The 60,948-nt window shown below is 35.7% G+C and overlaps 3 protein-coding genes across 4 annotated transcripts in view; 2 read left to right on the top strand and 1 right to left on the bottom strand.

The window, feature by feature from the left end:
- Nucleotides 1–1,339: 1,339 nt before the first annotated feature.
- Nucleotides 1,340–34,646, top strand: LOC121415588. Of its 2 annotated transcripts, none has more exons than XM_041608856.1 (9): nucleotides 1,340–1,472; nucleotides 2,500–2,566; nucleotides 4,061–4,211; nucleotides 11,516–11,720; nucleotides 13,313–13,407; nucleotides 16,977–17,088; nucleotides 18,563–18,883; nucleotides 21,427–21,521; nucleotides 27,338–34,646. In XM_041608856.1, exons 1-9 carry the CDS (start codon nucleotides 1,427–1,429, stop codon nucleotides 27,392–27,394), a joined length of 1,149 nt encoding a protein of 382 aa, XP_041464790.1. In that variant the 5' UTR covers nucleotides 1,340–1,426; the 3' UTR covers nucleotides 27,395–34,646. The 2 variants fall into 2 exon arrangements, with proteins under 2 accessions (XP_041464790.1, XP_041464789.1); XM_041608855.1 differs by having other exon boundaries at nucleotides 13,313–13,413; nucleotides 16,980–17,088.
- A 2,248-nt stretch (nucleotides 34,647–36,894) lies between these two features.
- Nucleotides 36,895–49,296, top strand: LOC121415587 (geranylgeranyl transferase type-1 subunit beta-like). Its single transcript, XM_041608854.1, has 8 exons — nucleotides 36,895–37,101; nucleotides 41,945–42,075; nucleotides 43,667–43,734; nucleotides 44,126–44,280; nucleotides 44,939–45,071; nucleotides 46,448–46,493; nucleotides 47,338–47,522; nucleotides 48,423–49,296. Exons 1-8 carry the CDS (start codon nucleotides 36,971–36,973, stop codon nucleotides 48,681–48,683), a joined length of 1,110 nt encoding a protein of 369 aa, XP_041464788.1. The 5' UTR covers nucleotides 36,895–36,970; the 3' UTR covers nucleotides 48,684–49,296.
- Nucleotides 49,297–60,334: 11,038 nt separating this feature from the next.
- The window catches only part of LOC121415586 (neugrin-like), a 2,873-nt gene continuing 2,259 nt past the window's right edge, over nucleotides 60,335–60,948 (bottom strand). Inside the window, exon 2 of the mRNA XM_041608853.1 lies at nucleotides 60,335–60,948. This exon is cut by the window's right edge and continues 636 nt beyond it. Coding sequence (XP_041464787.1) covers nucleotides 60,876–60,948 — 73 coding nt within the window. The 3' untranslated portion in view covers nucleotides 60,335–60,875.

Below are 60,948 nucleotides of genomic sequence, written 5' to 3'. Positions count from 1 at the left end.
TTTTATTTACGTTTCCAACATCGTCGAGAAAAGACGTATTTCTATGATGTGTTACTTTCCTTTCGTCAACTTTATTTCGTCATGGAGAACGGGAGTTCATAACGGAAGGTATTCAAAATATATTTTCACTCGTTCGCCCCTGAAAACAATATAAAGCATGTCCTGATCCGCCACCGTTTTGCTTGCGCGACTCTCGTAAACACGGAATGTTTTTTTTCTTATTGGTATTTTGTACAAGAAGCTAGCCCCAGGCAAACCCTAGTATTCCACCTCGTAGATCCGCCCGCACGTCGCGCGCTGCAAATGTTATCCGACGTGCACGCCGAACACGGACCTCGTTTTATGTGAAGAATACGCTCGCGCAGTGTGTGTGTGTGTATGTGAAATTGCACTACTGTATTCAGTGTATTCTCGTGCGACGCTCCGGCGGGCGCGGATTAGCCAATAGCGATCGAGATAATAACTGCCCCGTTCCCCAGCGTGTACGGATTATGCAAATTAGCTTTAATGTAGAATATAACGGTACTTCCTACTAATCTCTTGGAACACCTTTGCACACTCTCATTATGGAACAATAGCTATGCACGCGTTGGAACGCATTTGGGCTTTTGACGCTCCGCCTTAGCTGATACAAGGCTAAGGTCACTCTCCGTATCGTCCTTGATGCTGGTGACAGATGTATTCCGTGTATGACACTGGTGTTCGTAAGCATCGATCCGGTCGCGAAATATCGTAAGGTGATAAATACTTGCAAACTTGCCGGTAGAGCAAAATTTCTTGTCGTCGGATGCTCAATATAGGGAGCGAGTCTGTTAATGATGTGAACGCATCCCTGTCTGGAGAATCTATATAACTTCAGCATCTCGCTGTCATAGATATCCAAGGGATGCATTCGATCTCTAAAGACTCGCTCCCGTCTCAAGACAGCTGCCTGCTGTATGGCATACAGTAGAGCAGCCATCTTGAAACTACTTTGCCAGAGTTTTTAGGACTTTGCCGGAGTTTTTAGGACTTTGCCGTTGGTACAGGAGGTACGGCAAAAACTCACTTGATTTGCCGGAGTTTTTTTAAAGTTTTGCCGTAAAAAACTCCGGCAAAGTTTTATGCAATGGAAAACTCCGGCAAATTTTTTTTTGCCGTAGTTTCCTGATTTTTTGCTGTAAAAAAACTCCGGCAAAAGTTTTATGCAATGGGGCCCAGATAGCACTTGAATTCTGTCACATACTCTTCATACAATATTTCCTTTCATGTGCTATTCAAATTATCCAAAATGATCCTGAAATATGTTTGAACTTGAAGATGTGCACTTGTTGAAATCTCAATGTTTATTAGGTGTAATCTTGGTCTCGTGTTTTTTTCATAGAATGATACAGGAGGAGCAGGTACACTCGGTGGTAATTTTGTTACATTTCTTAAGACACGGCTGATGTGTTCGGTTGGAAGTGAATATCCATTCATCTTTAATGAAATCCGTAAGTACTACTTAAAAATCCCAGACCACATTAGTGAATGGATGATAATAGACTTTGATGTGAATACAGTCTGTCCAAGAATAGACGAATCTGTGAATTTATCGATCACAAAAAATAAGACAATAATGCTGCTTAATATTTTTTTTCGATGTTAGGTTGTTATTGCTTGCAAAATATTGCTGATTGCTGAGTCAGAAATTTCATTTTCATTATGAGATGCAATTTCTTGAGTTCAAGCATACATTAAAAACATATATTTTGGTCTGCATCAGTTGCCTATTCAATACCAGAGTGTATCCGGAATCCGATGAATACTCCATAGGCTCCTGTACCAGATTTGCTGTTGAATCTGAGACCGTATTCAACAGTCTAGTGTGCCTGCGCGAATGCGTGAAATATACAACATGTACAACAATGAGAGCAATGTGATGCGCAGCATAAAGCACAATGACATTCAATGATGACATAATGAACTACATATAAAAATAAAGTTGCTTGTCAATGACTAAATTGTTCCAAATGAAACAATGAGGCCATACTATGATGAGGGATGTAACTTGTTCAATCAAATTTCTCCCTTGTTTGTGGAGGGGGGATGGGATAGATGATTATTATATTGGATGGCTTTATTTCATGGAATACCAGAAATATTCCACTCGTTAGTGCCGGTATTGCACTCATCTGCGGGTCGTGGAATATGTGCCAAAACTTGGAATATTTCTTGTATTCTATTCTGAGCCATCTAATATAATATGAATATCATCATTAATGTCATCGTCATCATCATCATCATCAATGACATCATTGTCAATATCATGACAATCATGATCGTCAGCATCATGGTCATCTTCATCATCGTCAATTATCATCATCATTATGGTTCTTGTCATGAGCCTCATCATCGTCATCATAATCGTCAATGACAGTTTTGTCATCGTACCCATGATCATAAGCATTATGTTAATCATTATTGTCATCATCTTCATTATATATGTTTATTCGATTTCTTTTTTGTTTTCTTTTTCAGAGGATGTGTTCCAGTCTCCTAGTTATGATACTGATAATCTCATTTATGGATTGTTCACAAATCCCAAGTAAGGAGATGAGCATAGTTGCCCTTGAATTGAAAGGAAATTCAATAAAAAAATTGTTTCTGAAGAACAAAAAATCAGAAAAGCAGATATATTATAGTTAGAACAAAATGAAATGAGTAAGAAAATAGTAATTATTTTTCCCTTTTGCATTTCAATCTCTTTTGTCTAGTGCAATGTCCTTTGGCAGTGTGTACATGTCGATATTCATAGAGATATGATAGGGACAGTGACAAATTTTCTCCAGTTGTAATATCTCAGAGGGCATAGGGTTAGAGTGAGGATTAAGATAGAGTTTGTGGTTCAGAATAATGTAAAGATTAGTCTTAGGGTTTATTTAGTTTTAGAAATTACATTATATGTTTGGCTTTTAATGTGCAGATAATCGGAGCAATTGACCCTGGAGCCCGGGGGGGGGGGCACATCCATTGATGAGTGGAGACCGTGCGCAAACCATGGGGTCTCGAAAAGCACCCTAAACAATTACATGTATTTTCCATATTCTGAAAATGCACCCCTTAACAAGTATTGAAAACAAAACGATGCCCTTGGCAAGTATTCCCTGAATTAAACCCTAAATAAGTACAGCAATAGTTTAAATTTTAATTATGTATCATGGACGTCGGTTTTACCTTTACCTACATGTACATCATTGGGTTTAGTACGACCTTACCTCTTACACCTTGCGCAGATTGGACTTTAAACGTAGTGTAGACTGTTGGAGCAAAAAGTACTTCCTTTATAAAACATTTTAGTCTTTTTTATACCCATGCAAATTTGACCTTAAACACATGGCTTTCCTAGCGAAATAGATGCCATTTTTTCATTATTTTAGTGTTTTTAGCACCCTTATTATGTTAAGTAGGTAACATACTCTATCTTGAAAAAGACATCCTTTTTACATTTTTTTTGTTGTTCGCTCTTGGTATCCACTCGTCAATGTAAGTGACCCCCCAGGCTCTGGAGCAAATATTATGGAACCAATAGGGACATCCACTCCACTTAAATGGCTGAATGTATTGCTTTTAAAGTTTCAATCATATTTGTATTTTGTAACTTTTCCATGCAATGTTAACTTACATGGAATCCTTGATTTTGATAGGTTGTTGATCAGTGTCACCATGGTAGTTACTAAATCTCCTCTTTCATTAAACTATCAGATACTACAGATCAATTTAAGAAATCTCTGAAAACGTACCTCTTTTCCAATAAATTATTCATTTCCTTTTTCTCTTGGGCAAGTGTCGGTCCTGAAAAGGACCACCCAAACTTTGTTGGTCCTTTTCAGGACCAACACTTGCCCAAGAAAGATACAAGGTTTACCTTAAATCCTACTACACAATTTTTTTCATGGAAACCTTCGGAAGTTGCTAACTTTTTCTCCTTTCTGTGTCTTTGTATCGTAATTATGTATTTTTATATTGAATATTTGTAAACACTGTGATATAGTTTTACTATGGAGAGCATGGTACTAAATGCTGGTTATTACTATTACAGTGCGGGATTATCATCGACTGCGATCTGTCGGTATGACATGTCTGAAATTGATAAACTGTTCAATGAAGGTACGCGCCGAGGTCAGCCAAGTACTGATAAGCAGTGGCAAAGTATTAGTATAGATGCTGAGGACACCGTGGCAAGAAGGAGTGTAAGTTTGTATTAAAAATAGTTAAGATATTTTGGGCATCAGAAATCTACCACCAAGCGCTTCATATGAGTGTTCAGTAAGTTAAAATCACAGAAGCAGTATATAGATATTGCCTACCTAGAGTGTGAATATCATTTTCCCTGACTGAGTTATATTTTTAAAAGGGATTATATTTTCCCAGAAGCACGCAACACTGAGGGAAAATATTCTCCAAGGAAAAATATTGCTTTGAAGGGAAATTGCAAATATTTGACTTATTCAACAGTTAGACACGGCAGTATCTGTTATGATATTACATACATGTAGGTTACGTAGATTTGAATCAGTGATAGTTAAATACACCATCATATGATCATACATGTAGGTGCAACAATCGCATTTGTTATATTCTAGGTTTTGATGTCACCTCAGTGAATATAACTGCATTGTATTGTAAACTGCGGCAATATATTCACTAAGGTGACGCCACTCGCTGCTTATAAGTTGCGCAATCAGGTAGTCTACTTGATGCACACACTGGTGTTTACACGTTTATTGCATGAAGAACGCACTAATAGAAAAAAATCTTATGACATACCTGTAGATAGATCAGAGCTTCAGCAAGCATTTCAAATTTATCATAAAGCCAGATGACGAATGCAGTCTCTGATGATGAATCTACATAGACTATATAAATACAACATAACATTGCCTGGTCTATCTTTTAAATAAATAACATTTCAACTGCCCTCAGAAGCTATATTTTTCCATCACAAGAATATGTTCCCTCTGTGCTGCATGCTTTGGGAAAAATATAACTCCATTGGGGGAAAATAAAAGCTATATTCAAACTCTAGGAAGGTAATATCTTTTATATTATGTGATCTGTGTAGATTCTCCATCAGAGCCTGCATTTATTTAGCTTGCTGCTTCTCTGATATGTATATATCATCAGAGCTGCAAACTTAGGGAAAAACTTAATTTTTGTCTCACTGGCATAGCAGAGTGAAACCATAGGTGCAGTTTTTCTGACGGAAACGGCGTCAACATCAAATCATAACCGAAGGTTAAGTTTTTGAAATGACAGCAAAAGTTAAAAATTATATGGACCTAGAAACTTGGATATTAGGTCAATAAAGTATTACTGGATATCCTGCCTGATTTTCAGGTCACATGACCAAGGTCAAAGGTCATTTAGAGGTTAAACTTATTACCCCCATGTTGGGGAAACCAACATCAAAATCTTAACCTAAGGTTAAGTTTTTGAAATGTCATCATAACTTGAAAAATATCTGGGGCCTGTTGCATAAAACTTTTTACCTGAGAAAACTCAGGTTGTTTTTACCGGAGTTTTTGCGAAGTGCTAAAGTCAATGGCGGAAATCAGACTAACCTTAGTTTTCAGTTTTTACCAGAGTTTTCTCAGGTAAAAAGTTTTATGCAACAAGCTTCAAAAATATATGGATCTGATTTATAGAACTTGGACATAAGAGTAATCAAGTATCACTGAACATCCTGTTCAAGTGTCAAGTCACATGACCAAGGTCAAAGGACATTTAGGGTCAATGAACTTTGGCCAAGTTGGGGGGTAATGGTGAATTACCATCATAACTTTGAAAGTTTATTGGTCTACTTCATAAAACTTGGACATAAGAGTAATCAAGTATCAATGAACATCCTGTGGAGTTTCAGGTCACATGGCCAAGGTCAAAGGTGAATGAACTTTGGCCATGCTGGGGTATTTGTTGAATTACCATCATAACTGAAAGTTTATGGATCTGATTCATAAAACTTGGACATAAAAGTAATCAAGCAACACTGAAGATCCTGTGTGAGTTTCAGTATATATGACCAAAGTCAAAGGTCAATGAACTTGGCCATGTTGGGGGAATTGTTGAATAACCATCATAACTCCAAAAGTGTATGGATCTAGTTCATAAAACTTGGACATAAGAGTAATCAAGTAACACTGAATATCTCATAGATAAGATATAAGATAAGATATTTATTCGTCTTTCTGTCTGCACATACATTTATCTTACAAGTGTGATTTCACATTCTACAAATGAAAATCAATTAACCATAAATCATTGTTACAGTAGAGAAAAAAAGAAACACAGCAAATAACTAATTACGTATTGAGAGAAAGACAAGGAGAACCCCTGAAAAAGCAAGGCTTGTAAGGCTAGGGTCTCCTTTGTTTCAAGTACATGACTAAATAGTATTCAGTGTGTACATGTAATATCCTTAAAAATACAAAAGAAACAAAACAACTAAAAAAGCAACAACAATAAAACACACAAGAAAAAGACAAACTAAAACTAATCAATGACAAAAAACACACTAAAAAAATAGAATACATTGCTTGAATGTACAATTATGAAGTCTAATAAACTAACAACAATATGATATAATTAAGGGATATATGATGGAAGAAGAAATAAGTATGGATAACATGGCATGAAAAAAAGAGGAAGATCGTATGTAAAATAGTAAAGTAAAAAACAAAACATGACAAAGGTAAGATACACAAGAAAAGAATAGGAAAAAAAAAAACATAGGCTGACCCTCTGCAGAAGAAACCAGTTAGACAAGATACAAGATAAACTAGATTTTAATTCGTCATGAGGACGAATTAGGTGGTCTGTCATGAATTTTCATTCAGTGTCGGCTAATGTTGTATGAAATGAATTACTTAGATATTGATAATCTTGATCATGGACATTATAGGAATAAATTTGGATCATTGCTAAATGTGATTATTAATGTGGTGATGACAATCGTGATGATTATAATGATGGTGGTGACAATACAATACGGTAAATATGAAATGAAGTTCGGAGCAAAACGTAAAACGCCTTAAAAACTCCCAAAAAATTTCAGACGATTTTACCATGGACCCTAGTAGGGTCCATGATTTTACCTAAATTGACATTCTAAAATTGCGCAATGAAAGGCGCCTTAATTTTCACAGCAGCTAATATTTAATCGACAGTTTTAAGTTTTTTATGCAAAATCTTTTTAAAAATCCTTTGTACTGTTAGCAATATTTTTCAAGATTTCAAGCAAGAATTTTTTACAATTTCAATGGGTATAAATTTCACAGAATACTTGAAAATTCATAGGTGATACTTTTTGTAAACTAAAATATCTTTATTACTACTGTTAAAAATTTCTGCTAAATTTCAATAACTTTAAAAACCGATCATTGATGTTTTTTTTATAAAAGAATTAAGTAGAATTTTGTTGTAAAACATTTCACATTTTTTCCGTCAAGAATTTTCAATATCCATTGATTAATCGAGTATGACTGAAATTTACTTGAAAATTCTTTAGTGATGATTTTTAATGAAAAAAACTCGGGTAAAATATTAAAATACCAGCAATTTTCCTGCAAAATTTAGGGAAAATATGTAATAAACTAAATTGCACAATTTTTTTAATTATATATAAGGTACCTGAAAATTTGTTATACGTTATATTTAATAAAAAGACCACAAAAAAAAAACTCCGGGAATTTCCACAAAATGTCTGGAATGAAATTTTTGCCACTGAATAGCGTTTCAATATTGTAGCGTTTACTAAAAAAATACATAAATGATGTTTTACAGTGTAAAAATTACCTCTTGAAAAGTTCCGGAAAAACTACAAAAAATGTCCTACATGAAAAACCGCAAAACCAGTGCACTTGAATTTTACAGGAAGACCGTAAAATTGAATACTGAAACATTTTCTCAAAAAGATTCTAAAAAATTAGGCCCAGAAAAAATTTGAAAAAACTGAAACAGGTCACAAAACATTGATACTGTGGTCAAAAATGAAAACTATTCACACGTTATTTGTAGAGAATTGTCTTCACTACATCATATCAAAATTTGAGAGAAAACTGACCACTAATAACGAAGATACGGTCAAATATGCATAAATACGTTGACGTATATGTTGCGAAAATGTGTATTTTTTACGTAATTTTGTGGTATTTATGCATTTTCCAGATGAGATATTGACTATATCCACGAGTGAGGAAAAATTGGGTGTCAACGGACTCCCTGAAGAGCTACAGTGAATTTTATATAGGCATATTTTTGCCCACTTATGACTTATTTTGCGAGTTTGCACGCGCGTGCAATGCAAATTTGAATGGACGCGCATTCCGGTATTATTGGTCGTAAGAGGCTTAATAAGGTATCAAAGTAATCAGAAGATCATGGACGATGGACAGACACAAAATAAATGACGACTCGAAGAGGCATAGCGATGGTAGGATCAAGAACGCGCACGCATACCTGTGCGCGCGCAAATTCTTGACATGCTCAAAATGGCCTGAAACGTACCCAAACTTGACCACGGTTGATTTGGAAAATTTTTAAAATTTGACGCGCGCGTACGTGCGCGTCGTGACCTTTGCATGACCTCTGTTGACATGTCCTGATGACTTGTCACCTGAACTTGATATGATGCAAATATGGATGATTTTTTATGATTAGTTGCGATGATATGATCAATCATTTAATTTTACAAAATGGCGCCTAGATGACGTCATCATGATTTGATAACCTTGAAAAGTTTCGTTTCGCATGTCCATAATGATTGCCATACATGACATGAAAATCAAGAAAATTGACACGCCCGATATTGAGATAAAGTGGTTACTAGCTTTGGCAATAAAAATAAAGAAAATTCTGACGAATATAATAGGTGATCTGTCATATTCATGACAGACCACCTAATAAAGGAAAAAAAAAAAAAAGAGAGTCAAGCGAGGTTTGAACCACCGACCCTAGCGTTACCAGGCAGGTGCGTTATCCAGTCGACCACGATCTTCCGGACAGACATGGAGTGCAAAACAGGAAACATATTGTCAATGTAAATTGTTGCAAGTAGAAAAATGTCATGATGACAAACCTAGTACAAATTCCAGTTTTGAGAATAGTACAAGCTTTAAAATGAAACAATGGACATATTGTCTAAAGGGTACATTCTAAGGTAAAACATATTGAAAATTTGGCGAGAAAAGACCAATATTTACGTAATTAGAATAAATTTACATGAGTGTGGTGACATCATGAAACAGAAAACACTAATTTTTAGTTCCGACGCCATGTTGATGACGTCACGATGTTTTTAAGGGTCAAATGTGGCATAAAATCATATCTCCAATTCATACTCTATTCGAATAGGAAAAAAAAATTGGGGGTCAACGGACTCCCTGAAGAGCTACAGTGAATTTTATATAGGCATATTTTTGCCCACTTATGACTTATTTTGCGAGTTTGCACGCGCGTGCAATGCAAATTTGAATGGACGCGCATTCCGGTAGTATTGGTCGTAAAAGGCTTAATAAGGTATCAAATTAATCAGAAGATCATGGACGATGGACAGACACAAAATAAATGACGACTCGAAGAGGCATAGCGATGGTAGGATCAAGAACGCGCACGCATACCTGTGCGCGCGCAAATTCTTGACATGCTCAAAATGGCCTGAAACGTACCCAAACTTGACCACGGTTGATTTGGAAAATTTTTAAAATTTGACGCGCGCGTACGTGCACGTCGTGACCTTTGCATGACCTCTGTTGACATGTCCTGATGACTTGTCACCTGAACTTGATATGATGCAAATATGGATGATTTTTTATGATTAGTTGCGATGATATGATCAATCATTTAATTTTACAAAATGGCGCCTAGATGACGTCATCATGATTTGATAACCTTGAAAAGTTTCGTTTCGCATGTCCATAATGATTGCCATACATGACATGAAAATCAAGAAAATTGACACGCCCGATATTGAGATAAAGTGGTTACTAGCTTTGGCAATAAAAATAAAGAAAATTCTGACGAATATAATAGGTGATCTGTCATATTCATGACAGACCACCTAATAAATATTGATATATCATAACATTCTCCAGTCTTATATACAGTTTTTCATGAGAGTTTCAGGTCACATGGCCAAAGTCAAAGTTCATTTAAGGCCAATGAATATGGCCATTTTGGAGGTAATTATTAGATTGCTATTATAACTTTAAAATTTAGTTTATAAAATGTGGATGTAGGGGTAATCAAGTATCACTGACAAGTCTTAGGTCACATGATCAAGGTCAAATGTCTTATTTTCACTGAACATAGTATTAATCATTATATGAATTGTAATTTTTGAGAATGATTATTTTTTAGTAGTTTTTAAAGTCAGCACTGCTGCTATATTGAATCTTGTTATGCAGTTGAGACTGCCAGAGGCGCTCCACTTGTTAATGATATATCAAACAAAGTCTGTTTGCTGCAGTTTCGTAATCAAAATGTTTCGGCAATTCTGCAATTCCATTCATTTTGCGGTGAGCATTGCCGTGGGTTTTTTTTGTGGTTCCTGACTTTGCTACTTCATGAAATTTCGTAGTTTTTGTTCAGTCATGAAGAAGAATGTCTATGCTTCATATTGGTTATACATGTAATATCAATGAGATGCAAATATGATTTCTATGTGAAAATATGCTTTCTTTATTCACATATATTTCTCCAAATAAAATTGTTTGTCCTAAGCTAAATATTGGTCACCAAAATATGTTAAAAAATTTCAAACTTGTACCTATAAAATAAGACCAATTTTATGAGGAATAAACAATTCTAAAAAAACGCTGATCAAAAAGAATGTCTTCAATCGGCTGCTGTCATCTCGGCTGCTCAAAGCTCATTGCATGACGTCGCTCATACTGGAGCTCGCCGGAGGACCGATGAAGACAGAAATATGGCATGAAAGTAAATCATTTTTTAGAGCTGATATCTGCATAACTCTAGTCACTATTCTGAAAAATGAAGTTATGTATCTAGTCACTAATACTTCCCCTTTGCAATGATGGCCACAAAAAGTCATAAAATACTTTTGACTCTTGAAGTATGTACTTTAAATCCACACGGGGGGGGGGGGGGGTAACTGCCCTAACCTCTCTCCGCACGGTCTTAGTTGGTTGCTTTGCTCCCTTACTTTTTTATTTCATATATGATTTCTTTCAAACTTTCAATAATATATCTCTGCCTTGTTTTTTCTTTCATAAACATTTTTGAATACTAACATTGGACTCCCTTTCAAATAGGTATTGTATGCCTTAACTCTGAAACCTGTGAGAGAAAAAGAAATTGTGTATATCAACTCATGACATCAAAACCCTTTCATTATATTTTAGGAGTCAGCACAATACCTTTCTGTACCCATGGCCAGTGGGTGTCCAGATGTTTGGTATCCAAAATGTTTTGCAGTTATATAAAAGCTTCCATGTGTCTTTACTATTTCATTCTCATTTATTTATGTTTGCGACTGCAGTGCAGCGACATATTCCCGTCAAGTCTATACACCTACCTGAGGGACTATCCTTTAATGAACACCAATGCTCCAAATTGTGGCCTGACAACAACGTGCGACGACTACAATCGTGAGAGTGATGAAGCTCTGGCTGTCTTTGAGGGTATTCGTGGCCAGCAGCTTGTAGTTTTGAATGACACTGGAATTAAAGTTTATGTTGGCACTAGTAAGTTCAGTCCATGTAATGGGCTTTACTAATGGGTTATTGTAAGTGTATTGAAAATGCAGTTATGGTGCAAAATGCTTTTATTTAAATGCAGGAGATTTCATCCTGAACCAACTTAAGAATGCCTGCATATTTTAGGAAAGGTTTTCTAACAATTGGAAAATATTCTTCATAAATTGTTGCATGTACATGTGTTCAAACATTGCTACTGGTAATTTCATTTCCTAAACCATTTTAATCATATTTTCATGTTAAGAATGATCAATTAAATGCTGGAAGATAAGGAATTTCATTAGAATTTAAAAAGCAAGAGTATGTGTAAAGAAATTGACAAAACAATAACAGAATAAATCCAGGTTTGTATTTTTTTTAAAATAGATATTGTCTTTGTTAGAGAAATGCTCCCCACTAAATTTATGAAGATGATTTAAGGGGAATGATAAAACTAGAAATAAAGTTATCAAGTTTGCATAATTTGATATAAAGAATTACAAAGCAATTTTGTCTATAAATAAAAATTATAAAGCAGCACCTTAAATTATTTTTGCGGATACTTTGCTGCAATATGGGGCGATTCCATACGTGTTGTACGGGACATTTTCACAACAATCTCTAGTCTCTTAGCTGATCGCTTGAGCAATAGAAAATTATTTTCTGTCAATCAAGTTATAGTAGGTAGTCATCTGAAAAACTGATTACCAACAAAAAATTATACATGAATTAAAGGTGAAAATGTTGTGTGTCGTACGGGACTCAGAAATGTCTCGTATAACGCAACATTTTCACCTCTAATTCACCCATGGACAACATATTTTTGTCGGTTGTCATATTTTCATATGCCTTATCAGTAGTACTTTATTATTACCACAAAACAAACTGAGTTCTTCATTTGTTTGGGCAGTAGATTGAAAAATCTTGCGAAAATGGCTGATTTTTCTAGCATGGAATCGCCCTAAGGCACCTTTCTTGGCCAAGTTTTGACTTCAAAATTGACCCTCCCCCCTCGCTCCGTCTCCCTAAGATTATTAATGGAAGAGAGTCCACATGACATGATTCAGGCATGATGTGCTGCCGACTAAAATCAGAATTCTTTTTTTTTTTTTATGATATTTTCAGAGGGGAATATCATGCTTGACAATTCAATGATCAGGTTCATTGTTTTAAGTTAAGACACATGGTACCTTTCACATGTAGAAAGATATGCTTTTGTCAGAGATACATGTACTTTGATCAGGCAGAGATTTACTCCTATTTCTTTTCACTACAAAAGGCGTTTAATATCAGATTATCAAAATTTTGTAATGAATACAGACATAATGCTACTAACACAAGAACCCAAATAAAAAGGACCAAAATTTTGTCAGAAAGATATAAGAATTTTTTTAGATAACCAATTTACAGCGCTTTATTACATTAGTAGTCCAATAAATTGATACATGATGAAAAAGTTCATACAACACTATAACATTTCCTTTCAAGATGTTTAGATAAAAGTTAAAGCTCTCTGAATAACAGGGCGTTATAAACCACATGGATGGGTTACACAATTTGTAAAGAGTTCAATTTTAATCATCATATATATATCTTTTCAGATAACAATACAGTCTATGAAGCATCCATCAATAGTTCTGCTGTCATCATCACAAAGCAGATTAACATCAAGGCTGACATTTCAATGCTTACTGATCAGCAGGTGAGAATACATACACGCATGACTGCCATATGTACTTAGATGCTATTCATTTACATAGAGATATATCATTTAACTAAAGAAAGAGTCACCTGTCATGCATTAAGTCATTTGTAACATACATGTTGCATACAAACAGTTTTATGAAACACCCACCTGTTCAAAAACATAAACTCTATTAATCCCATAGGTAATATTAAGGCCTATTTAATTTTGACACCTGTTAAACAATGCCCAGCCATCCAAGTCATACCCAAATTTTGAAAAATGAGATGTTCCACATTCCTTGTCAGGCACTCGACTTGTTGAGAATGGAGAAGGGTGATAATGATGTGTTATGTCAAGCTGGGTGAATGTGAAATCTGCTGATAGTTGAAGTGGCTATGTAGTGGTATGATTATTATTAGCTCAGATCGCCCTTAACCCTAAAAGGACTGGGCGTGATCGCGCGAACGGTGGCCGAGATCAGAAGGGGGGCCATCATGCCCCCCCCCCCAGTCCTCAATACATCTCGAATAGCCCAGCCCTGAAATGCTTCCTTTGTCATTTCATGACTGATTTCAAATGTGTTTGCTTCATATGACAGCACTAGATAGGATATTCAACCCTCTACACAGAATTTGAACCCATTGGCCTGTATAGTATTCTGAAGTCGGGTTTAATTCAGATTGTGTTCTAAAGTTGTGGTTTAACTATGGATAGCCAATAGTGGCATAAATCTTTGACAGGAGAGGTTCAATGTTTTAGCGCATTTGACTCTCAAATAATTCTGAACTATTTGGGAAAGTTAAATAAGATGCGGGTAGTTATCTGCACAATTAAAGACTTAGGAAAGAGCACAATGAATATGAGAAACATACAATGTAATCAATTTTTTAAAAAACATTTTTGGTTTCCCATAATTTTAGCACAGAGTGAGACAGAATATGGCTTATTGAATATGCTATTTTCTTTTTATTTTTCAAAATTAAAAAAATGTGCTTTTTATTTTTTTGGGGGGTTTCATCTGGTAGAGCTATACAGTGTCCAGCAAATTTCTACACAGGTTTTTTTGAGATTTTGACTAAATAATTTGCTTATTAATGTGCAATTTATTCTGTTTATTATATATTATAATACTACTGCTCCATATTATCTGATATTCTGATTTCTTCAATGATAGCACTATAGGTGAAGGATTCAAACCTTTAACAATGAATTGTAAACTGAATAATTATTTTGGTTTAAACACATTTTTTGAAATCACAAAATATTTTGCATTTAATTATTTATGCAAATCTTGTGCATCGAACTACTTCCTTAGTTTATAACCAATTTTTATGAAACTTGGCACAAATATTGATTTTGGGGTGAAGATTTGCAAGACATATTTTTTGTATGTGCAGCCATGGTATCAGGATATTATGGCAAAAATAAGGAAAAAATCTTGCAGTTAAACTACTTCCTCAGTTCTTTTACCAATTCTTATGAAATTCGGCACACATATTGGTCTTGAGGTAAAGATGTGCAAGACATATAATGTGTGTGTCAAAAATCATGTTGCCATGATGGTAATGACATATTGTATTTTGAAAAATTGTGTAAAAATCTTGCATTTTGAATTACTTCATCTATTTTCAACTTAATCTCATGAAATTTTGCTCACTCATTGGTTTCAAGGTAAAGATGTCTGAGACACATATTTTGTGTGTGTCGGAAATCGGGTTGTCTTTCTATTTTTTCTTGATGTCAAAGCCAATTCATGCAGAGCTGCTGCACTGCATGCATGCTTCACTGACAATGACGTGACGGATACTCGACTTTGCAATGCATGTGCGCATGCTATAACTGTAGAATAAAAAATGTTTTTCATGTGCACCATCACATCAGTCTCTTGGTATTCTCATTCTAAACTTTATGTTCAACATTTTATGTAACAAGTGCCTTCAAAATCAATTCAATCAACATTAAGTTTTATTATGTTCTTATTTTTATTCAAGTTATTGATTGTGAAAATGAAAAATTGAAATAACAATTTCCCGGCATTTGTTGCTATGATAATAACAAGCGCTGCTTGCAATATAATTTATGCACGTTTGTTGTATTGGAATATATTCGGTCTGGCCTCAGGCCTTGGCCTTGTCCTTGAGTGATCTGTCCTCGGACAAGCCGGCCTCAGACACAACACTTTCCATGGTAACAATATATTATATGCCCCAAATTAAGTTTTATGGTTCGTACTACTTCATCACTTTTCAACTACTTTTCAAATGAAATATGGCTGTACAGGGGTGGTATTCTGAGATCCATTTTATCTCAGATAAAATAAAATATTTTATCTCTGTTAATATCAGTGAGATAAAATAACCTTAAAATCTCTCCGAATTGATATTCTGAGAACAATTTTATCTTCATTTCATCTCTGTAAGACACACCTATTTTTTAATCAATATCCATTGAGAAACACGCTTTTATAGCTCTCAATTTACTCAACCAACGGAAATCCACTGCCAGGAGGTGTGGCAAAGGGGTGAGATTGCGTCACTTTATTGACTTTAAATACGCTTGTAAAAATGACAATACTCTCATCTTTTTTCCAAAGTCTTTATCGCATCTTTTCAAGCATCATTTCAAAGACAGAAGTCAAGAAAAGTCTTACGAAATAATTCCTGATTGTACAGGAATAACTTTTAAGTGTTACTTTCAACAAATGTGTAATTTTTCTTCATTTTCATGTCAATATTCAAAGTTAATTCACTAAGAAACATTGATGAAATCTTCATCGCAGAGATGAAATAGCCCCTGCCCTCTTTCAAGTTATTTTTCTTCAGTTCAAAGTAACATGGGCGCGAGCACATCATCCACGTTGCAATGGTAAAATATGCGATTTGTAAGTTAGCGCAGGCACTGCTCTTTCGTGTATCATCTAGGCCCTATACATGTAGATACACAAGATAAAATTTATATGCAAGAAAATATTTCGAATTTTATCTAAGGGATAAAATGTCATCTCAGAACACCAATTTCATTTTTAAGAGATAAAATGACCTCAGAATACCGCCCCAGGACTTCTGTTTCCATGTGTTGGAAAGTGTGTTGCCATGGGAACACCATATCATGTGTTAAAAAATGAGGCAAAAATCTTGTGTTTTTGAACTACTATTTTTCGTCATCTGTTTTTAGCCAATTCTTATATTTAGCTCAGGCATTGGTCTAGGGGCAATCCTAGGCAAGATGTATTTTTCCCATGTGTTGGAATCTGTTTCCATGGTAATGGTAGGTTTATTAATCACCTTTAGTGATGGTTCTAGTTTATTATTTAAGATAAAATCTGCACTTAGATTCCCAGTTGTACATGTATGTGTTTCAAAGTGTATCATCGCATTTGGTCAGATCATGCATTGGGCACTCATGCTCCCGCATACCTACCGATATTAGAAATACCATTGACATTAGTTCTTCAAGGTTGTATTCAATCATTGTAGCAGTAAATTAATTTGTTTTCACATGGTCTGTGCAGTCTAATTCTAAATAGTACTAATGATATTTATTAGCTTTTTCATTTGATTTTATGATTTCAATCATCGCAGATACAAAACAAGTGGCCGCTTGCAGTAACTCACCTTGAAGTAAATGGTGGTGATATCATTGGCACCCTGGACAACATGGTTTTCAAGTTTACACCAGACACCATGGAAGGTAAATCAATGCAACAGTGTTAAAATTACTTTTTATTTTTAGAAGCCATTTTGAAAAAAATTTGAGAGCCATTTTTCATTTTACCAGAGCCATTTTCAGTTTTTGAAAGCCATTCTTTTTTTCATAATTCAAAGCATGGTTTAGCATTGCAGTTTGTCCTGCTTGTTTACAAATTCATTTAAAGTTTGACAGTGTTTATTTAATTGACATTTATTTTTCTTCATTGTTATTTATTGTTAAATGATTATTTAATTCATTGTTGCTAATTTCATGTTTATTGTTTGCATCTTGTGTATTAAATCAACTGGACGTTCTTTTACTTCTTTTTCAATCAAATTGAATAGGATGAAGTTTATCAAATTTGAACAGAATTTGTACTCAGAGAAATCCTTTTCATATTAAATTTCTTCTTTGATAAAACCTCACTTGAATTTTTAAAAATAAAACATTGAATGCATCGCAGCCTGACAGTGTCGGCTATTTTAAATGGTGCAATGCAATATCTATGTGCAGAGTTACACTGTCAGTGCTAATATTGTATTAGGGGCTGGGAGTGATTTTAAAAAATAATTGACTAAATGTATGCAGGATTCATTAGAGCATTGGAATCACTCACATGGCTAAACAGTGATCTTGGTTACTTCCAACAAGTCATAGACTAACGATGCCTTACTATTGGGACTACTCCACATAGGATGTGTGTGTGTCTCCTGCCCAAGCCCAGTCACTGTGTGTGGACTGGATGCACTGATGAAATATACAGTGAAAACTTGAAAAATGAGGGAGCTTTTCTCAAAACACAGGTTTAAGGGAGGGGAGTTAAGTTGACGCACCCTTTCAAGACAAGGGGGGGGGGGGGCTCTCATAAAAGGCTTTGACAACAAACATGACCAAAAGTGAGTTTATTCAATACCCACACTTCACAACAAGTGGTCCTAAGAAATGAGTTTTGTCAAATGTTATATTCCATTTTTTCTTAAATTATTAGGCAGATTTGAACCTGTTATAGGTAAATGTGAAATAAAAAGGGTTTTGGTGAAAGTAAATATTTGATTCTCAGGTAATTAATCACCAGGTCAGTGTCTCACCATCTGTATTGCAAGTTCATATGTCTAAATCTCCAGAAATGTAACTTTTACACAGTCAATGAAATGAGGAATTAATGATATTTCACACTTATGCAATAAATATGCACCAGTCAAATACAGTAGCGGCTTAAATTTTGCCTGTGTGTGTATGTGTGTCAAAGTTGTGCAGACAAACTTATGAGCTCATCTATAACATGATAACATTTTGTCTGCACAGATGGAGACTATTATTACAGATTCAACATAATCAATGCATATCTGTAAATATATTCATGTAAGTACACCAATCTGTTACCCAACGTGTGAGCACTTAAAAAATCTTTGCCGAGTGTCATTGCACAATGTCGAGTCAAGGCTTATTATTCTCTTCATATGTTCTTATCTAGGTGGGCAAATCCTTGATCGGTCACCCTCTGTCTATGAGGTTTACTTCCCCAAAAATGTACCTGATGCCACAGTCGAAATCTTCAAACTCTTTGAGGGACCAAGCAGCTCAGACATCACAGCCTCATTTTCAGGGGACTTGATGATCTATAATTGCTCTCAAAAAACCTTCAGGTCCAGTGGGAGCGGAAAGAGGGAATTCCTAGCTGTTCTCTGTGAGATTAGTGAAGTTAGTAGTAATACCACTTTAGTTATCACAGTCTCCAGTGACAGCGTTGGCCTTACCAACACCTCTCGTGTAGCAGTCATCTTGGACGAAACAGGTAAGATTCTTGTAATATTGTCTCACCTTCACGGCAGAAGCAAGTTTTATTTTGTTAATAATATGATCATTTGTAATGCGCCGGTATCCATCATAAAAAGATGCTCATGGCGCAATAAAGAAAAGAAAAGAAAAGGAAAAAGAAAAAGAAAGAAAACCTACTAAAAAGAGGGGTAGAATAACAATTACCTATTAAGCTTGCGTGAATATCCAGGTTTTAAGAGAACTTTTGAAAGTGGTGAGACAAGAAATATTGCGGATTTCTATTGGTAGTTTATTCCATAAAAAAGGCCCAGCATGTTGAAATGATCGATGCCCCCATGAATTATGAGATTGTGGTATAGCGAGTAAGAATGAACTAGAAGACCTAAGGTTGCGAGAGGGATCGTATGGAGTAATCAAGGAAGAGTTGTATTGAGGTGCAGTTCTGTGAATAGAATGGAAAACAAGTAGGATTTTGAATTTAATGCGCTATACAACAGGTAACCAGTGAAGAGATTTGAGAATGGGGGTTATGTGATTCCTCTTGGGGGACATGGTGATGATACGGGCAGAATTATGTTGGAGTTTCCTAAGGCGATCTAACTGAGATTGTGAAACATTATATGTTGGGTATACCAAGGAGCCTGAGGGCGAAGTTTGACCTTGCACAACTTAGCCGGTGCATGCTTGTCCATTAGATTGATAAGGCTTGTGTTGTACTGAGTAACTGCAGCGTGAACATCCAGAGAGGAGCCACCAGCAATGTTGCTCTGCTTCAGTTCATCAGCGAACGATACTCTGTCAATAGCTTTGATGTTACGTACAACCGACTGTCTCATCTCAGGACGTGGCTTGGCCACATTATGAAAGCATGCTACTGTCGAATAGTCCGAAATGCCAGGGATTACACGAAGACTAGAGAAAATATCACTATCAGATGATCGTATGATGAAAGCATCAAGAATATGACCACGTTCGTGCATAGGTGATGTTACCATCTGAGCAAGGCCATAACTGGAAAGCAGTTCATTGAACTTCTTCGTGTTGGGCAAAGTCAAGTTATCCAAATGAATGTTGAAGTCACCTTCAATAACAAGGGGAGCGGGTCGGAAAGAGATCTCCTCCAAGATGACAGTAAACTCTTCGATGAAAGTGGAGAAGGCAACACGGGTCCCAGGAGGGCGATATACCGTAACTACATCAATGCTGATATTGTTAGTGGATGATAAAGTAACAGACATCATCTCGACGCCCTTCATATGTAATGAAGGCCTTATAGCTGCTGTCAGTCCATCACGGTATAGGATCGCAAGACCACCTCCTCTCCTGTTTGCTCTACACCTATGCCTAAAGGTATAACCTTGAGGAAGGAGATTGGCTATAACTGCGTCATCAGCTGAGGTCAACCATGTCTCGTAGATGAACACTACATCAAAATTATGCTCGAGGACGTAATCTTGGAATTCATCAGATTTATTCCGCAAGGACCAGGCATTCAACATACTCATTGATAGCCGTCTTTCAATGAGATCATTAATCGAAGATGGTGTTGGTGACAGGGAAGGCGAAGGCGAATATGGCAACGAAGGTGGAGCGGCCAGACACATGTGTGGTGTCACCAACTGGAGTTGACACTTTTCCGGTGACCTATGTCCACGATGCGTGCGCTTCTTCTTCTTCCTGGCAATGTCAAGAGAGATGATGGTTTCCCAGACTTCTCTGTCCAGCCAATGTTTGGTGTGCGAAAGACTATGAAGAAGGACACGGTCATACACCTTACGTCGATTATGTGATGATGCATTGTGCCATGCAGTGTCAGTCGTAGAAGAAGAATCACATCCTTCAGGACCCGGATTTGGACTAATATCACCAGATCTAAGAAGCACTTGAAATGTAGCGTCAGTGTTTGCATAGTATACAATACGAATGCCATAACACTTTTTCAGACGAAGAGGGATACTACACTCAGTACATAGGGAAGATGTGTTTAAAGTACTCTATTCACTTGCGTGTAGTACAAGAATAAAAAGAAAGATAACAAATGATCCAAACTTGACCAATCCCATTGTCAATGTCAAGTCTATTGTACACTACAAAGTGAAGAGATTTAATAAAGCTGAGTGAACATCATGTTGAGCTGTTGTAAAATGGCTGCACAGTGAAATGCCAAGTTAGATAAAAAATGAGACATCAAAGTTAAACAGGAGATCCAAACACAAATGTTATCAAACTAGTCCAGCTGCCTCTACAAATATTAATGAAACAGATGGTAACTCTCAAAAAGCATAAAACATCCAGAGTTAAGTACAGTGACAGAAAAAAGAGAGAGGGGGCTACAAGGAGGCGCACACCCTAGAAGTAGAATTTATCTGTTTTACCACACTTGAACTGAATATATGGATGTTTAAAGGCCAAGTGAATAGAACTGTGTGTCATGATGAATGATTTACAGGAAACCTTGCTTGTCGATTTAGTGTATGATTTGATTTTAATTGCACAGACAATTGTCAAGTTTTCTGTAAAATATTAGAGATTCTTATATCCCCCTCTGTTTCCATGTAGCACTTGCCGAGTGTGATCCATCGCAGGTTAACCAATATGACCATGATATGGCCGACTACAGGTATCGGTTCAAGAATTGGCTAAATAATCATGTGGTAAGTTTTTTTCTGTTACTCTATCGAGGGCAATTCCTTTATAATTGGTTTGATGACTGACCCCTATTTTAACATACTGTATTTTGTGGCATCTATATTTTTTTTGAATGATAATAATTATACATGACCTCCCTCAAAAACCAAAATTGACCCCAAGCCCGACTTCCTCTAATTGTTTCAGCACAATATTTATTTTTGTCTCGCCTGCACAACAGAGCGAGACTATAGGCGCTGCTTTTCCGACGGTGGCGGCAAGGGTGACGGCGGCATCGTCAACAGTGAAATCTTTACCAAGGTTAAGTTTCAAGCTCATCCGGCCCGAATGGCCAGATGAGCTTATGCTGTGTTTGCTTTATATGATAGCATTTGGTGGGGGATTCAAAACTTCTACACAGAATTTTGAAACTCATTAGATATGGTAATTTATGCGTATTTTTAAAAATTCACATAAAATGCTTCTTCTTTTAATTGTTGACAAATTTTGATTTTTTTTCTTCCATCCGGCAGAACTTCATGAGGTTCACCATACTTCTACACAGAAATTTGAAATTTTCAGTAGAAAATTATTCTAATTTATGCAAGATTTATTCATAAATCACAGAAAATGCCTCTTCTTCATTTGTGTCCGATTTTTTTTTTCTTCTCTCTGGTAGAGCTGCACAAGGTTCACCAAACGTATACACAAAATTTTGAAATTTGTCTAGAAAATTACTTATGATAATTTATGTTACATTTATTCATAAGACACAAATGTTTTTCCTTCTTCATTTGTTGATCAATTTCAATTTTGTTTGCTTTATATGAGAGGTTGAGGTGGTGATACAAAATTTTAATAGAGAATTTTTGAACTCATTAAATATACTAATTTATTCTTATATTTTCAAAACTCACAAAATACTTATTTATTTGTTGATTGAATTTGATTATTTTTGTTCCATATCTGAGAGCTACATGAGGTTTACCAAGGTTCTACACAGAGTTTAGACATTTTGACTTGAAAATTATTTATGCTTTTTTATATGCAATTTATTCATAGATCACAAAAAATGCTATGAATAAATTAGTATATTTAATGAGTTCAAAAATTCTGTGTTAAAATTTTGTATGTCATGTCATTTCTTCATCAATTTAAATTTTATATCCTCAATTTAGGTCACCAATATAATTCACTACAGTGTCAACTGGGCTGAAATTAAAATGACAAAGAAGAAGCATTTTAAAATTAAGTCAACAAATAAAGAAGAGGCTTTATTTGTTGATTGATTTTGATTATTTTTGTTCCATCTGAGAGCTACATGAGGTTTACCAAGGTTCTACACAGAGTTTAGAACTTTTGACTTATGATTTATGCTTATTTTATATGAAATTTATTCATAAATCACAAAATGCTTCTATCATTTCTTCATCAAATTCAATTCTATATCCTCAATTTGTGTCACCAATATAATTCACTACATTGTCAACTGGGCTGATGCTAAAATTTTTTGCGAGATGCTGGATGAGCTCCACTTCATTGATGTGCTAGTTGAAATTATAACCCAGGTTAAGTTTTTGAAACATCTTCATAACTTAGGAAGTATATGGATCCAGTTGATGAAACTTAGGCATAAGGGTAATGGTATAATACTGAATATCCTTTCTGAGTTTCAATTTACATGACCAAGGTCAAAGGTCATCTTGGGTCTTGGCCATTTAGGAGTATTTGTTTAATTCCCATCATAACTAGAATTTTATGGATCTAGTTCATGAAAACTAGACATAAGAGCAACCAAAAATCACTGAATATCTTGTGAGAGGTTACGGCCACATGACCAAGGTCAAAGGTCATATAGGGTCAATGAACTTCATCATAACTTTGAAATTTTATGGAACTAGTTCATGAAACTTAGACATTATCAAGTTACATGTATCGTTGAACATCCTGCATTAGATTTGGGTCACATTACAAAGGTCAAAGGTCACTTTATAGGGTCATTGAATGTATTTTATTATATGACTTGTGTTTTTTTTTTTAATAATTCAATCGTTGTTTTTTCAAAATCAGCACTGCTGCTATATTCAATGGCGTAATGCAGGCGAGACTGCCAAAAGCGCTCCACTTGCTTGATTAAATTGCTAGGTTGATAATAGGTGGTTTCAAACCGCCTCGATCACAAGAATCCCCGTTAAATTACGAGAACTTTTTAAGGCTAAAAAATACCCGTTAATTATTCCTGCATTCACACCGCCCCGAAACACATCCTTCGGGATAAGTTCCCGAAGTTACGAGCATGCGCAGTGTGGTCTGATAAGCAGGCAAGGCGGGAGATTCAAAATCACTAGCCAAGCGGCCACCCACGCCCCCGCGCCCAACGACACGCTGGGATAAAAGTTCCCGTAATTTGCTTTCACATCGCCAAAATACCTGCGACCTTGGAAAAATCCCCACGAAAGTTCTCGTAATTTCGCCAAGTACCTACTATTTAGCGGGTATTTTCTTTCGGGGAAATTACGCGTAGTTTGCTTTCACATTACCAAAATACCTGGTATTTTCTGATCGGGGTAAATTTCCCGATCAGAGAATACCTGGAACTGGCGAACTTCGAGGCGGTCTGAAACCACCTAATGTAGTCATTTTCAAACTAGAACCTTGACTCTTCATACAGTTGTTTGTGTGGTTTTCCTGATTAGATGCAACTGTAAACAAAACATTGTAAATGCTGTTCGACTCTTAGTAAACCGCTCGTCAAATTTTGCCGCTACGCCGCCACACAAAATTGTTGCCCGTGCCACTCTCTAACTTTTTACTTTCAAGTCTTGCGCATCTTTTGAGACCAAATTTGCGACGCCAGGGTTACGCAGTTCTGAAATTACTCAATATTTTGTAAGCACATGTTGGTTTCAATGTTGTTCAAAACGTGATTATGTGGTGATTATGCGTACAAAGTCAAACCGAATTGATTTTTACATCAAAACATAAACGTATCATTACTTTTACTTTTGTTGGTGTAGATGGATTTATTTTATGTTATTTATGATCGTAAAAGTGCCCCCGACATAGTTCATAAAAAACAGTAAAAAACAAAGGTTTGAAAAAACAAAGAAAAACAGAAAAAAAAAAATAAGATACACAGGAAATAAATTATTTTTCAGCATTTTTTTGTAGGTTTTTTTTTTAGAAAAGTAATAATTTGCATGTTCACATTGAAAAATTAGCATTCTACCAGCTGTATAAAATGAGTTAACCCTAAATCTCCCGGGGTATTTTGATTCTTGTCATTCCCGGGAGAGGGGGGCATTACTGGCCCCCCTTAAGATCTCAGCCGCGGATTGCTTGATCACAATGAAAATTTGCATGATGGTAGAGAATGACGCAATTTACGCAGATGCATTGGTACATTTCACTGAATTCAAATATTTTAATTTGATATGAATCAATTATGCTAATTTATTCATGAAATCATACTTTTTGCTCTGATTCACTAAATAAAGCTCCTTTATAGCATTCCTAACAATTAAGAATGAAAAAAATTCTGGTACCAAGATCGATTACTTATGTATTTTATTGTATTTTATTTTCTTATGTATTTCTTTGTTTTTTTTTTACTTTTGTTTCATATTGTTTTTTCGATGAAATTATTCCAGACTTAATTCTGATCATAAACAAGGCAAAATTAATTAATTTGAATCAGTAAAAGTAGAAATAATGATACATTTATGAATTTTGGCTAAATACACAATTTGCATTGGATTTGTACATGAAATCATGTTTATGAGCAATTTTGGGTCTGACATGCACTTACATAATGTTGCATTAAGTCGTAACCAAATACGCGGGCATCACAAATTTGGTCTCAGAATTTGTGCAAAACTTGAAAGTAAAAAGTCAATGAGCGGCGAGGTTCAAAATTTTTGCGCAGCAGATAGACCACGAAAATTGTTGAAGGGGGGGGGAGAATTAGGGTTAAAGGCAAAAACATACACAAAAAAAATTTAGGTCAAATTTCATATGCTTATTTGCATAATTAATAAATAGATATAAGCAGTTAGTTTAATTGAATTTTTACTATACAGTGCGGATCAAAAAAAAGTTTACACTTTGAAAAAATCCTGTAAAATTATACATTTCTAATTCCTGAAGATTTTTCCACACTTTAACATTGGTATAGATCCATTTAAGCAAATGACGATATAACTGTCAAAAAATATTTCTGCTTGAGTGAGCACCACTCACTTTTGAAAAGTTAGTGAAAAACCATTTGCGCATAACTTTCAAATAGTTATGCGGATATAAGTAGGGCTTAATCATGAAGAACATGTGGAATTTAGCTTAGAAAATTGATTTGAAGATATCTTTTACCTTTTTATTTAAACTCGTTTCCTTGCCAGAAACACTTCGAAGAGTGCATTGCACCCCACCCCACTTCCTCACACACCGAGGCCATCTTGACGATATTTGCTTTACACTGAGCTGTAATTTACATGATACGGCTAAGGCTTGATTTTCATTTTGATAATCATTGTCAAGCTTGGGAAAAGTGTGGAGAAACAAGTATTAAATGAAATATAAACTCACTTTAAATGATAAAAACTGAAATACACTTTTGTTCAGATTCAGTTATGTTCTAAGATCCAGCTGGCATAAAAAGGTAAAGGTTATTGTTACAAGATGCTTGAATGTATCCGTTTTATTTCAATTAACTAAAAGTGCAAGGGAAATGTGTCGCAGGGTAAGTTTGATTTCGCCCTTTCCACTTGATACAGTGTGAAAACAAGCATTTCTGCGCAAACAGATTTCTGCGAGCTTTACAAAAATGGACAGTGCTCACTCAAGTGTAACATTCTGTCAAAACTTTTACTTTCATTGGATAGATGAGACCCAAAACTAAGATTTTATGTTAAAAAAGTTCGCACATGTTTTGAATTTTTTAATTCCCAGGTCTTTTTCAAGTGTAAACTTTTTATGGATACGCACTCTACAGTCTTGTAATTTAGATTTTCAAAAATCAATGGCTGCGATCGGGGGGGGGGGGGGGGGGGGTGGAGTCATATGGAAACCCCCCCCCATGCCCCCCTTAGATGTTGGTCTGAAATAGCCCAGTTAAGATTTGGTTAATATAAATGATAAAGCAGCTTTATTTCATATAAAAATGGACTTGTCAAACTAAAGCCTGATTTTTAGAATCTGTCTTCATGTAATTTACTATATGAAATTCCTTACTTCAACGATATCTTGTTGATGTCTTACAAGCCGACTCTGTTGACTTTGAGCCTACTCGGTCCACTGAGTGTGATGGTGTTCTGAATAAATTCTGGGTCATAATGTCAAAGGTCAGGCTGTATATACATGTACATGTACATTTAACTGTCTTTGTTAATGATTACTGGAGAACTAACTAAAAGTTAGTAATTGTATGCATTATAGGGTTGATGATCTGATTTTATTTTGAGGTCACGAGGTCAAAGATCTAAGTGGTCATTATATACCCCAAAGTATATATTTTTTGCAATGACTGAAGATTGTTTCAAACTTGACTCTAATATGCTTATGAATTAGGATTTTTTGATTGGATTTTGGGACCAAAAACATTAAACTTCGCAGGTTGTTGAAATTACAAGTTTGATATTATGTGGCAGTGGCAGATGCATAGATTTCTACTATGTGCAGTCGAGAATCCATCTAGTCAATAGTTTATTTTTATTTCATCAATTCTTTTACCATTGTGTATATTTGTACATGGATTTTTGTGTCTTTCAATATTTTATTTTGTATTGGTTCATCACATCAAAATGATATTTTTTTGACTGAGGAACCTTTGTTGTGTTCTATTTGGCAGACTTGTGATGCTGGTACAAAAGATACCTGTCCGAGTGCCAGCGCTCCTGGAATGTAGGACCCCTCAATTCATCCAAATAGTCAATGGCGAGTCTTATCAATCACCTCATTCGTCGAATTTCATCAGATAGCTAATTTCTACTTTGAGGCCTCACCCATCGTGAAGCGATCACCAAAATCCCCCCTCTGATGTTATTCTGAATTCAGAGTAATCCCGAATCTAGAATCAGCCGTTTATTGGTGACTTGTGCAAAATGCATGACAAAACAATTGTGAATGTTGAAATGCTGAAAAGAAATGTAAAAAAAACGTTTGAACTATGGATAATGGATGGGTTTTATTATTTGCTTTTAGTTTTATTTGCATAATATTTCTATGTCATGACTCAATAGGTTCGGTTGGAAATTATATTTCATGATATTTTTGTTTGATTATTTCTTAATTGTCATGAGCATAGTTTGGGTCACATTACTTTTGTGCTGTATGTGAAATGCATTTATATGGGTGTAAAAATTACACAAACTATTTTCTGTCTTTTGTGCATAGATAGTCCCAGGACCCTCTTTCTTTATGTCGTGCATTTTTTTTTTGTACCAGTGTTTTCATTTAAAAAAATTTAGTATGCCAAAAGTAATCGGTAGCGGCAGCCCTTATCTTTGCAAGATAAAAACAGTTGTGCCTGCATTTCCAAGGCAATATTACGTACTAGGAATTATTGATTCTCTCTCGATCACCATTGCCCTGGAAGCATTTCATGAAACGGGAAGTCAGTGGTTTTTGTCTGTGTTATAGGCTACTGAATCCTTGCATCTGATTGGCTCAGAGAAAATTTGAATTTCACTGACATATTGCTTCATGTTTGTATTACTAGTAACCTACAATTCAGTCAATATGGATGGGAGTCTTTACCCACCACTTTTCTTTTTATTTCTTGCCCAAAGAACATTATGTCTTGCCTTTATTGTATTTTAATTTTCATGCAATTTTTTGCCACTTTTTTTTTCAAAGGCATTTTATTGCATTGTATGCATGGAAGGACATCTTATTTTTCAAAATAAAAAAGAATTGTAAGTTTATAATAAGAATTAATACCTTAGAAAAGAAATGGTCTGTATTTTCATTCGTAAGGTAACAAAATGGATCCTAATATTGTGACTGGTTGCACGCACACACATGAATGGTCATTTACATTGCCTAACCCATAGATGTACTAATGACCTGTGATGAGTGGTATAGTTAAGTCTAGTGACTGCTCATGGCTTTGAGGGGAGCATGGTTTATCAAGTAACAAGGATCCACATCAATATCTTACAAAATATGATACTATCTTATGAAACATAATACACATTATTTTGCTTGGGCAATAGCATAATTACCCGCATTTTGTTATCTTCCAAATTGTTCCAATTGTACCTTGTGTGTGTAAGTCTTACTAATGACTTGGATGATGTATATTGTCATTTGTAAACTTTGCCCTTAACACACACACTGATTAAACAGTTGATGGTGGGAATAAATCTGTATATTCCCTGGCCGTGAATGTCAACTTTCTGAAACATAACAATCTAAAATAAGCATTCCTAATTTAATGTATTGTTTAAAGTTGTCGGAGTGAATTTTCAAGCATGTATATGTAAAGCTTTTATTATTTCAATGATTGCTGTTTAAATGCCAATGGAAATTTCTTATACCGGTAAATAGTTAGATGCTCTTGAATAGGTATAAGGCTTGTAGTGAGTTATTGACATCAGTTGAAATAATCTTTGTATTTTCTGCTTTGTAAAGAAAGTAAAAAAAACACACAAACAAGGATGTAGGTATTAAACTTTTTTGATGAAGATATAAATGGTCTTAGAGATTTTGCATCATTTAGAAGATAATCATCTAACAAACATCTAAATGTATATTATTAGTATATTGCAGAACATCTATAATAGATTGCTTTGCTAAAGCTATGTTTGTATCTTCTAAAAAATTTACCATTAATTAATTTAAACATGTAACATTTACAAATGCTTAATCCGAGAATAACCAAGATGTATAAAGTGTGTATCAGTAGTGCCCATTTTAATTATATTTTAAACCGTATTTGCCATTGCAGCTTTGTGTATGAAATGATTGTATCTTGAAGAACTAATTTGAAAACAAATAGCCATATTCTGTACAAGTGTTTGCACTTGAAAAATGAGTAATGGAAGTATGAAAGAAATGAAAGCTGAAATATCCATGTTTCTCAAAGATTGAGTGCTATCACAAAATACTACTAAAAGTCCATCAAGATGTTCAGATGTTGCTAATCTAGTATTATTAGGTTCTACTGGAAGCATGTACATATAAAGCATTTATATAATTTTTCTAGGAAGTATTGTGCCAATTTAAACTGCTTTTGAAAAATTGTATTTACCATTAGAGCTACATTTATTACTGCAGTTGTGTCGTATATGAACACTCCTTTAATAATTAAAATAGACGCATGTATTTGTCACAGAACACAAAATGTGATGCATTATTAATGAAGATTGCATATTGAATCGACTTTTTAAAAAAATGCAAGGTTGGCTTGTCTTTTTTACTTCATCTCATTTTTAGAAAACAGGTGAGATGGGGCCGAATACCATGATAGCTCTATTCAGGTTATTGTGAAAGGTAGATGTTATTTGGAAAGACAAATGCATTTCATTGGCAGAATGTAAAGATGCATGTATGAAAATGAAATATGATATGGTTTTATGATATGAAAACAAAAAGTATTGCCGTGCATGCCATACTGTAGCATGTACTTGATAACCCTTGAATATAGCTGCATTTAAAGCCTACCTGCTTTCAAAATAGTTTGTTTGATGTCATACTTAGTATGAGATTAACATGATCATGTGACTTTTCACGTGACTTGATATAGTCTGATTGGTAAGGGTTGTATATGTATGTGCATGTTTGGCTGTACTTAGGTTTAGTACATTTAAGTGTAAATGCATGGAATGTATATATTAGAAGGGTGGTAATCATCATATTGTTTATAATGTATTTTATAAGATTCATATTAATTTTCATTATGATGTGTATATTTGAACTCCGGTGTGATTTTCTTGTTTATTCTGGCAATACCATTTGGGAAAGTCTCAACCTTATATGAAGTCAGTTTTTATTTTGGAATTTAGGAAACAGGTCACTACAGTAAAAAAGAAAAAAATCCAACTGCAATTTGCAACTCTGACATGCAGTATTCAACATTGCAAAATACAATCAGTATTTTTGTCATCCTCCAATACCGGCAAAACAATTTTATTTCAGATATGTTTAGAGAATAGCTAGAAAGAAAGGAAGCCTATTACATCACATATTAACGTGGTGTGAAAAATTTTGAAGAAGTAGAAAAATGATTAAATGAACGTAGAAATATATTGAAATAAGGTTTGAAATCATTAAAGGTTTAAAATCATTAATTGGCAACAGACTGGGAATTCCAATCCATTCCTTCATCGATTCAAGATTTGCCATATCTGATCTTAACAATTTGTTTTTACATATATACAGTGTATACTGTGAGATGAGGCATTGCAATCAATCTAAAAATAGCAGCTCTGTAAAAGTTAGAAAAAATGCATTGCAATTTTTAGGAATATATCAAATAGTCCCTAGAATTAATGTTATTGTGAATGAAAATAAACCAAGTCATGTTGGATTGGACATCCCTTAAAAGATTATCACGAATTTGGGAAAGTTCTCTTCAGAATATGGTTTGTCATGTAAATTCTGCTCTTTTCTGTCATGTTATATCGGTTAATATATAATGCTATATTTAAATTTACTTATACAATAACTTTATAAAAAGAATAAGTGTCCTTGTTCACTGTGCATGTGTGTCAAAACACTAGCGGTAATTTTCTTGATATTCATGGAAGGCATACCACAGATACCTAATATGTATTATTACCTAGTCAGTAGTTTCATGCCTGTCCACTTGGGTCAGTATTCAATTCGATACTTAACCCAGAATTTTAAGTATTTTACTCATATTTTGCTAAAGTGAAATACTTATCTATCTTTGGTATTCAATTGCATTTTTGGGCTAAGTGTTTTGCTTAAATACATGTCAGCCGCCTATCAGACTTAAGTCTGGAAAGAGTGCAGTTTACAAATGTGATTAGCGCAGTCATTCATTCTGCTCACAGATGGATACATACATTGAACATTATTTGACTCATTCTTTATGACGTCACAATGGTTGTTTGTGAGTATTTTGCTTAAATTTGGCTTCAGTAAAATACTTACAAAATCAATGCTTTTAATTGAATACCGGCCCACTTATTTAAGCCTTGAGCTTTTGTGTCACTCTTATTATTGAATATAAGTACAATATTGGTAACTATTATCAGGATTCCCCTTTAGCAACTGGGTGAAGAGTGGCAGACACAGATCAACATCTCACTGGAAACATGGTCACACACAAGGGAAGGGGAAAGTTGTCCCCACCTTCTCAAAAATGTTAGATTTTCAAAATATGCTTTATTGCAAATTTTCACAAAATATGTGTAAAAATGTGCACCAGAATCCCTGTGTTCAATTCGAAAATTCAAGTCATTTCAATTTTAATTTTGTTCACATTGCTTATTAACCATAACCCCCATATATATGTGACATATACAAATATGATATGCACATGATAAATAAGAAAACATCTAGGCTTAAAAAAACAAAATGTATACAGAGTGTGCTCATAATCAGCTCAGTTGATTTGCTTCCTGACCTTCCCCCTAAAAAAATATCCTGGTGTGTGACCCCATGAGTTCATGGCAGGTTGACGGTGGGCTGAGATTTGAATTCTATACCATGTGATTTACAGGTCATTGCCATATACACACCAGACCGCTACACCTCTTATGATTCAGTCACAACTCAGAGCGGAGCCGACCGATTAGTAGCCTGCTCGGGCGCTGCTGGAATTCAGGCACCACATAACAATTTTCTTTGTAGAAGTCGAGCGGGCTGTAAAAGGACCTATCAGTGGTTGAGCAATGCCCTGTTGATTACCCATTACTCGAGGCCAAATTTGCGTCAAACCAGGGGAACTTTTCTTCTGTGTGGTGTCTGAGCAGTGATCGGTTGACGACCCACAAATTCCTGGGCAGTCTCCCACCGGCCTATTTTCAAGAAATCACCTGATTGATCTTGAATTTGCCACGAGATCATCGACTGATCTCTGACCAGCCGGCGAGCGGCCGATGACTGCTCGACATTTGACAGTGACTGCTCGATTACATCGGCACCCGAATGGCGACCACCAGGGCACCGAGCGCATTTAGTGAAAAGTGAGCAGGTACCGCCAGAAGTTTAAATCTTGAGTGGCAACCGAGCGATTCCCTCAGAAACATTGGTGCCCGTACTGTCGCTACTGGATGCCCAGGCTTTATTGACTAAAAACTCACCGCCCGGTCGCCAAGCAGGCTAATTTTGAGGGTTGTGACCTTAGCCTTTTCATGTGTAGAGCGATATTGGTCTCTTCATATCAATATTGTAAAATGGTGTAGATAATCAAGAGTGTATTTAGTGGTTATTTGATGGTATTTTATTCATTCAATATGGAAAATTTGTTTGGTATCAACAAGGGGTTACATCCACTATGTATAGATCATATCAGCGAAAAATAGTATTGCCTATCAGATTTTGTACAGGCATTTACAGCAATGTGATTTTTTTATTAAAATTTTTAGAAAATTTCTCATCAAATTGAGATTATTTAAAGAAGAGGACAAAAGTACTTTGATCTGATATCAACGACTTTGTGTTATATATAAAAGGTGAATTTAGCCCCTTCAAAGATACATTTTGTAAAATTTACTCAGAGAATAACATTTCTCACTCTTGATTGACAACTCAAATTAATTTGCCTTTCTGTATATTGTCTTTCTGTAATCCTATGCTATATTACTCTTTGCACAATATAATATATAAATAAATATGTTGTTTCCAAATTATACAAAATAAGCAAGAAAAATTTATATGTAATGAGTCGTTTATTTGGAATATTCTATCAATGATTAAGTGATATAGGACTGTATCCCTGGTGTTTTGATTTTGAATGATAAGTGTTTAGAAAACTTTTTGATAGACTAATAAATAAGACTGCAATGCAGCTACTGTCTGAATTTAATGGATACAGAATAAACCCAGATTAGCTGTGAAGAGTGACCTATGATTTCTGGACTTACAATTAAATTCTAAATTATTTTATTCAATCTGAAATTATTAAGATTTAATTCTTGAAGATCATATTTGAAATCAATGGGCTGCATTGATCACTTTTTACAGCCAATTTGGGTCTTTATTTAATCCATGAAAATTTGAGCGTATGTTTGTATTTTTTTACTTTTTTTGTGTGTTTCATTTATTTAGAATAAACATTTGTCATATCATGTTTAAAATAGTATTATGATCAGTCTGTTTTAATTCATGCTGCCTGCTCTGGCAAAAGGAAGCAAGTGCTTATGAAACGAATTTGAGTGTATTGAAATACTGCATTATACCCAACAAGGGCAACTGTTGAATTTCAAGAATGGGAGGGGGGTGATGGTACTTCTAGTTGAGTCACTTTTTCTAAGAATGAATTGACAAGCAAGAATAGAAAAATCTTGATGCCTAAAAGGATGTATATTGCAGGGTGCTACATAACTTTTTAGAAGTGCTTGCCAGGTCGGGCAAGTAAATTTTTAAATAGTTGGAATATATTTGCCCAAAAATCTATTTCACTTGCCCCAAAAAATCCTTGAAAAAAAGTTTTACCTCTTCATAATGACCTCTACTGTGAGAATTTGGCTTTCTACTGTGTGAATTTTGCTTGCCCATTTCGGGCAAGTAGTTTTGGTCTTAACTTCAAAACACTTGCCCAACTCTAACTTTTACTTGCTCCGGTCAATTGGGCAAGTGCTTTTGTAGCACCCTGATATTGCATCTCTCATGCCAAAGGGGAACACTATAACTTCAAAAAGGAGGTAATTCTGATAAAATGGGATAATCATTGTACAATTTTGGCAAATTTACGGGGCACTTGCCCCTAATCCCCCCCCCCCATCCATGATGTGATACCTAGGATTTGATTTTTATGACCCAGATTGGATGCATAAAAGGGCAAGTTCACACTGACAACAATTTAAGTGTCAAACTAGCAGATAAATTTTAATAATATTGGTGAAGGTTTGAGTAAAATCCATCAAAGATTTTATAAGTTATTAGACTTTTTGTGACGTCATATGCAAGCAGCTTCCCCATATATCGTATAGTAGAAAATCAATAAACTGTACAGTAACTGTACCCCCCCCCAAAAAAAAAGTTTTTTATTGTACCTTTGGTTTATTAACAAATTATCACACCCGCCCCTGAAAGAAAAAAAAGTTGTACTCGTTATGAACCATTACAAAATTAAAATGAATGCATTTTATATTACATACCATATGAGGCAGCTGCTTGTATATGTCACAAATAAAAAAAAAAAATTCAAATAACTTTCCTAATCTTTGAGAGAGTTTACTTAAACCTAATATTTTGGTTTTTTTTCTTTCATTTTAAAACAATTCTTTTGTCGGGGTTAACTCCTTTAACTCGCTTCCTGTCAGTCCTTGGAAATAAAAAAAATCTTCTGATTTCAATGTAAATGATAAAATTTTTGCTCTTTTAAGAAAGCTTACACATTTTTCACTTGTTTCCTTTTTGCCAAAGTAGGTCAGCATGTATTGACATTTTTGCAGTTTCACTTTGTTTTTAATACATTATGATTATAGAGAAAGATTCCAAAAATCTTGTGGGTTTTAAGGCTCAGTTCTTGCTCTGTATACTATCCTTGTGATTATTATTTCAATACAAATCTTGTTACAATAAAGAATCTTTAAAAAAAACTTGAGGGAAGGAACCTGTTGTAATCATTTATGTTTGTAACTTCAAACCTTTTTAGGTGAGAATATGAACGCGGCCTGTCACGGTTGCACAAATGAAGAGTATGGCATTTCACACACCTGAATCAATTGCAATTGATCTTAACTAATTGTCACAAAACAGTCAAATGCAAAACCCAGCTATAGTATAAAATGAGTCAATAATGTCACTCACTATATTTAATGTTTTATTGTTTGAATCATAAAATATTTCATTTTGTGCAGATATGACATGAAGGAGACACAGGTTGCAACAATGGCAATTCTTCATGTGCAGAGAGGGATCAAACATTGTTTTACATGAAAATGAGGGGAAAATTATAATATTTCATTTTTTATATACAAAAGAAATAGTGACGGCATCAGTCCCTCATTTGCATGGACTAGGATACATGCGCATAACTCAACTGTTTTATGAAATCAAGTGAAATTTTAACATGTAGTTATTTTTAAAAATATTTTACACCAAAATTTGAACTCTCATTGTATAGCTTGCATGAATTTTCTCCTTTTCTCTAAATCATCTTTTGGTTGGTGTGGACATGCCCTTTAAATGGGTACTCCCAGCTGAAAAATAAAAAATCTAAACAGACTCGGAGAAAAATTCCCTCATCAAAATGCTGAAAATTTCATCAAAATCTGATAACAAATAATGAAGCTGAAGCAGGGGCTGGTTATAATGATGATATGGTAATAGGCCAATCTCCACTTACCGACTTTATGCGTGTAGAGACATCCGACAGACAATCCTCCAATTTATCCCAATGTTTGACACAAAATCACACAGATAATATCACTAAAAATAACTTGGCTAGCACAAGCGGTATTTCAGATTTTTCTGTTGGTGAAAATGACAGAGTAAAGGGGTAGTAAGAAAACTTGAATGTGAGATGCAGTGGAAGATACAATGGATGATGTTTGCTCCAAGTGAGATGATGGAGATCCATAAAAGTATTTGACAACGTTAAACACGTGTTTACTGAAGAATGAAACTTTGAGAATTGTGTCAGAAAAGAAAGTTGCAGTTTTCATCCCAAATGTGATGGAGGATGTAAACAAAGAGAGGGGAGAGAGAGGTACCAATTCAGATAATTTACAGTGAGTCACAGGTGAGTGTGCTGTGCGAGGGTCATGTTTATTGCTATGGAGTGGAAGGAACTGGTATCCAAGGCTAATGTCCTCTCGAAGATGATGAGTAATAGAAGGCAAAGTTGAGAAATGAAGAAGGATGAAATTTAGCTTTAGTATTATTTTGTTAAAAAAAAGTTGTAAGTACGCCCTCATTAAAGCAGGCTGGTGGTTTTATGTTTTATGTATTGCATGACATTGCATATTCTCATATATGTGTTTAAATATCTCTCATGTAACGAAATTATAGTTGCAGCAATTATCTTAGACATTTATAAATCAGTTGTTGATACAACATTCCCATTCTTCGAGGTCCAAATTCGAAGAAATATACTTTTTGATGATAAGATACAATAGGGTAAGAGGGAATATGAAATTATCAGGTTGCTCAAATTTATACATTCACCGAAATAGTGAAATATAATGTAAGCCCCAAAGCCGCGCCCCTCCCCCTTCTATTCTAGCGGCCGATTCTGCGATCTTAAACGGGACTCCAGAGGGCGTGAAATGTTTTAGATATTAAAGTCTCAATCTGACTCCAGAAATTTAAGGTGTCGGAGGTACCCTTAAATGAGACGAAAATGGAGGAATATGCAGATTCCAATGTTGGGGAGTATAGTAATTCAACCCTTTCACACAAACGTCATGTGAATTTTTTCAAGATGTGTCTCCAAGTTCTGCCTCCGTCGTATTCATCTCTCGATACCAGCAGGTTAGTTTTGACCGTAGGCCTACGTACGGTACCCATATATTGAGATTTGTGTACCGTTCTGAATAGCAGACAACCGTGAGCGTGAGTGAGATGATTGATTGATGTCCCCAAGTCTGCGCACCTCTCAATTTGAGTTCAGATTAATTAACATAATTTCTGTTTATTTCACAAAATCTTTCAGATAATGATGTTCCTTATATTATGAGTAAGGGTACCAAAGGCCAAATGTCTCATAAATGAAAGAAATATATAGGATCGCCCTCGCCTCGGGCAGTCATTTTCAGATTTTGAGATTTTAAAAAAATGGTACCGGGGTACCCAAGGCCCAATCACACTAAGTACGAGGTTAGTATACTAACCTCGTAGAATGGACCGTGTTTGACCCTGGATTTCGAAGTAGTCGGCAAACATCGCTTCATTGCTGAAGTAATATTTGCCGAAACTCCTCGCTACGCACATGCACCGGGGCTCTTGCCGGAAAGTAGCAATACATTAAACAAATGAAATATATAAATAATTTGAAAATAATTATCATTACAAAAAGAGCAAATTTCGCTTACCTTGGCCTCGAAAGTGACTTCGCTTGTCTCTTCTACGGAAATACAAAGATGCCCGTTGGTGGCGCTAATAATTTCACAACCTTGATTCAGTTCCTGGGTCATTTCATCTGGATTCACCCAGTTGTTGCACACGACCATCTCAGAAGTCATTGTAAATTGGTACACATAAAATTCATGCATGGCCCACGCACAAAACAAAAAAAATTAGTCAAATCGGTCGGTCGGTTCTTACGCTACGGCCTGCCCTTTTCTCCTTGTTTTGACAAAAATGGGCGTGACCTTCAACTTTCAATGGCCATTGCGTCGTAACGTGTTGACCAATTTTCATGAAACTGGTACCATTTAATAGGAAATCCAGAGAGGAATCCAAAACATGCATCAAATAATGTCTTAGAGCAATTTATAAAGTAATGACCCTTGACCTTTATTTGACCTTGAATTTGACCCCCATACAAATAATTTTTTAACTTGATTTTTGTGTATGTTAATTATTTGTATGATATTGACAAAATATGTTAAAACCAATGATGATATTTTATTTCTTCACCTTTTAAAACTCTTCCAACGATACCATGAAAATTCACTCTAGTCCCACATACTGATATTCATGTTAGTAAAGTGTTCACAAGTTACATGATTTCTTTTAATCTTAAGTCACAGTATGCAAACACAAAAGAAATTAAGCTCATCAGTTCACAAATGAAACATTAAACATTTATGCTCATGAATAGGTATCTGTTTAGGCATTTTGATGTTCAGCAATATATATCATATATATACCGGTATATTCTTGTTAGTAAAGTGTTTACTTTTATCATCAAATTGTTGAGTGCTTATTTAAGGCTCCCATAATATATATATATGATATATATTGCTGAACATCAAATGCCTAAACAGATACCTATTCATGAGCATAAATCATGTTTAATGTTTCATTTGTTCGATTACAGCTTGTCTTGTCCATATTTTTTTCATGATTTCTTCTTTTTATTTAGGTCTAGGTCTGTTTCATGTTCATTTTATTTCATAATGATTTTTTTATTCAGTAGACATTATCAATACGTTTTTCCTTTGGGGGTTGGGGAGTGAAGGTTTCTTTACGGGAGTTGGTGATGGTGTTGGTGGTACTGGACGTGGATGAGGTCGTCTAGGTCCTGCTTGTTGACTGTTTCTCTGATGGTGCTCATCCTGCTGCTGGTGTCTTCTGAATATCTTCAGGAATATGCGGTTTTTAGTTACTGCCACCCCACCTGACTCGTATGAAGGTGCTTTCCTTTTTCTTGTAGTGGTTATGGCCTCATTGGTCTCTTCTTCTGATGGTGATTTGTCTGTTGGCTGAGTATCTTGAGTTGGATGATTGTCTGGTGGAGTAGTCACCACACTGGGCCTGGTTGCTGTCTCGGTGTCCACCTTAGATATATCTAATGGGCAAACACCAGTCTTTCCTAAGGCCACCTTTAGGTTAGTGTGGGTCATTGATTTCAGGTAAGCGAGTGAGATTAGCCTGATGATGTTGTGCCTTGATATCACCATGCCTGGATGTGAAGACAGATATGATGCACATTGACGGTTGTAATGACACTTCATATGCCCAAAACATTCTACGTCGAGTGGTTGGAGCAAGTGTGAGGTGTGCGGAGGCAGAAGAAAGAGTATCCTGGCTTCTTTGATGATGGGAACAGTTATATGGGATTTATGTCCATCATACAGGAGCAGACAGTACTCCTCCTCGTCCCTCTCGACAGCTAGCAGAAAGTGATTGCTGATAAAGTTTCTGAAAATGCTCGCATTGCTTCATCCGCTGTCACTTTATACCTCAAACTTGCTCCCTGGGAGACAGCCCTCCTTCACACTAGTGTTGACATCCCGCTTCCCCTTCAGGATGAAATATGGGGGCAGGGAGACTCCAGCAGCACTACCGCAGCCGATGACGGTTGTGGTGGCTAACCTGCATGACGTAATCGCTTGCATCTTCTCGGCACCACTGAGGATCCGGAGGGGTTATGGTCACAGTTAAAACCTGTCTCGTCCATGTTGAATATGAGAGTGGGTTTATCCTTGAGGTTGTATTTGTCGAGAATTTGTCGTAGTTCCTAGTAGTTGCTATCTAATTGCTGCTTGGTTGTATTCCTTGCCCATGTCATGGCTAACTTTCATGGCTTAACTAACCTCAGGCATGACCATCGCTTCAGGAAATGACCTAACCATCATTTGCCGACTGTCTTTGTTGAACCAGTTCCATGAAGAGCTCGCTTGCTAAAGCCATAACCTGCATGAAATTAAGATAAACAAGAATTATCGTTAAAAACTGAATAGATTTGAAATTATTCTGAACATGAATGAAGATAATAGAAAAGAATATGAATATGTTGACTCTTAAGTTTTAGATAAATATGCCCCCTTGCCAAACATAAACCCCCCCCCTCATCATTGATCATTTTGATGCCCCAATGATCCTCTGATGCCTTATCCTAATAATCCTTAATCATAAAACTAACAGTCTGTCCTCGAGATAGGCCATATCCACATTCAGACATGAAGACACTGAAATGTATTTTTGAATATTCTTTGCCGAATAAATAATGATAATAATAATAAGAAAGACATGAAGACCAGATGATCAACAAGAGCTTTTTCATCATCTGAGAAGATTTTTGGGCGAGTTCTCCCACAAATAGGCTTCTCTTTAGGTGACTTTTGAGGTTTGATTCAGGCATACCACTCATCCAGTCGTTTATCTCTAATTTCATCTCTCCACTTTTTCTTCAGTGTTCTGCTCAAATCTTTTCGTTTATGGAAACCTTATGAAAAAATAATTTGTCTCAGTATATAATCATATGAACAATATACGAAGACGATATTTGGTCGTCTAACAGTAATTGAAATGTCAATTTACTGACCCAGCAATAACAATATTTTCACCAAGAATTTTTGGCTTTTGCTCGAGTTATAGGGCTGAAATACAGGTAAAAGCATACAATTTTTTGAATATGACTATATGATAAATTTATTGTAAGAACTTACATTTTTCTCATCTTTCGCATCTTGACGGCAATGGTGAATTTCCCAATATTTCTGTGGTATCCTTAGTCTCAAGCATACAGTTCCATGACACTGGCGTACCTACGGGGGGGGGGGGTGCAGTCTGCCCCCCTGATGAGTCACAACCCATGCCAAGGACGTATCCCTGCCCCCCCCCCCCCCCCGGAGCTTGAAGGACCTTTTTTTTGCTTGTCAATTTTTTGGGCGGACGGTTCTAAACCCCCCCCCCCCGTTGGAAAATCCTAGGTACACCACTGTTCATGATTTATTGGTCGTGCCGATTTGGGAGACCATGCAGACATGGGGGAACTGATCATATTCCTACCTAGCTAACAACCATACATGTACATGTAGGTAGGACCACAAAATTTAGAAAGCTCTTAATTTGTCATAAAATATATACAAAAAAATAATCTTCAAGTACTAAAACATAATGAAAATTAATTGAAATTTACAGATATCCCCTATAATTTCTAAAAAAGCAGCAAAATGAATTGTGTTTATGTAGTGTACCAAAAAATACATTCATGTAGAAGAAATCATACCTCACTGTACACTTATTACCACTTAAGGGTTCATTACATGCCGCTGCGCTGAGATTCGACACGGCAAACCAATTTCACAAGCCAGCACAGTCAAACACCAAAACACACACCAAGCACATTTTATATACAAAGGCACTATCACTTACCCCCAGAAAGTCCTCATTTTAACTAAAAAAATCCCCTTTAAAAAGTCAAAACTTTCCCTCAAAAAAAGCCAGAATATGCGCCATATTTCCAGAGCATGTGGTGGCTTAGCTCAGATTTAAGAAGCAGGTCGCCGAAAAAAGAAAAAAAAAAAAAAATCTCTGGTTCTGTTCCAAGTACGATAACTTTCTAGCAAATCTAGGATCATATCTTCAAATTTCCAATCAAAAAAAGAAAAAATTAACGGCATTGAATTTGCACAGAATTCAAGTTGACGACAGTGGGTCCTGCATAACATATAATGTTATCACTAATACACTTTTTCATTATCATATGTTGAGTGCCTGACAGGAAAGCAGAAGGTCCCATTGTTAAAGTCTTTGATATGACTGGGCTGGGGATCGAACCCACAACCTCTGGTTCATGAGTCGGTCATTCTACCACTGAGCCACCATGCCTGACACAGCTCTAAATCTCATTAAGTTACCTTATACCATGGCTTCATCAAGTCCATTTATTTTTTACTATGGGTTTTATATCTTTATTCTACAGACTAACGGTTGCTTTCTTTGCATTGTCTGGTTTGGATGTTCTTAATGCTCTGGATGTTATTGAGAAAGAGAAGGAGGAAATCATCAACTGGATATACTCCCTTCAGGTATTGCCAGATCCTGACAATACAGGTGAGTGAAATTACAGTGTTGACAATTTTCCCGGATATTTAAAGGCACAGTAAGTGGGTAATTCTGGGGAAAACTTCTAAATGCAGGAAAGTAATTATAAAGGACAAGTCAACCCAACAAAAAGTCATAACTTTCTTATTTTACATCTGATTTTGATGAAAATTTTCAGTGTTATGCTTGTTGGATTTTTCTCTTTTTATTCAAATCAACATTTATCAGGGTTGGACCTGACCTTTAAATATGTACAGGGAAGTACATGTAAAAGGAAATGCTAGAATATGCTTGAGAAACACCTTGGCAATATTTTGTAGTTTTTCTGCGCTTTTCCAACCAGGTGGATGTTTCATAAAGCTGTTTGTAAGTTTAGATCGACTTTAAGATCCTTTTTTACGCGCATAACCATCGCTAATGAATATACCATTTGCCATAAGAAAGGATCACCAGTCCTTAAAGTCGTTCGTAACTTACGAACAGCTTTATGAAACACCCACCAGACATGTTTTTTCTGGGGTTGCTTTTCACAAGTTGTTGTCTGAATCTGCATCATCGGATAAGCTTTAACACTGCATTGAATGAGGATTTTCCAGGGCTGTTATGAATGTTTCAGGGACAATTTCCCCAAGCCCCTGTATGAACTTTCCCCCTGTTTCCAACTAGTAGTATTTCCCATTTTCAGGCCAACACTGGCAGCCACATTAATAATGAATTTGTGAAATAAAACACAATTATTTGGGGGAACTTATATTTTTAGACATTACCGTTGTCCTCCCTTGATAAAGTCTCTGACTGATTAGCCCTCCTTTTTGTTAGACCAGTTATTTTCAAACTTTTCAAACTCGAGTAGACCTATATTATTTTTTCATTACACTGACTGCATCAAAGGCTGTGCATAAAGTGCATTTATTTTCATGAGTCCTATCCTACAAAGCGTTCCAAATATATATCAAACTCAAATAAGATGTATCAAAATAGACAAAATTACTGCCTCTTTTATCCTCAACTAGAAATCACTCTCGGTTGGATTTTAACTGATAAAAGCTATTGGTTAGATGGGAACCAGATGTTTAATTCTGAAGACTTTGAAGCATTTTATCTGGTTGAAAAAGGACATTTACAACATATCATTGAAATCGATTGATAGCCCCCCCCCCCCTCCCCCAATAAAAAAAAAAACATACAAAATTTGATACTAATTGGACAAGGTATTGTGGTCAAGGAGAAACATCAGTGAATGTCTTTTCTTTTTTTTTTTTGCTGTAGTACATACAAGTCCACTGTGGGATGTACATCTTTGGAAGAAAAGAATTCATGTTTGTTGCTCTACACACAGATTAGGTTTTGGCAGTAAGGAAATTCTTAACTTAGCCATGATGCTTTTAGTGTCATAGAAAATTGAGGGTAGATGAAAGAAATAGAAGCTATGGGGAGGGATATATAGAAAAAAGGGGATGTGAGAGAAAGAGAGGGCAGCATTTTTTATAAATAATTTGTATTTCATGAGAATATTGTCTTCTCTGTGACTGTCTAATAGCAAAAGTACAAGATATTACCTGTAAAATTGTTGACATTTTAAATGTTTTGTTTCTTTCAGATGAGTCATTATCAAGATGTGGTTTCAGAGGATCCTCCACCATTGGCTTGTCTTTTAATCCATCTGAGGTAAAACTAGTATTTATATTACTTGCAGAAGGACAGTAGAATGTTCATGCACGGTGATTTTGAATACCTAAGCAACTGGCATAAGCCTTGTTAAATCATCGCTGCAACATATTTTGTTGCAATGGGAACATATTCTACACACATGTATGAAAATACAGAAGTATGATTCCATGTAATAACATGAGTGAAAGAAAAGTGGGTATGTACATGACATAATCATAAATATTCATGATGGCATGTGTATAAATGTTTTCACAAAATATTGTTATTTGAAAATTAGATTTTGATGAAATTTTCAGTGCTTTCCTCTGTGAATTTTACACTATTTATAATTATTTCAGCCCACAGTATCCTGTTAATCCTTTTCATTTGTTTACCAATTTTTATAAAGAAAGACACTGCCACCTTTCATCCCTATGACTGGGGCCATGTAGCGATGACATACACAGGCTTGGCGTCACTTCTTATCTTAGGGGATGATATGTCTCGGGTTAACATGCCAGCCATTGTTGCAGGTCTCAAGGCTCTACAGCTTGACGATGGAAGGTAATTTGTTTCAAGAATGTTTATACTTTTCCCGACCTACAGTATGTGCTATCTGTTGCACTTGTCACTTGCAAATATAAAATCGCAGGTGAAATGCTGGTAGATTTATTTATGGGGGGGATTAGGTAAGCATGGAATATTTCAATGATGTTTTGTGCATTTTACAAACATTGTGTGATGACACTTTGCAAAATGAAATAATGCTAAATTATCTTGCTTGTATTATGTTCAAGTAAAGGTATGCATTATAATATAACAATAATAATAACATAGGTATATTTACCCGGGGAAGCCACTTCCGTTCTCAAAACTGTTCTCCCAGATGGCCCTGCTGTTATCATTACCCCGGCTTTAGCTGGGCTGCCTAGGCACTCAGAGCATTCAAGGAATTTCTTCCTACAGGGTACCCATTCATCTCACCTGGGTTGAGTGCAGCAAAGTGTGGATAAATTTCTTGCTGAAGGAAATTACTCTATAGCTGGGATTCATTGTGTTTAACAGAAAAGTAGAAAGGTAAAGAGAGAGAGAGAGAAAGAGGTTGAGAGAAAGAAAGAAAGTGAGAGAGAAAGATAAAGAGGAGAGGGAGTGAGATGAAGAGATTATAGATTGATGAGAAAGCCATGGAAAGTTAACGTCCACTCTTCATTGTTTTATCTAGTTTTTCAGCTCTAGAGAACGGGAGTGAGAATGACATGCGATTTGTATATTGTGCCTGTTGCATCAGTTACATGCTGCAAGATTGGAGTGGAATCAACAAAGAAAAAGCTGTTCAGTTCATTAGAAATTCACTGGTATGTTTTATCTCTATTGTATTTTACAGCTTATGTATCAGTATGTTTTGTTTTATTTGTTTTAGAGTATATTTTGCATGCTTAATCAGATTGGACCAAACATTTTTTTTATTCATTTATTAATTTGATATATGGTAAAAGGGCATTGGTAATACCACTGATTGTTTACCAGGGACCTGTACCATAAAACGTTTGCCATAAAAAACTCTGGCAAATTTTTTACCCGACTTTTTTGATGCGTAATTTCAACTGGCATAATTTTTTTTGCCAGAGTTTTTTTCTATGGCAAAATTTTTATGCAATGGGATAGCAAAAAGAATTGGTGAAGTAATACTACATGTAGGTGTAAAATCATAAACACTTTACAATTAAACAAGTCTAATTGGTTCATTTCCAATTGGTCTAATGTCAATTTGTCCAATTACCAACTCGTCTTCTATCGTTTGGTCTACCATCAGTTCATCCACTATCCACATGGTCTAATTGCCATTCTGTCCACTCACCATTTCATATAATAACCAGTTGGTCCAATAGCCATTTAGTCCATATACCATTTGGTCTTATTTGACTTTGTGTTAATTGGGCGAAATGGATGAAAAGAAAATGAGTATTGGACCAAATGATTATTTGACCAAATGGTTGTTCGACCAAATGGTTGTTAGACGAAATGTTGATGGACGGAATGGCATTCGACTAATTGAAGGTAGACCATGCGATGAGTGGACGAGTTGGCAATTTACCGTCTAAAGGCCACTGCACACTTTACGACATGTCAAATCCTTCGATTTTCCTTGCGACTTGTCTCTGACCGGTCTGCGACGCTCAAGCTGACAAGAGCTGTGACGTCACATCTCCCCTCACTCAGTCGCAAGCCAGTCGGCGACCGGTCGGGTCGTAAGGTGTGCGGTGGCCTTAATTGATACACTTTCCCTTTTTCAGTGCTGGGTTTTAATGACAGTCAAAATTTCAGGGAATGATTTCATTTTTGGGGTAGTGAAACAAAGTCAGTGGAGCCATGAAAGTATAATACACATCTGCACTCTGTCATGTCATCATGGTCTTGGCTGTTATTTGTCTCAAAAGTAGATAGTGATAATAAACCCATCGTTATATGTTGATCTTCTGAAAATGGATGTAGGTGGCAGTATGTTTTCCTTCCAATCCACTTTGATTTTCAAAGTAACCAGAGATAGAATCTACTGGCTTGAATCATGTGTGTATCATATTTGAGTGAGAAAGGCAGAAAGGCCAGTATAGATTTAGAAGTGGCAAGGTCAAAACTGGGACACAGAGATTGTCCACATCACCATTTAAAAAAAAATGAAATCCAGGACCATTTCAAAGAATGGATCATTCCCATTTTCTTTTATATCCAGACTCATGATTTTGGTATAGGGCAAGGTCCAGGGCAAGAATGTCATGGTAAGAACTGAAGGCATGGTCACACCGCCCGAGCGTTGTTGGAGCAGTCGTGGAGCGGAGAGAAAAAAATCATCACCGCTCGCTACCGTTCACCATTTTCGATTTCGATTGGGGTTTTTTTGTTTTCGATTTTTTCCCCAATTTTGTGAGCAAAATTCGGCCCTCTTTCCCTACCGCTCCATGACTGCTCCAACAACGGGCGGTGTGACCATGCCTTAAGAACTAAATGATGGCGATGTTGATGATGATGATGATGACAATAATGATGATGAGGACGATGTGATGGTTGTGGTCGTGGTAGTCATGATGATGAAGAGAATGAGGATGATGGTGATTATGATGATGATGATGATGCAGAGCTGCCAAGTAGTACTGATTTTCAGTATTTAGTACTGAAAAGTGAGAAGTATACTGTTTGTTTCAATGTAAATACTGATTTTATTAAGTTTCAGCTTTATGTCTTGCCCTATGGTTTTTTTTTTGAAAATACTGATTTCCTCACCGAAATACTGATTTTTCAGCTTTAAAAATACTGAAATGTTCTTTTTTAGGTGGGCAGGTGTGATGATGATGATGATGATAAAGATAAAGAGGAGGAGGATTATGATGATGAAGATGATGACATTGATGATTTTTGATGATGAGGAGGAGGAGGATGAGAATGATGACGATGATAATGATGATGATGAAGATGATGGTGATGACGATGACAATGATCTGTCCATGACAAACAAAATTACTATCCTTCTTTGCGTGTGCTGTAAAAAGTGATCACCTACATTATCATCCCTGGTCCTCTCACAAAGATTGCGCAAAACTGATTCAATAATTGGTTCGTTTGCAGGTGGTACAACGTTTTGTGGGATAGCTTCACTGGTGCTGATGGATCAGCTAGAACATGCCTTCACAGATAAACAGATGGATGGAATCAAGAGGTGGTGTCTATTCAGGCAACAGACTGGTTTCAACGGTCGACCAAACAAGAAGACAGATACCTGCTATTCTTTCTGGGTTGGATCAACACTCAAGGTATGTCATATATTTTCCGAGTCTCAGATAATTTGTGCGTTGATAATACATGTGTGCAAGATAGGCCCTTGTTATGGTGCCACTCATACACACTAATCATGTGAGATTTGTCAACCAGAGTGTGTAGTCAATGCCGACTACGCCACATATTTTCTCTTTCAAAGTGATTACAAAATAAATGTAATTACTAGTTCTCTTGAGATCTCACTTAAAAATCTTTTGGTTAACCCTTACGCATATTCTCTGCTACATCAGAAAACATTTCTTGAATTGTTCGAATCTTCCTCGCGGCCCATGCTATGCTTGGAAAAATTAGTTGACTACTAAGTCTCTTGTGATAACATGATGTTGGTGGCGCATGTATTATAAAATGCACAAATTTCTTTACAGATCAATATCTCAAAAGGGTAATAAGAAGGTCATTCAATGGGAAAAATTATAACTTGACTAATAGTGTTGTCACCATGGTGGTCAGCTCCAGTCTTTTTCCACCACTCAAAATTTCTGGCTGGTAGTGAAGTCAATGCAATATTCAGATTTGGTGTATGCACATATGATTAAAAACAAAACAAATCGGGGTTTGAACACTAAGGGGGTTGAACCTTTGTTTTTTAATTTGTTTCATTGGAGTTGTGTATTCTAAATTGGGTCTCTTCTTCCATTTAAATTAGCTACCAGATTTCATACCTAGATTATGCTTCAAAAAGTTACCTAAAGTTCTGAAATAATTTTCTTCCATGCAAGTATATTATGTGCATAGAACCTTTTAATGATTTTTATTACTGGTTTATTCTCCATACCTGATACCTTCATTCCCTGTACTTTTGATCCTGCCACTCATGGTTGCATATTTGTATCATTTTACAATTCAGTTACAATATCATTATCATTATTTTTCAGCTTTTAAAGATTTTTGACATGATAGACTTCAGATGGAACAGGAACTACATCTTATCCACTGAGGACACCAGCATGGGAGGCTTCTCCAAGTGGCCAGACTTCCACCCCGACGCCCTACATGCTTACCTTGGACTATGTGGTTTATCTATGATGGGTGAGGAGGGCTTGGCTCAAATACACCCGGCTCTCAACATCACCCAAAGGGCCGCAGACCATCTACACAGTGTGCACACGAAATGGAGGAACAGCTCTGATTCGTGATGATTTACCCACCCACCCTCGCACAGGATATGATATGTTATTGAATTTATCAAGTGATAACTGACACTGCGACATTGCCACATGCTTTATTACTGAACAGCTCCTCCACAGTGAAAAGATCAGTAATGTTAACTGTCATCCTGGTGAAGGAGAGGCTAGAAGGGGCCAGAGGTGTATGGGAGGAGCCAGAGGGTGTAGGAGGAGTCAGAGGGTGTAGGAGGGGCCAGAGTGTGTATGTGGGGCCAGAAAGGCTAGTAGCCTAAAGTATGCATGCCCTTCCAGTTCTGGTCATATAAAACTCTTTTTCGTGAGGACTGATTAAGAATCACAGGGTAACAAAGTAACTTCTTGTGGGTTGTACTTTGTTAAACACCATTATGTACACTCGATCAAACTACAGAACTGTAATTTGGATGAGATTTTTTTAAAAAGGTACTTTTTATATTTCAAGTTAGTTCTAAGAATGGTTCAATTTACTCATTGACTAGATTTAGAATGCAACTCATTCCTAGGTTGCAAACAAGAAACATTTAATTATTAGTGCTAGTTACTAGTGGGCAGTAAAAAAAAGAGATTAAGCTGTATCACATTAAAATTGATAGAGCCTTTGTGGTAAAACCAACAGTAATGAAAGGGAGTAAATCTCTTTTTATTGATTTACCACTACAAATAAACATTTTTTATACTGGGCTTTCTGCATGCAAAATAAAATATGTAATTAGTAGGCCTACATTTAAAAAAAAGAAAAGATATATACCTTTATGAAATGTGCATGTAGTTTATTAGATTATATGAACAAATAATTTTATTACATGTTCATCATTTTGTTGTAAAGTGTCAGTAGCATATGTTGTTTGATGCAATAAATTATATTTTTGCTGGATGCATAATGTGATCATTTTTGTGAGTTACAAACATTAATATATTATGCAATTTATATTTTGTATTTATTATCAAGATGACATGTTTTGGACATTCCTAAAGGCTTGGTCCCACTGCACTTGCGGATGCAGAGAAGATGTAAAACAGAAAAGAATCTTGCCATCTGATGGAAAACGTTATGTATCCGTTGTGTACTCTTTGCATACATGTTTCGTACGCCATAGTCTATATTCATCGAGCAACCATCCACTGTGATTTCATTGTTCGCCCATTTTGTCCATTGTCTAGAGCGGATGAAATTGGATGGAGCCACCCCAAAATTTTGCTTGTCCACTGTATCCGTTATGAAAACGTTTTGTGTCCATCGGCCAGTGGGACCAGGCCTTAAATCGTAAGCTCATGATTATCAAGGGATCAATAGTTTTTTGCTATATATATACCACCCTGATATTATTTTCAACATGATGGCCAGTATATTTACTTGATATGATTATATAGCTTTCCAAGTACTGTTATATCATCTGTTTACAAATTTATGTGCTTAAAGATTATAGAGAAATTACCAGTTTTCCAAATATGTGGGACTGGTTGGGTATCTAAACATACATTATATTGAATTTGCAGTTCCCCCCCCCCCCCCCCATTCCTAATTACATGTCTGCTGAAAGTAAAGCACTTTTCATCTTTTAAAGGATTGAAAACAGATCATTTTGTGCTCTAAATACAACACACTCGTTGCCATAGACTTTTGGGGTGTTGTAAAACTTGCGATCAATTGCAAGTCATATTTGGATCCCAAAATCAATCATATCGTCGGCATTCATCCGAACTGTCGTAGCGGTCAATTTTGGACCCCCCCAAAAAAAATTAAATCCATTATGATTTTTGCAGAAAAGGACAAGTCCTTTTCTATTTATATCTAAATATCTTTGCAGCAATTTATTTAAGTTTTTTAGATATGAGGGGATTTTAACCGCGATACTATACAAATTTTTATAAATGCGCAAATCCCATTTTAAAGGTGTACTGTAACAGAGCGATACAACGTTTTGACTGACCACGATTTCAATGCCTAACCGTCGTATTGACACTGGGCACTGCATTAACTTTGCATGTGAAATAAGGATACCAATGTCAAGCAATTGTCATGGTCTTTCCAACCATGTATTTTTCTAGCAATGAATATGTTGTAAGGCTGGGGAATCAAGTGTGAAAATTATAGTAAAAAGTCGATTTTCTCTGAAATGGGTTTGCACCATCGTATGTGTGATACGACAGTTTGGATGACCGCAGATGATATATCTTGCAGTAAATCATAAAATTTTAGCTGACTGCTCGTCTGCTTTTTGTCTAACCTGCATAGCAGAGTGAGACTATAGGCGCCGCTTTTCCGACGGCGGCGTCAACATCAAATCTTAACCTGAGGTTAAGTTTTTGAAATGACATCATAACTTAAAAAGTATATGGACCTAGTTCATGAAACTTGGCCATAAGGTTAATCAAGTATTACTGAACATCCTTTTAGAGTTTCATGTCACATGACCAAGGTCAAAGGTCATTTAGGGTCAATGAACTTAGACCATGTTGGAGGAATCAACATCGAAATCTTAACCTGAGGTTAAGTTTTTGAAATGTCATCATAACTTAGAAAATATATGGACCTAGTTCATGAAACTTGGACATAAGGTTAATCAATTATCACTGAACATCCTGCGTGACTTTTATGTCACATGACCAAGGTCAAAGGTCATTTAGGGTCAATGAACTTTGGCCGAATTGGGGGTATCTGTTGAATTCCCATCATAACTTTGAAAGTTTATGGATCTGATTCATGAAACATGGACATAATAGTAATCAAGCATCACTGAACATTTTGTGCAAGTTTCAGGTCTCATGATTAAGGTCAAAGGTCATTTAGGGTCAATGAACTTTGGCCGATTTGGGGTATCTGTTGAATTACCATCATAACTCTGAAAGTTTATTGGTCTAGTTCGTTAAACTTGGACATTAGAGTAATCAAGTATCACTGAACATCCTGTGCGCATTTCAGGTCACATGACAAAGGTCAAAGGTCAATGAACTTTGGCCGAATTGGGTGTATCTGTTGAATTACCATCATAACTTTGAAAGTTTATGGATCTGATTCATGAATCTTGGACATAAGAGTAATCAAGTATCACTGAACATCTTGTGCGAGTTTCAAGTCACATGATCAAGGTCAAAGGTCATGTAAGGCCAATGAACTTTGGCCATGTTGGGTTTTTTTGTTGAATAACCATCATATCTCTGTAAGTTTATTGGTCTAGTTCATAAAAGTGGACATAAGAGTAACCATGTATCACTGAACATCTTGTGCGAGTTAGAGTAGTTTTCAAAGTCAGCACTGCTGCTATATTGAACCGCGTGATGCAGGTGAGACGGCCAGAGGCATTCCACTTGTTGTAAAAGGCAGTGTTATCATTTCTAAAATTGCATTAGAAATTTGCAGTTGATTGGAAATGTTTTATGCAACACTACCTCAGAGGGTAGCTCTCATATGAATATCAACTTACATTTGCTTCCTATACATGCATTTTGAAGGCCTGATTAAAAAAAAAAGATTCTACAGAAATGGAAGACTTCATCATTCTTTTTGCTGTGATTATGTACGTGTATATCTAACCCTCATTTGTCTTTATTCTGACTTCACTTGGGTTGCGTAACACAAAGGTTAGAGATTGATCGTACGCTTGATTTTCATGATTGAACGTACATCGTAGTCAATGCAATCAATCGTTGAAAAGCGTTTTATGATTGCTAAGCTTTGTGTCACGGGCCCCCAGTTTGATGTGAAAGCCAATGTATTATGCTTAGCAGGTTGGCAACTGAATCCCACGTAGTGGTGAAAGTGTGTTGGCATGCCAGGATAATATGTCTGTAATAACGTTTTGATGTACTCGTTGCTATATGAATACAAATTTCATTAACTGCTGTGGTGATTAAATAATAATCCGCATTCATAGGTCCGTATTCTGATGTCGGGTTTAACTAAAACTCAGGTTTAAAGTATGGATAGCCAATTGTTACATAAATTACTAACAGTGGAGATACCATATTTCAGCTCATTTGGCTCTCAAATCATTCATAATTGTCTAGGATGTATAAATAGAGATTATCTTCAACATTAATGAATCAGAAAAGAGCACAGTAACCATAAGATACATATAACTTAATAAAAATTTTGACACTTTTGGCTTCCCATAATTTTAGCACAGAGTTAGACCATGGTCTAAGTTAAACCTGACTTCAGAATACGGGCCATGTAGTTTATATACATGTAGCAATTAATATGTCTGATACCATTGGGACTGAAATATGATTGATCATTTATTCCATTCTCATTAAAAAATATTCATGCAGTTACTGCAAACAATATAAATATAGAAAACAGATACAAAGCATTTCTTGAAAGGGTACTGGGTACATACTGTATTGAATTGCCAATATGTTGATATAATGAGCATCTACTACCTCTTTTAGCTGTCAACAGTCAACCGTGTGTATAACATTGAAACTCCTTTCAATGAAAGAAAAGCTAACATGGTTCATTGCTTTAATGTTTGCTTGTTCAAGTCATCTCATCATTGATACCGTTCAAATTCATAATCATCCAAATTCCATTTGATCTTGTCCTTTGGATGGACAAAAAGTTTCTACTTAGATTTTGCTGTGCTGGTTGAGGATATACTGCCAAGCAAAATTACCGGTAATGATTTTCCATGAAAACACACCAAGAGTGCGTGAATCAGATCTTTAAATTTCAAATGTTCAAACAAAAGAATGCTAATGTGAACAGCTTGGTCACTTTACTACCATTGTTCACATATGTTCAGAAGTATATTTATCTATTATTGCCCACTAAGCAAATGTCGTGACCAAAACTAGGAATTTCGTTGATGACACAACCATGAATCTCTTTGTTGAATTCTTCTTTGGTGAATTACTTTGTTTTGATTTTGTACTCGATAACAGCAATGCACAATTTTTAATTACTTCTTTTGGAATTAGTAAGATTATCAAACCTACATGTACTATTAATATTCTTTTATATGTTTAATACAGAGGGAGAAGTAGTATGAATCTTGAGAAAAGAAGATTATTTGAAGTGTAGGATATATGAAATAAGAAGTATAAGCTATCGGCTGTTCAAGCTGATGTTTGAGATTGATTGTATGTGATTTTTAAGACAGTGTTAAACTTTGTTCAGAGTAAAGCTGAGCAATGTTTGTATTGAAATAGAGCAAAACATCACCCCCATAAACATGAGAAAGGCGTGAAGTATGAAAATCCAATTTTATGTGATAAGCACTACTATCTGTTATCGTGTAATGTTGTAAGTTGACACACCTGCCTTCTCTGCCTAACTTGTGAAAACATTATTTTCACTTCCTAAGAATTTGATTGCTCTACTGCATTTTGTGACGAGATGACGGGGAAAAAAATGATGCGTCTGTCTGTGAATTGTGTTTACTCATATCCTAATGACATTGTACACAAAAATGTTGCTTGGTTCTGCCACATAGTGTCTAAATAAGCATATGTGTGCTATGCGGTAGTCTTATTTTGTTTACCGGTATTTTTCTTCATCTGCATGTGCAGAGGTTCATAATGATTCAGGAAATTGCATGGGTACATGATTCCATAGTAGGGCGAATGATATAGATATATATATAAGTGATGACATCTTGATTACCAAAGCTTGGAGATTGATCCTTAGTTTTATGAAGTATCAAACGTTTCTATAGGCATTATGATTATTAACAAGTCTGTTTTGAAACTATAGAGGCCAAGTGAAACTGTTGATTTATTTATTATTAAAGGTCAAGTCCACCCCAGTAAAATGACGGTTTGAATAAATAGAGAAAAATCCAATGAGCAAACGCTAAAAATTTCATCAAAATCGGATGTAAAATAAGAAAGTTGTCACATTTTAAAGTTTCACTTATATTTCACAAAACAGTTATATGCACATCTCAGTGACATGCAAATGAGACAGTCGATGATGTCCTTCACTCACTATTTCTTTTGTTTTTTATTGTTTGAATTATACAATATTTCATTTTTCACAGATTTTACAATATGGACCAACTTGACTAAACCATATACATGTAGTATTAAAACAATGCTAATTCCACATGTTCAGGGTGGAATTTATCTTTGTTACACTTGACAATGAGGAGAAAATTAGAATATTTCACATTTCATATAATGAAATACAAAAGAAATAGTGAGTGAATGGCGTCATCGGTCTCCTCATTTGCATACCGACCAGGATGTACATATAACTGTTTTGTGAAATTATGCAAAAATTTAAAATGTCATAACTTTCTTATTTTACATCCAATTTTGATGAAATTTTTAGTGTTCTTCTTGTTGGATTTTTCTCTTTTTATTCAAATCAACTTTTTGTTGGGGTGGACTTGTCCTTTAAACATGTACATTCTTCATTTTTTTTGTTATAATACATTTGTATGTATTTCCCTTTATTAGAGAAATGGTATGGTGTGGAAGTTTGTACATGCATAGCAGTTACAAATACTGAATTTCACATGGATATACATGATAAATAGTATAGAAAAGTGTCTCCTAGCAGTGAGTATTATTTACATAATAAAAAAAGTACAAGAAAGAGGGAGACGCATCATCCATAAAATCTGATATTAAAAAGTAAAGATTAAACTTCAAACCTGATATTTTTTAATGTTTATTTCTTTGTATTGACCTCAGCACAAGCTCAATGTTATAATGTGCCTTCAGTGTCGAGTATTTAGTATTCTCATCATAAAATGCAATGTAAAATGTATATCATGTCATGTGGAGTGAAGTTTGTTCCTTTTCTGTCGCAATACAGCATCTGCCCCATAAAACATGGGAGTGTAATCTGATTTGCTATGGTTAAACATGATCTATAACTTCTAAAATTGCAAAAGAATGTTTGCGATTGATTGCAAATATTTTCTTTCAACACCCTCTGAGTCTCTTTACATGTGTTTCTGTTATTAATTTTTGCAGATTTGAAAATGAGGAAGCTGTTCATCAAATTACAATTGACAACAAAGGAAATTTCACATGTTCATGGAGAAATTACTCTTACTTCACATTGTAATGGGGAAAATGAAATATTTCATAATGAAATAAAGAAGAGAAATAGTGAGCGGGTGACGTCATTTGTTTCCTCATTAACATGCTGATGAAGATATTTTATTTGTAACATTGTATGAAAAATTAAATTATAATTTTTTGTTTTACATCAGATTTTGATGAGGTTTTCAGCATTGTGCTTATTTCATTTTCCTTAAATTCAAATACACTTGTTGATAGGGTGTACTTACAATGACGGGGCACTTCCCCTTTATTAAAGCTGTTGGACACCTCATTTTCTGAAGGGGTGTGTGTGTCCCCTGGTAAAAGACTAATGATTTTTTAAGAGGAGTTTAAAGTGAAAAGAAAGAGAAAGGGACAGGAAATACAATGAAAACAATTTTGGTGATCAGTTTGGTAACATTTGTTTGAAGACAGATGGTTTGAGAAAGGCAAGTCCATGGAATGGATAAAGCATCTGGTCGTTTTGATTTTAATAATTTATTTGAAGTTCCACTTAAAAAGTTTCCAGTGTTTCCTCAGTGTACATGTAGGAGGCAGTATGAATGAGGTTATGAGTTTGAGAGGAGACACGGGTTAATGTAGAAATGGAACAGAGAGGGGGGGGGGGGGGGGGTTGGGGGGATTTAGTCTTTCTTCTTTGTCTTTATCTTCATTTCTTTTCTGGAGAGGAGTGCACTAATCTTGAGCACCACCAGTCCCGGTGGGTGTTTCATAAAGCTGTTCGTAAGTTAAGAGCAACTTTAAGAACGACTGGTGATCCCTTCTTGCGGTGAGATTTATATTGAATTGGCGATGTTTTAGCGCATAAGAAAGGATCACCAGTCGCTCTTAACTTACGAACACTTTTATGAAACGGCACCCTGGGCCCTGTCTTACAAAGAGTTGCGATTGATCCGATCAACCACAACTATGGAATGCCAGCAACCATCGATCAACATCTAAAATACATTTTCGTTCAAAATATTCTCTAGTTGCGATGTACATGTATATTCATACATACACTGTTTTCTTGACAATTTAGTATCCTTTTCTTTGTTTTCAAAGGACATTGATTGAATTTCCTGATGAAAGAATTATGACAATGATGGATTTCCATCCGTACTTCAGGTTGATCTGATCATGGACCTATTACGTTTTGTATGACGGGCCCAGGAGCCACAGGGGATCTTTATTCTTTTTTTTTATTTAATCTTCCTTACTACACTCGTAGAACTTCATTTTCTTGGTTCCCCCAAAATCTGTCTTTTTGTATAGATATATCTCCCCATTCCTATTTTCTCCTATTCATTCTCACTTTGACGCCCCTTTTCTAGCCCCCCCCCTTCCTCTTCTCCTTTTTCTTCCATCATCCCCCCTACCTATATGTTCGGACTCTGTATCTGAGAAGGGGAAAATCATAAATGTCTCCTCTGTTTTCACTTCTGGTTGTTAATAGAAAAGTAAAGAGAACATGCAATTTATTTTCATACATTGTATCATGCACTCAATGTCTGCCCTTTCAGTCTTCAATGGATTGCAGTCACTGCATGGACAAGTATTGAAAATATGAGCCACTCAAATACAAGTATGTTGCTAACACACTCGGGCATTATGATCCAGCCAACCTAAAGAGAAGACCGAATTTGGATCATCCATAAAACTATCACACATCTTATCCAGAAGCGGAGCTAGAATATTTTCATGGGGGGGGGGGTAGGACCTAAAGCTGGCATCATGTTTTTCTAAAATGTATTAAAGAGATAGTATACTTAACAACCCAGACCTATCCTTTTTAAACTCTATATTTTTTCCCCTACTTTTTGCTTGGACTCATTTTCCTAGGGGAGGGGTTGGTCTACAAATGTAAACCCACATCTGCAGTGTGTGTACCACAGCTGATTCAAGAAGTCTGCATAGCAGACTAGGTCTACAGTGGCTGCTGAAATGACTCGCAGGCTGGTTTGCTTCGCAGAGCCATTCAGAGTCTGCATGTAGCAGACTAGGAAGGGGTGGCAGACACCCTAAGGCCTTGCCCCCGCTCCCATGGCACCACCCCTGGGGAAATCTAAAGTGGCCCATCAATTTTGCATCAAAGGATGCTCTCTCCCTAACTGTTCCACCCAACACCCTTACTTCAATTGAGGGGAGTTTTCTGTTGAGCCTTCTCATGGGAGGATACAGGGAAAATTATCTGAAGCAAAGGAAAATCTCCGGTGGAAGACAAATGTGAATAGAGTTAATCTCTCTCTTCTCCCCCTTTATCTCTCTCTCTCCCTCTCGGTCTGCTTCTCTCACTCTTTCACATTGTTCATCATTATGATTAAAGCTCGATCTCAGACTATTGTGTTTAAAGTGATCATAATTTGAACTATACATGCATCTTCAACATTGTCATAATAAATAAATGAGTTCCTCATATTTTACATTCAATTATCAAATCAATACTTGATACACTTTTGGTCTACCTTAATATCAGCCAACTCGTTCTTTGTAAACTGGTCATGTCCCCAACCTATCCCTATTTTGTAAGACTACAATTATACAGCTCATTTTTTCTCCTTCATTTCTTTGTTTTTACATGAATAAATTCATTACACTATAAAATACGAGTTGTATACAAATTTTAATTCACCACTGCAAGGTTTTTTTTTACAAGAGAAAATGAAGTATAGAAGAACAAATAAACTGTTAGGCCATTTGTAACAATATAATGGTGATAATATCACATAAATATATGAATAATTATTCACTTAATCGTTTATTTACAAGTACATTTATTGCTGATATTTTTAACTAGGTGGCACATGCAACTGTATGTTAGACCTTTTGTGACAGAAAAGGTAAAGAAAATTGCTTCCTATGACACAAGAGATGCCAATTTAATTCATCAAAAATTCATTTTACTTGAAGTCACATGTATTTAAAATATATGAACACACACACATAAATTCTTAAGACCCCACAATGCACAATGTAATCCTGTGCCTCAAATAATCACAATGCCTCTATTGTTCAAAGAACATTTCTGCTGGTTGCTGGTCTAAAAACAGAATAGGATTGCTTTTTCATGTTTTTTTTCTCCAGGACAATCTCGGTATCTCACTATACAGTCAGTCGGCAAGCCCTCAAAACGTGACTTCTTTTCTCCAAATATTCATGACAAGAGGGTTTTTGCTTTGTTAATGAGCTTGGTGCGGATGAAAACACCTTTTTATTCGGCCATTGCTGCTCTAAATATTGACCAAATTTCATGTTTTTGGTATCGTTATGAAGAAGAAATATCATTCTTTCAGGTCACGTGTCTGGATTTTAAAAAAGATTTTGCAACATAAGTGAAACTTTTGATCTAAAACATGAAACAAAATAACTATTTTCAGGCAACAAAACTTGTTGGTTTTACAATTAATTTCTGGTTGGGCCCAAATAATTTTTAAATTACGATCAAGTTGAAGATCTAAGCTTTAATATGAAATAATTTTTGTAAGAAGAGGTATCTTAGATGGGTCAGCAGCCAGCTTTTCATAGGCCAAGTATATTTAGCAGTTTAAAAACAAGTATACTGCGCTCTGATTGGTCAGAGACCACACAATTAAATTCCGATGTTCCCACACTGGGCCTCTCCAAGGTCTCACTCCCCATGTGGTAATCTCTTCAGATTACCCGCGCCTGTTGTTTTGAAAACACTATTCAACCAATCAGAACTCTGGATTTTATGCTACTCAGAAATTTTAGAAATCTTGTCTTGCATTGTTTTGGATAAAGCTGGCTGCTGACCCATCTTAAAGATGCCAAATATCAAAGAAAGACATTGTAAGAAGGTATAGAGTTTCAGCTTTCTGATGATATAAATAATATTGGTGCCTAAAACACAAAATGTTGCACAATTTTCAAGTGAAAGCAGAGGAAGAAAATTCTGTTCGAGGCATGTTTTCATGCCTAAAATTCACTTATTTATCAAAATCTTTTATTCAAAAGAAATTAGCAGTATATGGTACAAGAATTATCAATTTTACTCAAGGAGTAAGTGGTTAAATTCTTTGAGGAACAAAGTCTCACAATCACAAGATTTTGCAGGGACATGAATTCAGCCACAAGAGGACTTGGATTAATCTTGCTCATTAAAGGACAAGTCAACCCCAACAAAAAGTTGGTTTGAATAAAAAGAGAAAAATCCAACAAGCATAACACTGCAAATTTCATCAAAATCGGATGTAAAATAAGAGAGTTATGACATTTTAAAGTTTCACTTAATTTCACGAAAGTTATATGCCAATCCTGGCTGGTATGCAAATGAGGAGACTGATGATGTCATCCACTCACTATTTATTTTGTATTTTATTATATGAAATGTGAAATATTCTAATTTTCTCCTCATTGTCAAGTGTAACAAAGATAAATTCCACCCTGAACATGTGGAATTAGCATTGTTTTAATATTATATGGTTCAGTCAAGTTGGTCCATATTGTAAAATCTGTGAAAAATGAAATATTGTATAATACAGTACACAATAAAAAACAAAAGAATAGTGATTGATGGACATCATCGACTGACTCACCTAGTTGTGCATATCACTGTTTTCTGAAAAATAAGCAAAAATTTAAAATGTCATAACTTTCTTATTTTACATCTGATTTTGATGAAATTTTCTGCACTAAGCTAGTTTGATTTTTCTTTATTTATCCAAGTCAGCATTTTCCTTGAGTGGACTTCATCTATAACAGAGGGGCTTGCAGACTGACTGTATACACATTGGCCCTTAAAGCAGGCCTGCGTACAGTATTCTCAGAAGAGGTTTCAATGGTCTACAAAGCCATTGCTTTAAATGCAGGTTCATGTATTACTCTGCATCAAATAGGCACCCTTTGCAAAAGGCGCATTTATAATTGCACTTTTCTTAGTGTACCGAATGAAATAACCAACCATAATTAGATACACAAAGCTGCATAGTCCACAGGTTTTGTTTCATGGTACAATTGAAATCTCTTTTGGAAATATGGGCCATTATTTTTACTAAAGAATAGACCCTTTTCGTTCATAATTTCCTTGCATGAACTCCAAGAAAGGTCAACAATGCACAAGTTTCACTGGTTTCCAGTTTTTATAGTAGTCTCTCCAGCAAATCTGATTTGTTTGGAATAACAAGCACAGGGGTTCAAGCTGGTACAAAGTGCAGCCTGTGAATCCTGCTAAATGCGGTACAAGAACTCCCCGTGTTCATTGTAGAAGTTTCTGCCCTTCTTGAAGACTTGAGGTTTCAGT

Source organism: Lytechinus variegatus, chromosome 5, assembly GCF_018143015.1.
Source record: "Lytechinus variegatus isolate NC3 chromosome 5, Lvar_3.0, whole genome shotgun sequence".
NCBI lineage: Eukaryota > Metazoa > Echinodermata > Echinoidea > Temnopleuroida > Toxopneustidae > Lytechinus > Lytechinus variegatus.
Note: the sequence above shows the minus strand (reverse complement) of the source record. Positions and strands in the feature narration are given on the sequence as shown.

What these genes read in the sequence shown, in the direction of transcription:
- LOC121415588 (XM_041608855.1), top strand. Translation starts at nt 1,427, where the DNA reads ATGTGTTCGGTTGGAAGTGAATATCCATTCATCTTTAATGAAATCC. An exon ending in ATTCATCTTTAATGAAATCC is followed by an intron (nt 1,473 to 2,499) that starts GTAAGTACTACT and finishes TTTCTTTTTCAG; the next exon opens with AGGATGTGTTCCAGTCTCCT. An exon ending in TACACCAGACACCATGGAAG is followed by an intron (nt 17,089 to 18,562) that starts GTAAATCAATGC and finishes GTTCTTATCTAG; the next exon opens with GTGGGCAAATCCTTGATCGG.
- LOC121415587 (XM_041608854.1), top strand. Translation starts at nt 36,971, where the DNA reads ATGGAGGAATATGCAGATTCCAATGTTGGGGAGTATAGTAATTCAACC. An exon ending in TCATCTCTCGATACCAGCAG is followed by an intron (nt 37,102 to 41,944) that starts GTTAGTTTTGAC and finishes TTTATTCTACAG; the next exon opens with ACTAACGGTTGCTTTCTTTG. An exon ending in GCCAGATCCTGACAATACAG is followed by an intron (nt 42,076 to 43,666) that starts GTGAGTGAAATT and finishes TGTTTCTTTCAG; the next exon opens with ATGAGTCATTATCAAGATGT.